Below are 72,089 nucleotides of genomic sequence, written 5' to 3'. Positions count from 1 at the left end.
CTAGTGATATATAGGATATACATTCCTATCTAGAGGGGGCAAAGTTTCCCAAACCTCAAAATGCCTATAAATACACCTCCCACCTCACTCATACCTCAGTTTAACGTATTGCCAAGAAGTGAGGTGTAAAAAAGGAGTAAAAAGCATACAAAAAAGAGGAACTGGAAAAAATAATGTGCTTTATACAAAAAAATTTATAACCACAAAAAATAGGGTGGATCTCATGGACTCTTGCCACCATGAAAGAAATGGATTTATAAGGTAAGTTCTTACATAAATTATCTTTTCTTTCATGTAAGTGGCAAGAGTCCATGAGCTAGTGACGCAGGGGATATAATACCCAAGATGTGGAAGTCCACGAGTCACTAGAGAGGGAGGGATAAAAATAAAAGCAGCTATTTCCGCTGAGAAATTAAATCCCAAACAATAATGAAGTTTTCTTAAATATTTAAAAAAAACTCAAATCAAAGGCATGAGAATCAAGCTGAGACAACTGCCTGAAAAACCTTCCTACCAAAGGCTGCTTCCGAAGAAGCAAACACATAAAAAATGGTAAAATGAAAAAGTATGCAAAATAGACCAAGTTGCTGCTTTGCAAAGTTGATCAACTGAAGCTTCATTCTTGAGAGCCCAAGAAGTGGCAACTGTTCTAGTAGAATGAGCTGTAATTCTCTAAGCTTTGTGAATCAAAAGTCTGAACCAAAAAAAAAAAAAAAATAACAGAGACTTTCTGACCTTCCCTGGAGACAGAAAATATAACAAAAAGACTAGAAGTCTTTCTGAAATTTTAAGTAGCTTCAACATAATATTTCAAAGCTCTTACACATCCAAAGAATGTAAAGACCCTACAAGAGTATTCTTAAAATTAGGACACAAAGAAGGAACAACAATTTCCTTATTGATGTTGTTAGAATTCACAACTTTAGGCAAAAATGTAAATGAAGTCCGCAGCTTTATCTTGAGGGAAAATCAGATAAAGACACTCACAAGAGAGAGCAGACAATACAGAAACTCTTCAAGCAGAAGAGATAGCCAAAATAAATAACACATTCCAAGGAAGTAATTTAATGTCCAGAGAATACTGCACTTCAAAACCAAAATTGAGACTCCAAGGAGGAGAAATAGATTTAAAAACAGGTTTAAGAAGAATCAAAACCTGAACAAAACAGTGAATATCAGGAAGTTTAGCAATCTTACTATGAAATAAGAAATAAGAGCAGAAATTTGTCCTTTCAAAGTTTTGCAGACAAAACGTTAATCCAAACCATCCTGAAGAAACTGTAAAATCCTAGGAATTCTAAAAGAATGCCAAGAATAATCATGAGTTTAACATCATGAAATATAGGTTTTCCAAACCCGAAAATAAAATCTCCTAGAAACAGACTTACGAGCCTGTATCATAGTGCTAATAACTGAGTCAGAGAAACATCTATGACTAAACACTTTAACGTTCAATTTTCAAACCTTCAAATTTAGAAATTTGATATCCTATGGAAAAAATGGCCCTGAAACAGAAGGTCTGGTCTTAAAGGAAGTGGCCAAGGCTGGCAACTGAACATCCTGACAAGGCCTGCCTACCAAAACCTGAGAGACCAAGCTGGAGCTATCAGAAACACATAAAAATTGTTCCATTATGATCTTGAAGATCACCCTTTGAAAAAGAACCAGAGGCGGAAAAAATGTAAGCAGGTTGGTAAAAACCAAAGAACTGCTAGAGCATCCACTATCTCCACCTGAGGATCATTGGACCTGGAAAGGAATCTGAAAAACGTCTTATTTATACAAGAGACCATCAGATCTATTTCTGGAATACCCCACATCTGTACAAGAAGAAACAAACACATCTGGATGGAGAGCATTCCCCCAGATATAAAGTCTGATGGCTGTGATAATTCCCTACCCAATTGTCTAAGATATGAATCACAGAAATTAGACAAGAATTGGATTCAGTCCAAGAAAGTATCTGAGATACTTCCTCCATAACTGAAGGATTGTGAGTCCCTTCTTGATGATTGACAAATGCCACTGTTGTGATATTGTCTGTTTAAAAAATAAATGTAAAAGTTGTCTCTTCAAAAGAAGCCACATCTGAAGAGCCCTGAAAATAGCATGGAGTTCTAAAATACTGTTTGGTAACCTCGCCTCCTGAGGTTTCCAAACCCCTAGTGCTGTCAGAGACTCACAGACAGCTCCCCCAACGGAAAAACTTGCATCTGTTGAGAATACAGTCCAGGTAGGACAAACAAATGAGGACCCCTGAACAATAAGGTGATAGTCCAACTACCAAATCAGAGAGAAAAAAGTGTTGGGATTTAAGTATATCAGTTGTAATAACTAAAATTATCCCTGCACCTATGGTGCAACATGCAAAGCTTTAGAGGTCCCAAACGAAAACGAGCAAAGAGGATCGCACCTGATGCTGCAGTCATAAAACCAAAAACTTCCATGCACATAACCACTGAAGGAAAAAATAGAGACTGAAGGTTTAGACAAACTAAAATTGATTTTATTCATCTCTAGTCTATTAGAGAAAAAATCATAGACACTAAATCTTATCTGGAAACCTAGAAAGGTGACCCGTGTCTAAGGAATCAAGAAACACTATTGTAAATTGATCCTCCAACCATGTCTTGAGGAAACCACACTAGTTGTTTCAAGTGAGATTCTGCTAAATGAAAAGATTAAAGCTAATACCAAATATCATCCAAATAAGGAAAATCTGCAATACCCTGCTCTTTTGAATACAGATAGAAGGGCACCAAGAATCTTTGAAAAGAATCTCTGAGCTGCCGCTAGCCTAAAAGGATGAGTGACAAATTGGTAATGCATATCTAGAAAATAGAATTTTAGAAAACAATAGTGGTCTGAATAAATTGAAAATAAGCGTCCTGTAAGTCTATTGTGGGCATGGAGTAACCTTACTAAACAGAAAGGCAGTATAGCCCCTATAGTCACAATCTTGAAAGTTGGGACTCTTAGAAAATTATATAAAAATCTTACGGCTAGATTTGGAGTTTTGTCGGTAACGACCCGAAAAACTAACGCCGGCTTTTTTCTGGCCGCACCATAAAAATAACTCTGGTATTGAGAGTCCACATAAAGGCTGCGTTAGGCTCCAAAAAAGGAGAGTAGAGCATTTTTAACGCAGCTTCAACTCTCAATACCAGAGTTGCTTACGCAAGCGGCCAGCCTAAAAAACGTGCTCGTGCACGATTCCCCCATAGGAAACAATGGGGCTGTTTGAGCTGAAAAAAAACCTAACACCTGCAAAAAAGCCGCGTTCAGCTCTTAACGCAGCCCCATTGTTTGCTATGGGGAAACACTTCCTATGTCTACACCTAACACCCTAACATGTACCCCGAGTCTAAACACCCCTAACCTTACACTTATTAACCCCTAATCTGCCGCCCCCGCTATCGCTGACACCTGCATATTATTTTTAACCCCTGATCGGAACAGCCAATAGAATGCAAGCTCAATCTGATTGGCTGATTGGATCAGCCAATCGGATTGAACTTGATTCTGATTGGCTGATTCCATCAGCCAATCAGAATATTCCTACCTTAATTCCGATTGGCTGATAGAATCCTATCAGCCAATCGGAATTCGAGGGACGCCATCTTGGATGACGTCATTTAAAGGAACCGTCATTCGTCGTTCAGTCGTCGGCCAGGATGGATGTTCCGCGGTGGAGGTCTTCAGGATGCTGCCGCTTCGCTCCGGATGGATGCCGCTTGGATGAAGACTTCAATCGGATGGAAGACCTCTTCTGCCCCGCTTGGATGAAGACTTCAGCCGGATCATGGACCTCTTCAGCCCCCCGCTTGGGCTTGGATCAGGACATCGGAGGAGCTCTTCTGGACGGATCGGTGTGATACTCGGTGAGGTGAAGACAAGGTAGGAAGATCTTCAGGGGCTTAGTGTTAGGTTTATTTAAGGGGGGTTTGGGTTAAATTAGGGGTATGTGGGTGGTGGGTTGTAATGTTGGGGGGCTTGGGTATTGTATGTTTTTTTTTACAGGCAAAAGAGCTGTATTTCTTGGGGCATGCCCCGCAAAGGGCCCTGTTCAGGGCTGGTAAGGTAAAAGAGCTTTGAACTTTGGTAATTTAGAATAGGGTAGGGCATTTTTTTATTTTGGGGAGCTTTGTTATTTTATTAGGGTGCTTAGAGTAGGTGTAATTAGTTTAAAATTGTTGTAATATTTTTCTGATGTTTGTAAATATTTTTTTATTTTTTGTAACTTAGTTCTTTATTATTTTTTGTACTTTAGCTAGTTTATTTAATTGTAGTTATTTGTAGGTATTTTATTTAATTAATTTATTGATAGTGTAGTGTTAGGTTAATTGTAGGTAATTGTAGGTAGTTTATTTAATTAATTTATTGATAGTATAGTGTTAGGTTTAATTGTAACTTAGGTTAGGATTTCTTTTACAGGTAAATTTGTAATTATTTTAACTATTTTAGCTATTAAATAGTTCTTAACTATTTAATAGCTATTGTACCTGGTTAAAATAAATACAAAGTTACCTGTAAAATAAATATTAATCCTAAAATAGCTATAATATAATTATAATTTATATTGTAGCTATATTAGGATTTATTTTACAGGTAAGTATTTAGCTTTAAATAGGAATAATTTATTTAATAAGAGTTAATTAATTTCGTTAGATTAAAATTATATTTAACTTAGGGGGGTGTTAGTGTTAGGGTTAGACTTAGCTTTAGGGGTTAATACATTTATTAGAATAGCGGTGAGCTCCGGTCGTCAGATTAGGGGTTAATAATTGAAGTTAGGTGTCGGCGATGTTAGGGAGGGCAGATTAGGGGTTAATACTATTTATTATAGGGTTAGTGAGGCGGATTAGGGGTTAATAACTTTATTATAGTAGCGCTCAGGTCCGCTCGGCAGATTAGGGGTTAATAAGTGTAGGCAGGTGGAGGCGACGTTGAGGGGGGCAGATTAGGGGTTAATAAATATAATATAGGGGTCGGCGGTGTTAGGGGCAGCAGATTAGGGGTACATAAGGATAACGTAGGTGGCGGCGCTTTGCGGTCGGCAGATTAGGGGTTAATAAGTGTAGGTAGGTGGAGGTGACGTTGTGGGGGGCAGGTTAGGGGTTAATAAATATAATACAGGGGTCGGCGGTGTTAGGGGCAGCAGATTAGGGGTACATAAGGATAACGTAGGTGGCTGTCGGCAGATTAGGGGTTAAAAAATGTATTCGAGTGTCGGCGATGTGGGGGGACCTCGGTTTAGGGGTACATAGGTAGTTTATGGGTGTTAGTGTACTTTAGAGTACAGTAGTTAAGAGCTTTATGAACCGGCGTTAGCCCAGAAAGCTCTTAACTACTGACTTTTTTCCTGCGGCTGGAGTTTTGTCGTTAGATGTCTAACGCTCACTTCAGAAACGACTCTAAATACCGGAGTTAGAAAGATCCCATTGAAAAGATAGGATACGCAATTTACGTAAGGGGATCTGTGGTATGGAAAAGTCGCGGCTGAAAAGTGAGCGTTAGACCCTATTTTGAGTGACTCCAAATACCGGCGGTAGCCTAAAACTAGCGTTAGGAGCCTCTAACGCTGGTTTTCACAGCTAACGCCAAACTCCAAATCTAGGTGTTAGATTGAGAATTGGTCTGAACAAATTTTTTCTTTAGGACAATGAATAGATCTGAATAGAAACCCAAACACTGTTCCTGCAGAGGAACTAGAACCATCACCCCTGAAAACTCTAAATCTGAAACATAATTCAGAAAAACCTGAGCTTTCACAGGGTTTTTTTATAACATGGAAAATAATCTTCCCATGATAGGTTTTTATTCTGAAACCTATTCGATACCCCCGAGAAAACAATATTCTGAATCCACTGATTTGAACAGAAACTATCCAAATGTGTTGAAATAAATTCAATCTCCCCCCACCAGTAGAACTGGTTAAAAGCCTGCACCTTCATGCAGTCTTAGGGACTGAAATTAGTTTATTTAAAAGACTTGGAATTATTCAAATCTCAGAAAAAAAATCTAAAAACAGATTCAGAGGCCTTCAGGGAATGAAAAAACAATTGGGGGCTTAAAAAATAACCTTAGATTTCTTAACTTGGGGCAGAAAAGACTCCCTTTCCCCCAGTAATACAGGAGATAATAAAATCCAATAGAAAATATTTAAAACACTTACAGCTAGATTACAAGTTTTGTCAGTAAAAACTTGCGTTGCTAACAAGCCTTTTTTTCCAGCGCTCACTTTAAACAACGCTGGTATTACAAGTTTTCTGAATGGCTGCGTTAGCCTCAGAAAAGTGAGCGTTGAGCAAATTTAGCGCCACTTCTCACTGTAATACCAGCGTTGCTTACAGTAGCGGTAAGATGGCAAAACGTGCTCGTGCACGATTTCCCCATAGGAAACAATGGGGCTGTGAATGCTGAAAAAAACCTAACACCTGCAAAAAAGCAACGTTCAGCTCCTAACGAAGCCCCATTGTTTCCTTTGGGAAAATACTTTCTAAGTCTACACCTAACACCCTAACATGAACCGTGAGTCTAAATACCCCTAACCTTATACTTATTAACCCCTAATCTGCCGCCCAAGACATCCTCGACACCTGCATTATATTATTAACCCCTAATCTGCCGCTCAGGACACCACCACCACCTTCATTATACCTATGAACCCCTAATCTGCTGCCCCTAACATCGCCGACACCTACATTATATTTATTAACCCCTAATCTGCCGCCCCCAACGTCACCTAACTACAATTATTAACCCCTAATCTGCCGCCCCCAACATCGCTGCTACTATATTAAATGTATTAACCCCTAAACCTAAGTCTAACCCTAACACCCCCCAACTTAAATCGATTTTTAATAAATCTAAATAAAATTACTATAATTAAATAAATTATTCTTATTTAAAACTAAATACTTACCTATAAAATAAACTCTAATATAGCTACAATATAACTAATAGTTACATTGTAGCTATTTTAGGATTTATTTTTATTTTACAGGCAACTTTGTATTTATTTTAACTAGGCACATTAGTTATTAAATAGCTATTAACTATTTAATAACTACCTAGCTAAAATAAATACAAAAGTACCTGTAAAATAAACCTTAACCTAAGTTACAATTACACCTAACACTACTCTATAATTAAATGAATTACCTAAACTATCTACAATTAAATACAATTAAATTAAATAAACTAAATTACGAGAAAAAAAACCCACTAAATTACAGAAAATAAAAAAGAAATTACAATATTTTAAACTAATTACACCTATTCTACTCCCCCTAATAAAATAAAAAAGCCCCCCAAAATAATAAAATTCACTAAACCTACACTAAATTACAAATGGCCCTTAAAAGGGCCTTTTGCGGGGCATTGCCCCAAAGTAATTAGCTCTTTTATTTTTGCAGGGCATTGCCCCAAAGTAATCAGCTCTTTTACCTGTAAAAAAAAGAAATACAATACCCCCCCCCAGCATTACAACCCACCACCCACACACCCCTACTCTAAAACCCACCTGATCCCCCCTTAAAAAAACCTAACACTACCCCATTGAAGATCACCCTACCTTGAGCCGTTTTCACCGAGCCGGGCACCAGTGGTCATCCGATAGGACAGAGGAGGATATCTGGACCGGCAGAAGTCTTCATCCTATCCGGGCAGAAGAGGACATCCGGACCGGCAGACATCTTCATCCAAGCGGCATCTTCTATCTTCATCCATCCAACGAGGAACGGCTCCATCTTGAAGACCTCCGGTGCGGAACATCCTTCTAAGCCGACGACTACCTGACGAATGGCTGGTCCTTTAAATGACGTCACCCAAGATGCCGTCCCTCGAATTCCGATTGGCTGATAGGATTCTATCAGCCAATCAGAATTAAGGTAGGAAAAATCCAATTGGTTGATTTAATCAGCCAATCAAATTGAAGTTCAATCCGATTGGCTGATTGGATCAGCCAATAGAATTGACCTTGCGGCGGCAAGGTGGCGGCGATGTCCGATCGGCAGATTAAGGGTTAATTTTTTTTATAGTGTTTGCCATGTGGAGGGCCTCGGTTTAGGGGTTAATAGGTAGTTTATGGGTGTTAGTGTACTTTGTAGCACTTTAGTTAAGAGCTTTATGTTCTGGCGTTAGCCCATAAAACTCTTAACTACTGACTTTTATATGAGGTAGGAGTCTTGGAGGTAGAGGCTGTTCGGCTCACTTCTTCCAAGACTTGTAATACCAGCATTAGGAAAATCCCATTAAAAAGATAGGATACGCAATCGACGTAAGGGGATTTGCGGTATGGAAAAGTCGCGGAAGAAAAGTGAGCGGTACACCTGTACCTGCCAAACTTGTAATACCAGCGGGCGTTAAAAAGCAGCGTTAGGACCCCTTAATGCTGCTTTTTATGGCTAACCCCAAACTCGTAATCTAGCCGTTAGTATCCTAAAAAAATTGGACAGTAATCTAAATGTAAACACCATATCAGAGATTTAAGACATAAAACTTTTCTAGTAAAAATGGCAAAAATAAGATTTAATATCAGATAAAATTACATAAAATATAGCATCATAAATGAAATGATTAGCATGTTGAAGTAAAAAAACAATGCTTAGACAAATCAAGATCTGATAACTAAACTGTCCAATCAAAAAAGTTGAAACAGCAGCAACATTAGCCATAGGAATGGCAGGTAAAAATATATCCAATATGGAAATATGCTTCTCTTAAGATAGGAAACAAACTTCCTATCTAAAAGATCCTTAAAAGAAGAAATATCTTCCATAGGATAGAAGTACGTTTGGCAAGAGAAGAAATAGCCCCGCCTTTAGGGACTTTTACCTAAAAACACTAAATTAGCCATAGGTAGAGGATATAGCTTTTAAAACCTAGAAGAAAGGTAAAAAGAAGCACTAAGTTCATGTTCATGAATCCTGATGGTGCTAATAATCCACCTTTACCTACCATCATTTCCAGGATGGATGAACAGGATCACCACTTGGATCAATTTGCACAAGCCCTGCAAAACCTGCTGACACGTAGTGCACATTTGGACCAGAGTGTCCCACAAGTTATGGATGCTCCTGTTTCTGCTGCTGCACCTAGTCCTACCAGGAGTATGTTTGGTTCTGCACCTCTACCTCCGCAATATGGAGGTGATCCTATTCAGTGCAGAGGGTTTTTGAACCAGGTTGGCATTTACTTTGAGATGTTACCTAAGGCGTTTCCCTCTGACAGAGCTAGGGTGGGATTTCTCATCTCATTACTCTCTGACACAGCTCTTGCCTGGGCTAATCCCTTGTGGGAGACTAATAAACCTGTGGTTTGAAATTACCCTGAATTTGTGGCCTCCTTTCGATGGGTTTTTGATGTTCTGGCTCGCTCCTCCTCTGCTGCTAAACGACTCATGTCCATTCAGCAAGGTTCGAGATCTGTTGCTCAGTATGCCATTGAGTTCCATACGCTTGCTGCAGAGGTAGGTTGGAACAATGAAGCCCTTATTGCCGCCTTCTTTCATGGGCTCTCTGATGCGATTAAAGACGAAGTTGCTGCCAGAGATTTACCAGAGGATCTGGAGGCATTGGTGTCTTTTTTAATCCTAATTGACATCAGACTATGTGAGAGGTCCTCATTCAAGGAGCGCTTGCGGAAGCCTCCTATTACTTTGTCTCCTACATGTTCATTCCCACCCATGTCTCCCTCTCCTCACATGCCTCCTGGTCCAGAGTCACCAGGTACTGCTGAGCCGATGCAATTGGGATTCACGCATCTCTCCATGGTGGAGAGGGCCTTTAGAAGGAGTGAGGGGCTCTGCCTCTATTGTGGGTTAAAGGACCACCTTTTAAAGTCTTGTCCTACATGGCCAGGAAAAGCTCGCACCTAAGGTCCTGTAGGGGGCAGACCTTGGGTGGTTTATCCTTGTTCCCGGAACCGCTAAAGGAGAAACCTTTGATCACGGTTGTCCTTTCCTGGGTGGACTCCTCCATAGTCACCCAAGCTCTTGTTGACTCCGGTGCTGCGGGCTATTTCATTGACAGTGCTTTTGTATCAAAGCACTCCATTCCTATTGCCTCAGTCCATTCCGCTTGCTATTGAGGCCATTGATGGCAGGCCCCTTCAGCCCGCACACATTACTCACAAAACCGATCCATTATCCATGGCTGTTGGGGCTCTCCATTTTGAAGCCCTCCAGTTCCAGTTTATAAACTCTCCGCATTTTCTGGTTGTTCTGGGTTATCCATGGCTCCAAAAGCACAATCCTAGTCTCGACTGGCGCAGGGCCGAACTTTTGTCAAAGTCTTGTGCACTTCTTTGGTATCACAATTGCCAGAGGAGTACTGAGAGTTCCTAGACATTTTTGACAGGGTGCGTGCCGGTACGTTGCCTCCTCACCAGTCTTACGATTATGCCATAGACCTGCAACCCGGAGCCATTTCTCCTCTGGCCGGGTTTACCCTCTGTCTGTTGTGGAGATGTGTGCTATGGAGGAGTATGTTGCCGATGCTCTATCACGGGGGATCATTCACAAATCCTGCTCTCCTGCAGGGTCTGGCTTCTTCTTTGTGAAGAAAAAGGGTGGCGAGTTAAGACCATGCATCGATTATAGAGGTCTTAATCGTCTTACCATTAAGAATGCATACCCTATTCCACTCATTACGGAACTTGATTAGAGAGGAGCATACAATCTCGTTAGGATTAAGGAGGGCCACAAATGGAAAACATCATTTAACATCAGGAGCGGACATAATGAGTATCTTGAAATGCCCTTTGGCCTATGTAATGCTCCAGCTGTTTTACAGGAATTTATTAATGATGTCCTACGAGATATTTTGCAACAGTGTGTTGTGGTGTTATTGGATGATATCCTTATACACTCACCCACTCTTGAGGCTCATTATTCTGATGTTACATGAGTACTTCAGAGATTACGTGAGAATGGCCTGTTTTGTAAACTTGAGAAATGTGAGTTCAGACTCAAGTAACCTTCCTAGGTTATGTAATCTCCATGCAGGGTTCTCCATGGATCCTGACAAGTTGTCTGCAGTCCTGCAGTGGCCTCGTCCAGTTGGTCTTCACTCTATTCAATGTTTTTTGGGCTTTGCCAATTACTATAGGAAGTTTATTAAAAACTTTTCTTCCTTGGTCAAACCTATCACTGACATGACCCGTAAGGAGAATGATCCACTCCATTTGTCACCTACTGCCAATAAGGATTTTGAGAGTGTTAAGACTGCCTTTGCTGCTGCTCCAGTTCTGGCTCATCCTAACCCTGTCCTGCCTTTTGAGGTTGATGCGTCTGAGATGGGAGTAGGTGCCCTCTTGTCTCAACATCCTACGCCTGACGGTTCTTTGCATCCGTGCGGTTTCTTCTCTAAGAAATTGTCTCCGGCGGAGTGCAATTATGAAATTGGCCATCATTTTGGCACTCAAGGAATGGAGATACCTTCTTGAGGGTACTAGCGTACCAGTGCTCATTCTTACTGACCACAAGAATTTGACTTATCTATCTGAAGCAAAACGCTTGTCACCCCGACAGGCCAGATGGGCGCTATTTTTGTCTCGGTTTAATTATGTGGTCCCCTACCTGCCTGGTAGTAAGAATGTTAGGGCTGATGCCCTCTCTTGACAATTTTCAACTCTGTCCAAAGAGGAGTCTGTACCTATTCCAGTTATACCTCCTAACCATATTTTGGCTACCATATGTACTAATTTGACTTCTCCCTTGGGGGAGGAGATCCTGGCTTCACAACCAATGCCCCTCCTGAGAAACCTAGTGGTAAGTGCTTTTTTCCTGAGAATCTTTGAACTAAACTATTGCACACTTACCACTATCCTAAAGCCGCAGGTGAACCGGGCAAGAACCAAATGATTTGGTTTGTAACTTAACAGTTCTGGTGGCCAGGTCTTCGTTCTGATTTTGCTGCGTATGTTGCCTCCTTCTCAGTTTGTGCACAGAATAAGACTCCTCGAAGTCTTCCTGTGGGTCTTCTTCAACCTATTGCTAATGGTGAGTGTCCTTGGACACATCTTTCCATTTTTGAGCTCCCTGTTTCCAATGGCAACACTGTTATCCTAATGGTGGTTGACTGTTTTTCTTAAATGTCACATTGCATTCCCTTGAAGAAGCTCTCTATCACTCAGGAAATTGCTTCAAATTTTGCCCGTGAGGTCTTCTGTTTACATGGGTTACCCAAGGAGATAGTCTCGGACCAGCTTAGCCAGTTTTTCTCCAGATTTTGGCATTCCTTTTGTGCTCAAATGGGGATCCAGCTTTCATTCACCCTCAATCCAATAGGGCTGCGGAACGGTCTAATCAAGCTCTGGAACAGTTCCTTCGTTGCTATGTCTCAGATCACCACAATAATTAGTCTGAACTGTTACCTTGGGCAGAGTTCGCTCGTAATAGTGCTATTATTGCTTCCTTCCAGTTATCCCCATTCATGGCAAATTATGGGTTCCTGCCATCCTTGTTGCCCGATTCATTCATGTCTCAGGGTATTCCGACTTTGGAGGAGCATCTCCGGCAACTCCATTCCACGTAGGTGCAGATTAAGGATTGTCTTCATCATTCTATGCAGTGCCAAAGGTTTCAGGCTGATCATAGGCATCTGCCCATGCCTTCCTACCAGGTTGGTGAGAGGTTTTGGCTGTCCTCCCGCAACTTGAACCTTTGGGTGCCTTCCAATAAACTGGCTCCCCATTATGTTGGTCTTTTTCGAATACTCCGATGGGTCAATCCTGTGACCTACGCTCTTGACCTTCCTCCTGCAATACGCATCTCCAATATTTTTCTCCCTCTTGAAACCATTGGTTTGTAATTGGTTTACCACTGTGTTGCCTCGTCCTATCTCTGTTGACAACCATGAAGAATATGAGGTCAGCAGCATTATTGACTCTTGTATGTCCAGGGGCTGTGTACAGTATTTGGTTCACTGGAGGGGCTATGGTCCGGAGGAGCGTTCATAGGTTCCCTCCTCTGATGTTCATACTCCCGCCCTCCTCTGTGCCTTCCATGCCCGTTTCCCCAATAAGCCTTTTGTCCTCTCGCGGGGGAGGGGTGATTGAGGGGAGGGTACTGTCAGGGTTTTTTCCCTGCTTTGTTTGCCATGTGCTGCTGGCAGCCATTTTACGTACCTCTTACTGAATCTGGTGCAGAGTGTCTGATGCTGCTCATTTCCTGCAGGCCCTCTTATGGTCGGACTGGTGTACATCATCCGTGTGAGACAGGTTGCAGTCTCAGTATTGTGATGTCATCACTTATTATTTAAAGGGCCTCTGTTCAGTATGCTTTGCCCTTGCGTTGTCTCAGACCTGTTTGAGTTCCTGTGTATTACCTGGCTGTCTGACATCCTTCCTGGTTCCTGACTCGGCTTGTCTGACTACTCGCTTTGGTTCATGACTCGGCTCGTCTGACTACCAGCTCTGGCTTTGACTCCTGGCTTGTTATTTGACTTGTCGACTTTTTTTATTTCTTTGTTGTAAATAAAACTGTGATTATTTTTGAACTTCTCGTCTCAGTCTGATTCCTGCCACCCTGACAGATGGATAGCATCTGGAATAAGAAAAACTTCAAGATTTACCTCAGAAGCTTAAAAAAACAGAATTCAAACATTTGCTATTCTTGTTATCAAGACGACTAGATTCCTTAATACTCAAAGTAAACAATACTTCCTTAATAAAGAATGAATATATTGAATTGAAAGTTTGATTTATCAAAACAGTCTCTAAAATAGGATCCTCTGAGTCAGAGAAAACCACATCAGCAGAAATACTACAGTATGCTGTCGATCAGTACAAACGTCATAGGTTTATGAGAAGTTAGGAGAGATCATTTACGTTAATTTGAAGGTGAAATGGCAGTCATAGCCTTCTCTATGTCTTTTGCAATACAATCCTTATATCAACAGTAATATCATGTAAATTAGACTGTGAAGGAAAAACAGTAGGTGTATATGTACTATAGAAACATTATTAGTATGAATAATAAAACATAACAAGTGCCACATATTTGAGCTGAAGAAATAAAATCAGCTAATTAAACAATATACACACTTAGTTTTTGTTGAAATTGTGTAAAGGCTGCATAGTTTCTACAGTAACATCAGTTTGAGACATCTTGAAATATGTAACAAAAAACAAAAAATAACATTTAAACAAAATATCCAATTTTCACAAAATAGCAGTTTCAGGAATGGGAAAAAATGCTTATATGAAAAACAAAAGCAAATATCATAGCCCTCTGAAACAAATGAAAGCAGAAAGCAAAAGAGGGAGAGTTAATATAACAAAATTTTTGGCGACAAGAATGCCGAGAATTTTTTTTTGGCACCAAGGTTAACAGCAAATGACATGATACGCGTCATAACAGGCATTAATAAAGACGCAAGAAATAACGTGGCTCGCATCACAACAAATGCAACCTTCGTGCCAAAAAAATAAATGACGCAATAAATAGAAGCATTTTGCGCCATTGTGAGCCTAATTTGCCCGCGAAAATATTAAAAAACAAGACTGAAGTTACAACCAACTGGAACCTCAGGTAAGAAAACATAATTTTCCATGCTGAAATTGATAGACTCCAAAGAGAAATAAACATAGACCAGACTCAAGGCAAATATATGCAATATATATTTAAAACCTAAAAAATATAAAGTGCCAAACATAGCTGAGAGTGTCTTAAAAAAAGATATATACTTACCTGAAGACACTCATCCACATACAGCAGACAGCCAAGCCAGTACTGAAACATATCAGCAGAGGTAATGGTAGAGGAGAATAATGTTGATCTGTAAAGAGGTGGCAGATGAATCCCCAAGAGCCTTAGAATAGATTTCCCATAGGCGAAAACATGGCATCATCAGGCAATACTCCCTTCAAATCCCTCAGCCAAACACTGTACTTTGAGAGGAACTGGGCTTTAAAATGCTTAGAAGCACCTTTCACCGAAGAAATCAAGCACGACTTGCTTCACTATCCTCCAACGAAGGCAAAGTTTGTAAAACTGAGGTATGAGTGAGGTGGGAGGTGTATTTATAGGCATTTTGAGGTTTGGGAAACTTTGCACCCTCCAGGTAGGAATGTATATCCCATACATCACTAGCTCATGGACTCTTGCCACTTACATGAAAGAAACACTATTTTTTTATTTCATGACTCAGATAGAGCATACAATTTTAAGCATTTATCTAATTTACTTCTGTTATCAAATTTGCTTTATTCTCTTGGTATCCTTTGCAAAAGAAGCAGCAATGCACTACTGGGAGCTAGCTGAGAACATCAGGTGAGCCAATAACAAGATATATACAGTATATATGTGCAGAAACCAAGATAGATATATATATATGTGCAGAAACCAATCAGCAGCTAGCTCTCAGTAAAGCACTTCTCCTCCTGAATCTACTTATGTCTAATTTTTGACAAATAATAGACATAGGTTTATGAGAAGTTAGGAGAGATCATTTACGTTAATTTGAAGGTGAAATGGCAGTCATAGCCTTCTCTATGTCTTTTGCAATACAATCCTTATATCAACAGTAATATCATGTAAATTAGACTGTGAAGGAAAAACAGTAGGTGTATATGTACTATAGAAACATTATTAGTATGAATAATAAAACATAACAAGTGCCACATATTTGAGCTGAAGAAATAAAATCAGCTAATTAAACAATATACACACTTAGTTTTTGTTGAAATTGTGTAAAGGCTGCATAGTTTCTACAGTAACATCAGTTTGAGACATCTTGAAATATGTAACAAAAAACAAAAAATAACATTTAAACAAAATATCCAATTTTCACAAAATAGCAGTTTCAGGAATGGGAAAAAATGCTTATATGAAAAACAAAAGCAAATATCATAGCCCTCTGAAACAAATGAAAGCAGAAAGCAAAAGAGGGAGAGTTAATATAACAAAATTTTTGGCGACAAGAATGCCGAGAATTTTTTTTTGGCACCAAGGTTAACAGCAAATGACATGATACGCGTCATAACAGGCATTAATAAAGACGCAAGAAATAACGTGGCTCGCATCACAACAAATGCAACCTTCGTGCCAAAAAAATAAATGACGCAATAAATAGAAGCATTTTGCGCCATTGTGAGCCTAATTTGCCCGCGAAAATATTAAAAAACAAGACTGAAGTTACAACCAACTGGAACCTCAGGTAAGAAAACATAATTTTCCATGCTGAAATTGATAGACTCCAAAGAGAAATAAACATAGACCAGACTCAAGGCAAATATATGCAATATATATTTAAAACCTAAAAAATATAAAGTGCCAAACATAGCTGAGAGTGTCTTAAAAAAAGATATATACTTACCTGAAGACACTCATCCACATACAGCAGACAGCCAAGCCAGTACTGAAACATATCAGCAGAGGTAATGGTAGAGGAGAATAATGTTGATCTGTAAAGAGGTGGCAGATGAATCCCCAAGAGCCTTAGAATAGATTTCCCATAGGCGAAAACATGGCATCATCAGGCAATACTCCCTTCAAATCCCTCAGCCAAACACTGTACTTTGAGAGGAACTGGGCTTTAAAATGCTTAGAAGCACCTTTCACCGAAGAAATCAAGCACGACTTGCTTCACTATCCTCCAACGAAGGCAAAGTTTGTAAAACTGAGGTATGAGTGAGGTGGGAGGTGTATTTATAGGCATTTTGAGGTTTGGGAAACTTTGCACCCTCCAGGTAGGAATGTATATCCCATACATCACTAGCTCATGGACTCTTGCCACTTACATGAAAGAAACACTATTTTTTTATTTCATGACTCAGATAGAGCATACAATTTTAAGCATTTATCTAATTTACTTCTGTTATCAAATTTGCTTTATTCTCTTGGTATCCTTTGCAAAAGAAGCAGCAATGCACTACTGGGAGCTAGCTGAGAACATCAGGTGAGCCAATAACAAGATATATACAGTATATATGTGCAGAAACCAAGATAGATATATATATATGTGCAGAAACCAATCAGCAGCTAGCTCTCAGTAAAGCACTTCTCCTCCTGAATCTACTTATGTCTAATTTTTGACAAATAATAGAAATAATAGAAAAAAATGTAAAGTTGTTTAAAATTGCATGCTGTATCTGAATTATGTAAGACATTGGGGGGTAGTTATCAAGCCGTCTACTTTTCTGGCTTCGCCGGCCCAATACGCCCGCCTAAGCTCGCCTACCTTCGCCGCCGCGGACCTGAAAAAATACGCCTAAGTTATCAAATAAAGCTGTCAAAAAGCCGCGGGGCGATGAGCAGCGGACTGTGACAGTTATCACTCATCCGATCTCGCTGCTCTTCGGCTTTTTCTCAGCTTTATTGCTAGCCTGTCACTAAGCACTGACACTAAACTGCACTGTTCTACCCCCTATACCGGCGCCCCCGGAGCCTCCCGCAACTCAATAAAGTTACTAACCCCTAAACCGCCGCTACTAGACCCTGCCGCAACTCTGATAAATGTATTAACCCCTAAACCGCCGCTCCTAGACCCTGCCGCAACTCTTATAAATGTATTAACCCCTAAACCGCCGCTCCCGGAGCCCACCGCCACCTACATTATACCTAGTAACCCCTATCCTGCCCCCCCTATACCGTCGCCGTCTATAATAAAATTATTAACCCCTTTCCTGCTGATCCCGCACCTCGCCGCAACTAAATAAATAGTTTAACCCCTAAACCGCCGCTCCCTGAACCCGCCGCAACCTATAATAAATTTATTAACCCCTATCCTGCCCCCCCTACACCGTCGCCACCTATAATAAATTTATTAACCCCTATCCTGCCCCCCCTACACTGTCGCCACCTATAATAAATTTATTAACCCCTATCCTGCCCCCCACTACGACGCCGCCACTGTAATAAATTTATTAACCCCTAAACCTAAGTCTAACACTAACCCTAACGCCCCCCTAACTTAAATATTAATTAAATAAATCTAAATAATATTTATATTATGAACTAAATTAATCCTATTTAAAACTAAATACTTACCTTTAAAATAAACCCTAATATAGCTACAATATAAATAATAATTATATTGTAGCTATCTTAGGATTTATTTTTATTTTACAGGCATCTTTCAATATATTTTAACTAGGTACAATAGCTATTAAATAGTTATTAACTATTTAATAGCTTACCTAGCTAAAATAAAGAGAAATTTACCTGTAAAATAAATCCCAACCTAAGTTACAATTACACCTAACACTACACTATACTTTAATAAATTAATCCTATTTAAAACTAAATACTTACCTGTAAAATAAACCCTAAGATAGCTACAATATATCTAATAGTTACATTGTAGCTTAGGATTTATATTTATTTTACAGTTAACTTTGTATTTATTTTAGCTAGTTAGAATAGTTATTAAATAGTTATTAACTATTTAATAACTACCTAGCTAAAAGAAATACAAAATTACCTGTAAAATAAATGCTAGCCTAAGTTACAATTAAACCTAATACTACACTATCATTAAATTAATTAAATAAACTACCTACAAATAACTACAATTAAATACAATTACATAAACTAATTAAAGAACAAAAAATAAAAAAAGCTAAGTTACAGAAAATAAAAAAATAAGTTACAAACATTTTACAAATATTACAACAATTTTAAGCTACTTACACCTAATCTAAGCCCCCTAATAAAATAACAAACCCCCCCAAAATAAAAAAATGCCCTACCCTATTCTAAATTAAATAAAGTTCAACGCTCTTTTACCTTACCAGCCCTTAAAAGGGCCATTTGTGGGGGCATGCCCCCAAAAGTTCAGCTCTTTTGCCTGTAAATGAAAAATACAAACCCCCCCCAACATTAAAACCCACCACCCACATACCCCTAATCTAACCCAAACCCCCCTTACAAAAACCTAACACTAATCCCCTGAAGATCATCCTACCTTGAGTCGTCTTCACTCAGCCGAGCAGCGATGGAACCCAAGTGGACATCCGGACCGGCAGAAGTGATCATCCAAGGGGCGCTGAAGAAATCTTCCATCCGATGAAGTCATCATCCAGGCGGCGCTGAAGAAGTCTTGGATCCGGGCGATGTCATCTTCCAAGCCGGGTCTTGAATCTTCCTTCCGCCGCCGCGGAACCTCCTTCTTCACCGACGGACTACGACGAATGAAGGCTCCGTTAAGGGACGTCATCCAAGATGGCGTCCCCTCAATTCCCATTGGCTGATAGGATTCTATCAGCCAATCGGAATTAAGGTAGGAAAAATCTGATTGGCTGATGGAATCAGCCAATCAGATTCAAGTTCAATCCGATTGGCTGATCCAATCAGCCAATCAGATTGAGCTCGCATTCTATTGGCTGATCGGAACAGCCAATAGAATGCGAGCTCAATCTGATTGGCTGATTGGATCAGCCAATCGGATTGAACTTGAATCTGATTGGCTGATTCCATCAGCCAATCAGATTTTTCCTACCTTAATTCCGATTGGCTGATAGAATCTTATCAGCCAATCGGAATTGAGGGGACGCCATCTTGGATGACGTCCCTTAAAGGAGCCTTCATTCGTCGTAGTCCGTCGGTGAAGAAGGAGGTTCCGCGGCGGCGGAAGGAAGATTCAAGACCCGGCTTGGAAGATGACATCGCCCGGATCCAAGACTTCTTCAGCGCCGCCTGGATGATGACTTCATCGGATGGAAGATTTCTTCAGCGCCCCTTGGATGATCACTTCTGCCGGTCCGGATGTCCACTTGGGTTCCATCGCTGCTCGGCTGAGTGAAGACGACTCAAGGTAGGATGATCTTCAGGGGATTAGTGTTAGGTTTTTGTAAGGGGGGTTTGGGTTAGATTAGGGGTATGTGGGTGGTGGGTTTTAATGTTGGGGGGGTTTGTATTTTTCATTTACAGGCAAAAGAGCTGAACTTTTGGGGGCATGCCCCCACAAATGGCCCTTTTAAGGGCTGGTAAGGTAAAAGAGCGTTGAACTTTATTTAATTTAGAATAGGGTAGGGCATTTTTTTATTTTGGGGGGGTTTGTTATTTTATTAGGGGGCTTAGATTAGGTGTAAGTAGCTTAAAATTGTTGTAATATTTGTAAAATGTTTGTAACTTATTTTTTTATTTTCTGTAACTTAGCTTTTTTTATTTTTTGTACTTTAGTTAGTTTATGTAATTGTATTTAATTGTAGTTATTTGTAGGTAGTTTATTTAATTAATTTAATGATAGTGTAGTATTAGGTTTAATTGTAACTTAGGTTAGCATTTATTTTACAGGTAATTTTGTATTTCTTTTAGCTAGGTAGTTATTTAATAGTTAATAACTATTTAATAACTATTCTAACTAGCTAAAATAAATACAAAGTTACCTGTAAAATAAATATAAATCCTAAGATAGCTACAATATAATTATTATTTATATTGTAGCTATCTTAGGGTTTATTTTACAGGTAAGTATTTAGTTTTAAATAGAAATAATTTATTAAAGTATAGTGTAGTGTTAGGTGTAATTGTAACTTAGGTTAGGATTTATTTTACAGGTAAATTTCTCTTTATTTTAGCTAGGTAAGCTATTAAATAGTTAATAACTATTTAATAGCTATTGTACCTAGTTAAAATAAATTGAAAGTTGCCTGTAAAATAAAAATAAATCCTAAGATAGCTACAATATAATTATTATTTATATTGTAGCTATATTAGGGTTTATTTTACAGTTAAGCATTTAGTTTTAAATAGGATTAATTTAGTTCATAATATAAATATTATTTAGATTTATTTCATTAATATTTAAGTTAGGGGGGCGTTAGGGTTAGTGTTAGACTTAGGTTTAGGGGTTAATAACGTTATTATAGAGGGCGGCGGTATAGGGGGGCAGGATAGGGGTTAATAGGTATAATGTAGGTGGCGGTGGGCTCCGGGAGCGGCGGTTTAGGGGTTAATACATTTATTATAGTTGCGGTGGGCTCCGGGAGGCGGCGGTTTAGGGGTAAACTATTTATTTAGTTGTGGCGAGGTGTGGGATCTGCAGGATAGGGGTTAATACATTTATTATAGAGGGCGGCGGTATAGGGGGGGCAGGATAGGGGTTAATAGGTATAATGTAGTTGGCGGTGGGCTCCGGGAGCGGCGGTTTAGGGGTTAATATGTATAGAGTAGCTTGCGGTGGGCTCCGGGAGCGGCCGTTTAGGGGGTAATAACTTTATTTAGTTGCGGCGGTGTAGGGGGGACAGATTAGTGGTGTTTAGACTCGGGGTACATGTTAGGGTGTTAGGTGCAGACAGATCCCATAGGAATCAATGGGATGTCTGGCAGCAGCGAACTTGTACTTTCGCTATGGTCAGACTCCCATTGATTCCTATGGGATCCGCCGCCTCCAGGCTGGCGCTTTGAAAGCCAGGTACGCTGGGCCGTAAAAGTGCCGAGCGTACCTGCTAGTTTTTTGATAACTAGCAAAAGTAGTGAGATTGTGCCGCACTTGTGTGCGGAACATCTGGAGTGACGTAAGAATCGATCTGTGTCGGACTGAGTCCGGCGGATCGAAGTTTACGTCACAAAATTCTACTTTTGCCGGTCTCGAGCCTTTGATAACTAAGGCGAATCAGCCTCGCCACAAATACGCTGCGGAATTCCAGCGTATTTGAGATTGACGGCTTGATAACTAGGCCCCATTGGGTTTCATGTCCCTTTAAAGAAAAAAACAATTTTTCAGAATGTTCAAGGCTATAGAATCTAGGGAATCTAGGGTTGTTATTGTGTCTTGAATCCATTTGACAAGTGTGTTGTCACTTGATATTTGAATACTTTGGAATGGCTTTAATTTTAATAACCCTGCGAAAACCAATGTGGGCCATATTGGAAAGGGGCCTCTGTGAATGAAATCTCATATAAAATCCCATTTGTTTGCAAATTCATTAGAAAAGTCATACTAAATTACATGAACATACAATACAAGAATGCAGATTAAAGTTTAAAGGAACATAATCAGTGTGACATAATGGTAACTATATAATGAGATAAATAAGTAACTAGAGTTACAGACAAAACACATAAAACAAACATTACAGCAGACAGTTATAATGGTTTGGGTACAATAAAGGTGCTGATAAATTAGCCTGATACAATAGCTAGCAACAGTCAGTTTACTGCATTTTCCACAAGATGAAAGAAGAATAGTTCATTTGTGTGCACAGGTGAACATCGCACATTGCCAAGTCTGAAATACAAGGAAGAATAAGTTCAAAGAACCAGCATATTGTAATTGAGAGAGAAATAAGACTGCACTTCTGATCAGGATGGCAAGAACGTAAGGTGGAAAGCCAGCTGGCAACTTTTTATTGTAGAGAAAAGAAACCTAAGCCATACTCTGACCACCTTGCTCTAAGACCACTTTGAAATATAAATCTAAGTAGTCAACTTTTCTTTTTGGAAATTAGATTTTGATATCTTTTTAATGAGAGTATTGCACACTAAAACATTGTTCACAGAACTCCAGACCTCCCTAGTCTCTTCTTCGTGTGTACTGTTATATCAGGCAAAGAGTATCACCCTGCATGAGCACTTGTAGAAATGGCTACCTGGGAATTCAGTGAGAAACAAAATATTATTTGCTTTCATGATTATATGCAGTTGGCTTCTAGTTGATATATCTGTAAGCCTAGGTGTAAATTACTAGAGATTAAAAAAACATAATATGCTTCACAGTTAACTCTTAATTTTACGAGTAGCCAAGGAATTAAAAAAATGAAAGATACATTAAACAGGGGTACATTTCAAGTGGAGCGCAAATTTATTGTGTGGCCATGACCGTGCAAATTTGCCTATTTATGGACACACAATTAATAGCCAGCCATTTCAAGTGGCTACTGCAATTAACGCTAAAAAAAATTAACCAATGTCCCCCAATTGTCCCCAAAATAACATGTGAGGTCCCTTTTTTTAAAAAACAACAACATTTTTTAGGGGTTAAATAGAGCAGGTGTGGGTTGTTAGAAAGAAAAGGCACCGAAAGTGCATTTATATAGCTGTCTATGGGGTACTGTGTGTTCTCTATAAATATATTTGTATAATCTTATATATATATATATATATATATATATATATATATATATATATGTGTGTGTGTGTATGTGTTGATATGTGTATATACACATTATCAACACATACATATTTATGTATATATTCATATATTTAATTCTGCTGTCCATCGCTGCACGACTTACCCCTTTCGCTGCTCTTAGGTTCTCAGCCGTGTCTCAGGGCATGAGAACGAGGGTCCAATTGGAGCCTATAGAATCGCGCTTTTGTGTGCACAATGTTTCCATGCAATGTGAACACAAGGTTGCGTTCGCATTGCACCTTACTTGTAATACCAGTGCACAACGCAAAAGCAATATTTTACACTCTACTTGTAATCGAGCCCTAAATAAATGCTAGATAGAATGATGCATTACAAGAAAAGATTAGTCTGAAAATAACATGTAGATGTATTTTTTAAAGTTTCATTAGTTGTTTAGTGACAAAATAAGTGTAAAATCTATAAAACAATGGGAGCTGCCATGTTTTAACTTAGGTTACATTCTCTGCTGTGGCCAATTAGGGACAGTTATATATAGGGCACTAGAGTGAGCAGTCAATGGCTGTATGGAAAATAATAATGCTCTGCACTTCCATTTATATAAAAAACTGAAAGCCTCACAATTTTAGAATGGAATTACAGGAAAACGGGACAAAATAAATAGCGAAAAGTATATTGCTGAGGGTTTTTTTTATATGCAATTTATCATCTTTTATTACCTTCTTGAACTTTTAAATGTCCTTTAAACTCAAAATGCAACCCCTAATATTTTTTTCATTGAGCAAAATTAAACAACATTGCATTATACATTGTTCACTTTGCATGTTTTTGCTGTAAAAATAACTATGAAAAGTGTGCATGTTCCACTGAATTAGAGAGGATAGTGTCTCCATCATTAAAGGGATAGAAAGGTCAAAACTGAAATTTGCATGGGTGCATTTCAATGTGAAATAGAAGCATTTTTGCATTATGCTTCCATTGGCTAAAATGCTTGTAGAAAAAAACGTTATTACTGTTTTTCTGCGGCATACACACATATGCTGTGAGGGTCCTTGCACCAGTATTCAAACACCGCTCCTTCAGAGAGTCAGTGGTGGCTTTGTATGACACAAATTATGTTTTTACAGAAGCGATACAGGCCATCTTCAGCTCTGAGTTTGAATACTGGTGCACAGGACCTTAAAGGATATGTGAGTATGCTGCAGGAAAAACAGTAATAACTTTTATTAGAAGTATTTTTTGCTATTGGAAGTATATTGCAAAAATACTTCTATTTCAAATTGAAATACATTTATGCACATTTCAATTTTGGCCTTTCTATCCTTTTAAAGCAATGTAAACCTCTAAAACTGTTATACATATACAAGAGCTCTATTTAAAAATCATTTTGCATTTAAAAAATATCTTAAACGCTTTAGTTGCATTTAATACTGTGGATTTTTTGGGACTTATTAGGACAATCTACATAGGCAAACATCTTTTCAGATTAGCTGTCCTCTCCCCCCCCCACCACTAGGACCTTGATTTCTGCTGCTCTCTATTGTTTACATAGCATTTCTAGAGGCAATACTGCAGTGTTTAAATTTTCAGTAGAGTTGGCTTTTCAAAATGGAAAATATGGACATATGCTGAGGGCCGGCACCCCAGTATTCAAGCTCAGAGATCTGACAGGTGGTGTGTATTGTGTGTATTCCTTAAAGACTCTACTGTTCAGGGATGTATATAATATACACTAACATTTTCCAATCTTAGTTCCTCTCCTCCTTTAGCTATCAACTTGAACCCCCTTACCATGTAAGCCTACGAGCCTAGCTGCTTTGTAGACCACCTTCATGAGAGAGTCTTTACAACTGTTAAAACTCTTGGCAGGGCATTCTCTCCCTTTGTCTCCCATAACTGTCACCTTGCCTATTTGACCCATGTCTCTAGTGCTGCGGAATCAGTTCTACAAATCCACTCTACAAATAACAGATAATAATAAATTGTGTCTGAGAATACTTCATTTGAGTCATACAAGCCACTGTTGACTTTCTGTGGTGTTCAAATATTGGTCCAGGTGCACTGGCCTCACAGCATATGTGTGTATGCCGTAAACAACAGTATCAACTTTTAGTAGAATAATTTTTGCTAATTGAAGTGTGTTGCAAAAATGTTTCTATTTAAAACTGAAATGCACCCACGCACATTTCAATTTTGACCTTTCTATCCCTTTAAAGTCTGCCATTTAAACGTGTTCTGTCCTTTAAAAAAGACTTATTTTAGTGCTCAAGAAGTGATTACCTTATCAACACAGAGGAAACAACTATGCACTGTGGATGAGACCTCTGGCTTGCAGGCTAAAGTCATTGCTTCCAACATATAAATCGCTTTCTTGTTTCAATCCATCTAGGAAGTGCAGATGTTCTCACAAGGGAAACTCAGTTTATAAGACAGCAGTGGTGCTTTTTTACTCATTGAATCAGATTTACAGTGAATACAACTAAGGTGTGCTGACAAAGGATACAATCTTAAAATCTTTAAATGTCAGTTCTCAGTGCCTTTTAAACATGTGATAAGATATGATGTAATAGTGTGATATAACATTTCAGTAACTTTATATGTATGATACATTAAACCTCCTAAGGTTTCAATAAGCTATATTGTATAAAATCTCTCAGGGGTATATTGTCTAGTGTGACCTGTGTCTCTCCAGTGATATTTATTTAGTCTAGAATGTAAGATATTGCCAATGTAAAAATAATTCACAGAAAATCAAAGGGGAATGTTTTTTCCTTAGTGAATAAAAGTGTAAAAACTTATTTAAAAATTCTGCCTTTGGTTATTCTTTTTTTTTTGTATTATTATTATTATTATTATTTTTAGTGTTGATCTTGGGACATATAGGATACATTTTGTAAATATGAAAAGTTTAAATTCTTTAAAGGGGCATTAAAAACTTTGGGATCATAATATAAAATATGTAATTATATATTTTAATAAAATGTTGCTGAATACTTTCATTGTTTATTTTATCCCCTTTGCCTGTAAATTGATTCTGCAAGTTGTAAGCTTTTTTTATTTCTGTTAAACGTGGAAGTGCAAACCTCAGATTTTACACTGCTACATACCACACAGTCATTGGCTGTGTACTCTAGTGACTAATTTATAGCAAACTCTCATTGGCCTAAACAGAGAAGCAAACTCAGGTTACAGCAGGGTGGAACCCATTGCTTTATAACACTTAAACTTTACACTTATTTTTTCTATATTTAGACAACTGATATAAATTTAAAAAAATGCTTCTTAATTTCAGGAAATTCTTTGCTTTAACCCTTTAATGACCATGGCACTTTTCCATTTTCTGTCCGTTTGGGACCAAGGCTATTTTTAAATTTTTGCAGTGTTTGTGTTTAGCTGTAATTTTCCTCTTACTCATTTACTGTACCCACACATATTATATACCGTTTTTCTCGCCATTAAATTAACTTTCTAAAAATACCATTATTTTCATCATATCTTATAATTTACTATAAAAAAAATTATAAAATATGAGGAAAAAATGGAAAAAAACACACTTTTTTTAACTTTGACCCCCAAAATCTGTTACACATCTACAACCACCAAAAAACACCCATGCTAAATAGTTTCTAAATTTTGTCCTGAGTTTAGAAATACCCAATGTTTACATGTTCTTTGCTTTTTTTGTAAGTTATAGGGCCATAAATACAAGTAGCATTTTGCTATTTCCAAACTACTTTTTTTCAAAATTAGCGCTAGTTACATTAGAACACTGATATCTTTCAGGAATCTCTGAATATCCATTGACATGTATATATTTTTTTTTAGAAGACATCCCAAAGTATTGATCTAGGCCAATTTTGGTATATTTCATGCCACCATTTCACCGCCAAATGCGATCAAATACAAAAAATCATTCACTTTTTCACAATTTTTTTTACAAACTTTCGGTTTCTCACTGAAATTATTTACAAACAGCTTGTGCAATTATGGCACAAATGGTTGTAAATGCTTCTCTGGGATCCCCTTTGTTCATAAAAAGCAGACATATATGGCTTTTGCATTGCTTTTTGGTAATTAGAAGGCCGCTAAATGCCGCTGCGCACCACACGTGTATTATGCCCAGCAGTGCAGGGGTTAATTAGGGAGCTTGTAGGGAGCTTGTATGGTTAATTTTAGCTTTAGTGTAGTGTAGTAGACAACCCAAAGTATTGATCTAGGCCCATTTTGGTATATTTCATGCCACCATTTCACCGCCAAATGCGATCAAATAAAAAAAAAACATTAAATTTTTCACAATTTTAGGTTTCTCACTGAAATTATTTACAAGCAGCTTGTGCAATTATAGCACAAATGGTTGTAAATGCTTCTCTGGGATCCCCTTTGTTCAGAAATAGCAGATATATATGACTTTGGCGTTGCTTTCTGGTAATTAGAAGGCCGTAAAATGCTGCTGCGCATCACACGTGTATTATGGCTAGCAGTGAAGGGGTTAATTAGGAAGTTTGTAGGGAGCTTGCAGGGTTAATTTTAGCTTTAGTGTAGAGATCAGCCTCCCACCTGACACATCAGACCCCCTGATCCCTCCCAAACAGCTCCCTTCCCTCCCCCACCCCACAATTGTCCCCGCCATCTTAAGTACTGGCAGAAAGTCTGCCAGTACTAAAATAAAAGCTTTTTGGGGGTTTAGGTTTTTAAAAATAAAATAAAAAAAATTCTTCTGCTGTGTAGGACCCCCCTTAGCCTCCAACCTCCCTGATCCCCCCCCAAAACAGCTCTGTAACCTTCCCCATCTGCCTTATTGGGGGCCATCTTGGGTACTGGCAGCTGTCTGCCAGTACCCAGCTTGCACAAAAAAGGGCTTTTTTTTCTTAGGTTTTTTTTTTTCTGTAGTGTAGCTTCCCCAAACCCCCCCCCACCACCACCACAAACCCCCACCACCTCATTGATCGTTTATCGTTTTTGTTTTTTTACTTTTTTAACCGATTTATTTTAAACCTTTTTCTGTAGTGTAGCGGTTCCCACCCGCTCCCTCCCCGTGCACGCGCCCGCCCCCGCCCTCCCGTGCACGCGCGCACGTCTGTGCGCGCCCCCGGGCATCCCCGCCCACGATCCCGCCCCCCTCCACATCTCCAGGGCCATCGATGGCCGCCACCCGCCTCCCGGTACTGCTCCCACCCACCAACGAAGGAAGCCACCGATCTCCGGTGCAGAGAGGGCCACAGAGTGGCTCTCTCTGCATCGGATCGCTTCAAAAGGTTATTGCAGGATGCCTCCATATCGAGGCATCACTGCAATAACCGGAAAGCAGCTGGAAGCGAGCAGGATCGCTTCCAGCTGCTTTCCACACCGAGGACGTGCAGGGTACGTTCTCAGGCGTTAACTGCCTTTTTTTTGAGGACGTACCCTGCACGTCCTCGGTTGTTAAGGGGTTAAATACACAATTCTATCTAACATTTATTTAGTATTTTATGTCTCTTTAAGACCAAATATATTTACTGTAGAGAAGCTCTGTCTACTTTTAAAATTACATGAAAGTTACATAATAATGGCCAGATTACAAGTGGAGCACAAAATACGGCTTTTATTAATACCAGTGCACACTAATGTACGCTGATATTACAAGTTGTTAGCAATGCAAACACTTATGTGTGCTGGTATTACAAGTTGTCAGCAATGCAAACTGCTCTTAGCCAAAATATTCCAGAAAATCTGGTCTGTTAGGGATATGGCCCTAGGACAGGTTTTAAACTGCTCTGTATGAAACATGAAAGTTAACATTTTAACTTTAGTGTCCCAATAATGAAAGGGCTTCACATTGTTGTTTTACTATGCTTAATTCAATGTTTCATAGTGAATTAAAGTTTCATTTTAATATCCCTTTAATAAAAACAAAAAATAGGTTAGTTAATGTCAAATAGACCCATCAGCCTCAGTCCTACTACATAAAATATTTTACCAGTCAAGTGATTAATTATTTATTACAATAGTTAGTTTAATGCCACTCCAGGATCATTCTTTTGTCCTGTCACTCATTGACATTTTATTTTCATCCCTTCATTCTTCTCCGCTTCTCTCAGACTGATTCCTGGCTCTTTACATATTTACAGTTGGAGGTTGGTAAGAAATTCCCAGGCATCTGCAGTAGGGATATTTGTATGCTTATCTATTAGTTACTTTTTTATGTTGCTGCCCCTTAAAAGATGTTACCCTTAGGGGCCGATTTAACAAATGGCAGGTGGGCGGACATGATTCGCTATAGCGATTAATGTCCGCCCCACATCTCTAAATGCTGACATCATACACTGTCGACATTTAACATTGCACAAGTATTTCGGGCCCTCTGCACATTTGCGGCCAATCTAGCGGCACATTGGCCGCTAGGAAGAGGGGGTGTCAATCATCCCGATCGTATTTGATCAGGATGATTGCAGTCCGCCACCTAAGAGTTGGCGGAGAAGTTAAGGAGCAGCGGTCTTATGACTGCTGCTTCCTAACTTCTGTTTCCGGCAAGCTGGAAACTACGGGGGTAGATTGCAGCATCCACTGCTTAATAAATCTATCCCTTAGTCCAGATCTGTATAGCCTTTGAATTACACTGGAGGCTTTTTAATTTGAGAAAGTACAAGAAAATGAAGTATTTGTTTTGAGTATGCTTAACATTACCCTTTAACTGTGATTCATTTAGTTGGCATAATCAATATACAGATAAAGGGGATTTTATCTTCATGTACTTTAGTAAGTGGATTATTACCAAGATACAAATTTAGTTTAATAGTACAGGTGGCCCTCGGTTTACGCTGGTTCAATTTGCGCCATTTCAGAATAACAACCTTTTTTTCCAGTCATGTGACTGCTATTGAAAAGCATTGGAAAGCAGCGCACTAATTAAAATAGCCAGAAGGTGGAGCTGTCCGCTTGTGTTGCAGCAAAGTAATGCACGCTTAGCAGACTGAAATTGATCTGTGTACACAGAGCAGACCAGACCTATCGAGCAACAAGATCTAGCTGCCACTTCCCTTTTATCTTCCTTTCCAGCTGCTTGAGGTGAGAGTGCTTAACTGCCTATTAATCACTGCAGATTGAAATGCATAGAATAGGTGCAGACCCAATATTATCTAACATGCTAACAATGAAGAGAACTGTTTGCTGAAAAATGCAAGTAAAAAAAATGTTTTTGTTCATTAAACTTAGTTTGATGATGACACAATCTGTTGTGTAATTATTTTATTAGGTTATGTTTAGCAAATGTTTTTGTTCATTAAACTTAGTTTGATGATGATACAATCTATATTATTAGGTTTATAATGCTGTTTAGCATTTAAAGTCTTCATTTCAAAGCTTTAAAAATAATGTATTAGATGTTACTTATGACAATTTTGAGAGGGGCCTGGAACCGAAATGATACCCCTGTAGCCTTTCCACATTTATGTACTTATCTTCAAAAAATAAATAATTTTGAATTATAAGAAGTATCATCATATTCTGTATAGGTTTCAGGCATAAATCTAGCATTTAGTCATTTCACAAGGGGAATACTAGAATACAATTAGGATACATCAATAGTCCCTAACACAGTTATTAGTAATTTCAATATTTTCAGATTACCCTATTAGATGTTGAGTGTCACAAATGTACCCTGGGGTCAGTTTGATCTCATGTTTGAGATAAGCAAATAACCAGGCTTAGGGGCTGCAGGCAATTTGCTTTTTTACTCTGACCCTTAGATGGCATAACACAGCTCCGAATTCTGAAACATTTCTAAGCAAGATCTACAGCCAATAAATCTATAGTTTATTTCTCTAAATTGATATCAGAGATGATGTGAAGCTCTGTGTTGGAAATTTGAGCCCTTAAAGGGATATTAAACCCAAGCATTTTCTTTCATCATTCAGATAGAGAATATAATTTTAAACATCATTCCAATTTACTTATATTATCTAATTTGGTTCATTCTTTAGATATCCTTTGTTGAAGAAATAGTAATGCACATGGGTGAGCCAATCATATGAGGCATCAATGTGTAGCCACCAATCAGAAGCTACTGAGCCTATCTAGATATGATTCAGCAAAGAATATCAAGAGAATTAAGCAAATTAGATAATAGAAATAAATTAGAAAGTTGTTGAAATTGCATGCTATTTCTAAATCATGAAAGAAAAATGTGGGTTTCATGTCCCTTTAACATAGTATCTTGGGTTAATACTCTCTGACATATTTTAACAACAAATAAATAATAATTGCCTGTAAAATAAGAATCATGCTTTATTTAATTTTCATGCAGAAAGAGCAAACATTGTTTAACAAGTATATTTGATCTTCAGAATTTTTTTTTGCAGGAAGTCTATCCCGTACTATCAAGTGTTTTTTTTAATTTTTTTTATTTTATGTATTTACCGAATAAAGTTTGAGAATGATGAGAAAGAACAGGAAGTGATGGAAACAGTAACATTTTAGGTTGTATTTGTTAAATTATTATTATCTCACAGCATATATCACCAATTAAGCACACAAGGGATGTTTTAAAAATCTATTAATTTTGTTAATCCAGTTTATAAGGTTTTGCAAATCAAGAAAAGTTCAGGTACATTCATGAAGTTCAAAACAGCACAAGATGGGTTTTCAAAAACTCAATGCTTTAAAATTAGAAAAGTCCCAAATTATTAAACAATGGTCCAATTCTATTCATGCAGAGTTCTTGGGGAATTTAACCCATTTGAAATCCTCACAATATTTGCAGCAGAAATAGTAAGGTTCTTATGCCACTTCAGTTAGTCCTCAACTTGAGTATTATGTGCAGTTCTGGAGGCCATATTTTCAAAAGGATATAAACAAACTTGAATCTTTTGCAAAGGAGGGCTACCAAAATGGTACATGGTCTAAAAAATAAAATGAACTAGGAGAGGCTCAATGACCTAATATATATAGCTTAGATTAGAGAAGGGAACAAGGTGATATGAGAGCAACTTTCAAGTATATTAAAGGGCTTAGTAAAACTGAGGCTGTGGGTATTTTACATAAAAAGGAGAATTCAAGAACAAGAGGTCATGATCTGAAGCTGAAGGGTAGTATATTCAGGAGTAATTTGAGGAAGCACTTTTTTACAGAAAGAGTGATTGATTTATGGAATAAACTTCCTCAAGAGGTAGAAATGACAAACACTGTGGGGGACTTTAAGAATGCCTTGGACAAGCATAAGGCTATCCTACAAACTAGATACGTTTATACTTTTATCTGCCATCGATATCTATGTTTCTATATCCAAGTTTTCTCCTGGATTTCTAATGTATTGGAATGGTTTCAACTGTGACAAACACATGAAAAGGTGTTTGCATGGACATTGCGCAGCACATTTGAGGTTCGATCACAATCTATTGTTGACTTACTCCCAAAAAGTTTTTTTCTTTCCAGCCAAATTAGTCAGCATGTTTTTTGAATGATCACAAAAACAAGACTACGGGTTTCTATTCAAAGAACTTATGTTAACTTCTTATACTGGGTTTTAACAATGCAGTGTCACGCCATACCGCTCTAGCTGTTGTTAGGAGTGCGGCGCCTCCTTTCCTGCACGTTGACATGGGCTGTGTCGAGTCCAGATGTGTGGGGCGCTGATGTCATCACCGCACGTTCCTCTCTCTGATGCCGGTTTGGATTCCTGTGGTGCGAATCCTGCGTCTATCTAAGTTGCTCAGAACTATCTATCACTGCCCAAGTATAGGTTACTTTCTGTGCTGCTGAGTGTGATAGATCGTTATTCTATGGATTGCCTTATTGTTGTTGAACCCTGCCTGTCTGACTACTCTGCCTGTTAACCCCTAAATTGCTGGATTGATATACTGCTGCTGAACTCTGCTTGTCTGACCACTCTGCCTGTTAACCTAAAAAAATACTGGATTGATATTCTGCTGCTGACCTCTGCTTGTCTGACCACTCTGCTTGATTAACCCCTATTGTTCTGGATTGACTCTCTTTTGCCAAACCCTGCCTGCCTGACCATTCTAGTTGTTTACCCTTGGACTGCTTTACCGTTGCAAAACCCTGCTTGCCTGACCATTCTAGTGGTTTACCTTTGGACTACTTTACCGTTGCCAAACCCTGCCTACCTTACCATTCTAGTGGTTTACCTTTGGACTACTTTGCTGTTGCTAAGTCCTGTCTGCCTGACCCTTCTTGTGGTTTGCCCCTGAACTGCCTTTCTCTGATTCCCTGCCTGTTGCCACTGAAGACTATCCTGCCTGTGGTGAGTGCCGCTTACCTCATCTTGCAAACTTTCTCTGCTCTGGGATATTCCCTATCATTTCGGTTTGACGCCGGGATAAGAAGACTAGTGGCCGAGTTCGGTCTGATAATGGAATATCCCACAAGCATTACATGCAGAAGCTGTAAAGTGTAAACACGTTGCACTGTGACATTGCATCTGCATTGGAGATGTTTAAACAAGATGAGCCTTCGTGGGTTTTTATAGGGAATACACCTTCGTCCAAACCCAGTCACAACAGTGCGTTTTACAGTTTTTGCTCCAATATTATTGAACTTCTAAACAGGATTGCACCTTTTGAGTTTCACTGTCATTTGAACATCTTCTATGCAGATACAATGTTGCAATAAAGTGGGATCATGCTTTCCAGCTTCAGTACTGTTTAAATCCAGTGTGAGAAGATATGATAAGGCCTTCTAATAGAAACCTGTAGTCTTGTTCTTGTTTTCAGATTACCACAAACCAAAAATGTAAATATTGTTTAAAAAAACTTTAAAATATTCAAAGTGGTAATATAGAGATTGAGCAATCATGCCTAGTATGCCCATTTTCGCCAGTATGTCCATTATGCTGACACACAATTGACATTCAGATGCAGATGGTTTAGCAGCAGTGAGGATGGAAACGGATTGCAAAAGGTTAATTTTGGACTCACATTTGCACATTTCTGTTGGCCAGTAACTAAAACACAGTTACTAATAGTGACAATCACAACATTTTGAGTGTGACTTTGATTTTTTTTTATTAGAAACAGATTGTTCTACTCCATTTGTAGATGTTGGGGTCCCAATCTCACTTTTCCTGCGGAACCCCTTAGCTGTACAGGATATCACGCACTCAATACATATACATATGTTTTCAGCCTCATGTTAAAAATAATTAATTACATAGATCCCAGTGAGATGTATTGAACACTTTCTATCCTGGTAATTTTCTGTCCAATACGTGAACAGGTGCCTTAACACTGTTTTCATACAGTAAAAATAAAAAATGATAACAAGTATTCCTAGCATCAGGAGCAGTGCCGGGTTCAGTGCAAATATGATCTGCTGGAGTCCTGTCATGTACTATGTATACAGGACTGGTATGTGTACTTAGATAGTGATCAATCACCTGAGGAGGAATTGCTTACCTTTGGCGCTGAGCTTCACCACAAATATTTCTTTCCTCGTGTATCACAGGTAATTTAAGGACTTCATTATAAGCAAAACCTCATAACTTTGTTGTTAACTCTTTATGTAACCCTGCAGTTTATTTATAGCATTTTAACAAAGTGAGATAGAAATAAAGAATTAACATTTAAACATTCAGTAAACATGATAAATATTTACATGATTTAGAGATAATACTATTGCAATTAAAAATGAAGGGAAAAACATAGCAGCTATAAAGGAATTTACTGTAAGACATTATACTCTTCCTAAGTTAACCTTTGGAACTCAAAAGAAACCTTTTTTATACTAACATTGGCAGACTTCTGGCAAACATAAAGGTTTCTTCATTCAAAAATAAAAAAATAATTTGAATAATTTAAGAATTTATTTTAATTTACATTTATTTAGTGACAGGATAAAACTAAACACTAGGAGGCCCATTTATCAAGCTCCGAATGGAGCTTGAGGGCCCGTGTTTCTGGCGAGTCTAAAGACCGCTGCTCCATCCTGTCCACCTGCTCTGATGAGGCGGACAGAGATCTCCGCAATTCAACTTGATCGAGTACGATCGGGTTGATTGACACCCCCTGCTGGTGGCCGATTGGCCGAGAGTCTACAGGGGGCGGTGTTGCACAAGCAACTCACAAGGACTGCTGGGGCAATGCTGAATATGGAGAGCGTATTGCTCTCCGCATTCAGCGATGTCTGTCGGACCTGATCTGCACTGTCGGATCAGGTCCGACAGACCTTTGATAAATCGGTCTCTAGGGGCTATCACATTCCAGTTGAACATTGGAATAGCACAAATTTCTGTTAGAGTGTATGAAGAGTTATATTGTTGCAACAAAGTATTAGGTTTATGCAAGAATGTTGTCTATATATATGTTTTTTTCTTATATACCAGTTTATACCAGTTATAAATTTAATAAAATTGTATGTTCTACAGTAGTAAACTTGTAAGATAAATGCGTTTAAAGCACAACCCAAAGTGATAGTATTACATCACAACCAAATGAATTTGCTATTTTCAATTTAAAGGAGCAGCCTAGACCCACTTTCTAATTTGATTACTTATTGTTACATACCAGAGAATCATCCTGCAACTGGTCCCACATCTATAAGCTTGTATGAAGTACATGAAACATTTAAATACTCATTGTTTGTTAGGAGCTTAAAATGGCCACCCACCGTATTGAGTGTATATTTTGGTATGCTAAGTTTCTCCAATTACGATCGACTCATGAATATGTTTTCCTACTTACACATGCTGATTTGTGCATGTGAAACTTGATTTCATTATTTGAAAAATATTAAACCAGCACTGCTAAACTGTCAACTAACTGGACAATAAAAAGCTGTGGGAGAAGATGTGTGGCTTTTTTGGCTGCTAACAAATGATGATTATTTAAAAAGTTTCATGTACTTCTTAAAAGCTTAAAGATGTGGAACCTGTTGCAAGATGCTTGTCTTGTATGTAACAGTAAGTAATAAAGAATTGGGTATTGGGTCTAGACTGTCCTTTTAATCCATCTTACAGTGTTCACATTGGACATTATCAGTCCCCTATTAAAGAATTGTAGATTTACTTATCTCACATCTCCCCATTATGGCCTAGATTACAAGTGAAACGCTATTAATAGTGCAGGGTGCGCTATCAATATCATAGGACCGTGCTAAGATTAGAGAGCAATCTGGTATTACAAGTCCTTGGTAAAAGAGAAATACCAGGAAATATTTAGTGCAGCCAACATCCATTTAGCATGATCTATGCTCTATAATATCAATGAAGATTGTCTACACACAAAACATCACTCACATTACAAGTTGAAAATTATGTGTTGCACTCGAGTAAAACATATAATAGTGTAAAGTTTAGTGCTACTTGAGACCTGAAGTAAAGTGGTTGGGGGTGCAATAAACACTTGTAAAACATATTAAAATAAAGTATTACACTTACAGGTATATCTACACACATATATATATATATATATATATATATATATATATATATATATATATATATATATATATATATATACAGGGAGTGCAGAATTATTAGGCAAGTTGTATTTTTGAGGATTCATTTTATTATTGAACAACAACCATGTTCTCAATGAACCCAAAAAACTCATTAATATCAAAGCTGAATAGTTTTGGAAGAAGTTTTTAGTTTGTTTTAGTTATAGCTATTTTAGGGGGATATCTGTGTGTGCAGGTGACTATTACTATGCATAATTATTAGGCAACTTAACAAAAAACAAATATATACCCATTTCAATTATTTATTTTTACCAGTGAAACCAATATAACATCTCAACACTCACAAATATACATTTCTGACATTCAAAAACAAAACAAAAACAAATCAGTGACCAATATAGCCACCTTTCTTTGCAAGGACATTCAAAAGCCTGCCATCCATGGATTCTGTCAGTGTTTTGATCTGTTCACCATCAACATTGCGTGCAGCAGCAACCACAGCCTCCCAGACACTGTTCAGAGAGGTGTACTGTTTTCCCTCCTTGTAAATCTCACATTTGATGATGGACCACAGGTTCTCAATGGGGTTCAGATCAGGTGAACAAGGAGGCCATGTCATTAGATTTTCTTCTTTTATACCCTTTCTTGCCAGCCACGCTGTGGAGTACTTGGACGCGTGTGATGGAGCATTGTCCTGCATGAAAATCATGTTTTTCTTGAAGGATGCAGACTTCTTCCTGTACCACTGCTTGAAGAAGATGTCTTCCAGAAACTGGCAGTAGGACTGGAAGTTGAGCTTGACTCCATCCTCAACCCGAAAAGGCCCCACAAGCTCATCTTTGATGATACCAGCCCAAACCAGTACTCCACCTCCACCTTGCTGGCATCTGAGTCGGACTGGAGCTCTCTGCCCTTTACCAATCCAGCCACGGGCCCATCCATCTGGCCCATCAAGACTCACTCTCATTTCATCAGTCCATACAACCTTAGAAAAATCAGTCTTGAGATATTTCTTGGCCCAGTCTTGACGTTTCAGCTTGTGTGTCTTGTTCAGTGGTGGTCGTCTTTCAGACTTTCTTACCTTGGCCATGTCTCTGAGTATTGCACACCTTGTGCTTTTGGGCACTCCAGTGATGTTGCAGCTCTGAAATATGGCCAAACTGGTGGCAAGTGGCATCTTGGCAGCTGCACGCTTGACTTTTCTCAGTTCATGGGCAGTTATTTTGCGCCTTGGTTTTTCCACAAGCTTCTTGCGACCCTGTTGACTATTTTGAATGAAACGCTTGATTGTTCGATGATCACGCTTCAGAAGCTTTGCAATTTTAAGAGTGCTGCATCCCTCTGCAAGATATCTCACTATTTTTGACTTTTCTGAGCCTGTCAAGTCCTTCTTTTGACCCATTTTGCCAAAGGAAAGGAAGTTGCCTAATAATTATGCACACCTGATATAGGGTGTTGATGTCATTAGACCACACCCCTTCTCATTACAGAGATGCACATCACCTAATATGCTTAATTGGTAGTAGGCTTTAAAGCCTATACAGCTTGGAGTAAGACAACATGCATAGAGAGGATGATGTGGTCAAAATACTCATTTGCCTAATAATTCTGCACTCCCTGTATGTATGTATGTATGTATATATATATATATATATATATATATATATATATACTTATATATACTATATCCAATTAGTAGATTAGCCCACCAAATTACAGCAAAAACAATCTCACACACAGCACATCACGCAATATCTTCATGATTTGAAAGCAAAGATGATAAAGCAAATCATGAAGATATTGTGTGATGTGCTGCAGATAACAAATATATGTGAGATCTCTAATCTGCAGATACATTGCTATATAAAATGAATACATTAAGGGCTCCATGTACGAAGCAGTGAAAGCTGCTCCGGAGCCTTTGCGGGGCAGGTTTGCATATGCGAGCCTGTTTCCCGCAATGTAAGAAGCAGCGCTTCCTACACCCTACGCCACCTCTTAGCTGGCAAGGCAAAATCACTGAGAGCACGCTCGCTCTCGGTGATTGACAGTCCCTTCAGTCGCATGATTGGTCGCACGATTGAAGGGGCGGGCATTACACACTCCGATCAGTGTGTAATGATACATACGGGCAAGCGGATCAACAGATCCGCTACCCGTGTGTAGCAAAGGCGGGCGGACAGCTTCGCGAGTTAAGAAGCTGTCTGCTTAGTACATGGCGCCCTATGTTGCAAATTGTCAACAGGGCATATAGCAAATACTGTTGATCATATAGTACACGAAAGCCTTTATTCATTTTGTGTAATTCACTTATTGAGATGAGATAGTCTCATATGATGTTTTGTTTATTCGCTGATATGATATTGACAGGTTGTGGTTGCAACGGTAATATCACACGAACAGTTGTTGATTAGGTGTGTGACACAATAGTACGCAACAGATTAGTGTGTTCATTGTTTTTTTTTTTCTTTCTATTTTTCTTTTCCATTGACTTCTATGAGGGAATATGTGAACACGCACATGATATGTTTTTTTGGGGCTACACGGGTTAATGTGCGCGCAAAATAAGTTATTTTGCAACTTGTAATACCTGTGCAACCAAAAATGCACAAAAAACTTTACGAGCGTTGTTTTTGAAATTGCGAAAAACAGATTTTCCACGCGACTTGTAATCTCGCCCTGTGTAAGCTAGAAACAAAGGAATACAGACGTGTACAACATTCTAAAACACGCTTCTTGTGCAAAAAAAGGAATTTGTGGGATTGATACTTTACCAGCTCATCTATAACTCTCTTTTAGCAGAGGAGTTAAAACAGGGAGATTACCAAGGACAGCTTAAAGGGACATAAAACCCCAAATTCAAATAGAGCATACATTTCTTTTAGGGTTGCACCGATACCAATACTAGTATCGGTATCGGTACCGATACCAAGTATTTGCATGAGTACTTGTACTCGTGCAAATGCACAGATACTTAAACCGATACCTCCACTTCCTACCCATATGCTATCTTGTGGCGTTTTTTCAAACTGCATGTTCCCATTTCATTTTAAGCTGAAGTGGAGACTAAACTAAAAATTGTTTACTACTGTTCTGCCAATACAAATTGCTGTTATTTGTATTATTGTAGGAGAGATCACTGTACCCCGTTCAGACAAACCCCTGAAGTTCTGTTCAGTTAATAAACTGAGATTTCCAGCTCTGGCTAAATGGTCTAAAAATATCTTTCTGCCCCATGCAGTAGTGTGGAAAGTGAAAGACTGTTCAACTTAGAGTCAAACCTCCTTACTGATAGCAAAAACAGACTTATAGCTGAACATGCAGAGAGGCTTCTGTTCTGTTCCTTAAAAAGAACTTGCCACTAACTTTTGAAAACATATTCTAATTGCTAAATTGCCTTTTTACTGCTAGTTCTCATCTTGCACAATGATGTTCAAAACATACTGTACTCTGAGGAACATCCATAGGTTAGCTTATATAATTGCAGGAAGAGTACTCATGGCAAAAATTAAGTTAATTCCAATGAAAACTCATCCTGCAATTATAGGGCTAGATTTAGATTACATTTGATTGGTAAGCTTTATCAATGCTTTGTTCACATTTCCAACTCCATAGACTTTAATGGAGTAGGACATGTAATGAGAGCATTGGTAAAGCTTACCAGTCAAATGTAATTTAGCCCATAGTATTGTTCCCCATGATTAAACAGTGCACTGTTCTATTTTTTACTGTATTGCACTTTTGGTTGGTTGTGATTTTATATTTGTTATTTGTTGTTATTATTAATATATTTTATTGTAATATTTTTATTTATAAACATGTTCTGTGAACTTTATGACAAATAAAACTGTTTTATTATTTCATAATGTCTTTTAAGTTATAGTCCTTCATAATTATAAAGAAGGAATCTTAAATAATTAGTCTGTATTGTGCTTGGTTAACTGTCACATGACATTAAAAGAAAAAAGTATCGGTAATTGGTATCGGCGAGTATTTGAAAACAAGTATCGGTACTTGTACTCGGTCTTAAAAAAATGGTATCGGTGCAACCCTAATTTCTTTCCAATTTATTTCTATCCTTAAATGTTCTTTGTTTTCCTTTGTTAAAAAGCAGGAAGGTAGGTTCAGGAGAGTGCACGTGTCTGCAGCACTATATGACAGCAGTTTTGCAACGTTATATGGTAGTAAGAACACTAGATAGCAGCACTGTATCCTGTCATGTAGTGTTCTAGACATGTGCACACTACCTATCTACATATTACTTTAACAAAGAATAACCAGAAAAAAAAGCAAATTTGCATATACTGTCGTCATTTAACATTGCACAAGCAGTTCAGGTGAACTGCTTGTGCAATGCCGTCCCCTGCAGATTCACGGCCAATTGGCTGCTAGCAGGGGTTGTCAATCAACCCTATCGTATGTGATCAGGCGGATTGATGTTGGCAGCCTCAGAGGCGACGGACAAGTTAAGGAGCAGCGGTCTTAAGACTGCTGCTTCTTAACTTCTGTTTCCGGTGAGTCTGAAGGCTCATGAAAACAGGGGTATTCAGGGCCATTCGGCCCTTGATAATTCAGCCCCTAAAACTTTGAACGTATTTCTTCAATATTTAAACAATTAATTTAAAAAAAGAAGATATTTTTGTTTTTTGTTTTTTTGTTAAATACATCATTATATCTTACCTTATTTAACCCCTTAATGACCAAGGATGTACAGGGTACGTCCTACAAAAACTGAAACTTAATGACCAAAGATGTACCTTGTACATCCTTAGGGTTTTCAAGTGCTGGAAGCGATCACAATCTCTTCCAGGCACTTTCAGGTTATTGTAGTGATGCCTCGATATTGAGGCATCCTGCAATAGCCTTTTTTAAGCATCTGATGCAGGGAGGATCACTCTGTTACCCTCTCTGCATCGGCTAGCGATGGTGCCAATCGGTGGGTGGGAGCCATAGCCGGAAGGCGGGTGAGCGAGCCATCGCTGGTGCGAATTTCGGATCCTGTTCCTGAGTGTCCAGGAGCATGCAAGGGACGGGAGGGAGAGGGAGAGGGAGGGGGGAAATGTTTGGAAAGGGATTGGGGATGGAGTAGGGTATTGAGGGGGGCATCTACACTACAGAAAATGAGGTGTTTATTTTTTTTTTTAGAAAAAAAAGGACACATTTTTTAGTAAACTGGGTAGACAGCTGCCAGTACCTAAGATGGTGGTCAATAGGTTGAAGGGGGAGGCTGAAAGAGCTGTGGGGGGGATCAGGTAGGTTGGGGGGTAATGGGGGATCCTACACTTATAATATATATATATATATATATATATATATATATAAAAAAAACAAATCTTTAAAAAAAAGCGCCTTTATTTTTATACTGACAGACTTTCTGCCAGTACTTAAGATGGCGGTGACAATTGTGAGGTGGGGGAGGGAAGAGAGCTGTTTGAGGGGGTAAGGGAGGAATCAGAGGGTGGGATGTGTCAGGTGGGAGGCTGATCTCTACACTAAAGCTAAAATTAACCCAGCAAGCTACCTAATTAACCCCTTAACTGCTGGGCATAATACAAGTGTGGTGCCCAGCGGCATTTAGCGGCCTTCTAATTACCAAAAAGCAATGCCAAAGCCATATATGTCTGCTATTTCTGAACAGAGGGGATCCCAGAGAAGCATTTACAACCATTTGTGCCATAATCGCACAAGCAGTTTGTAAATAATTTCAGTGAGAAACCTAAAATTAGTGAAAAAGTTAACAATTTGTTTTATTTGATCTCATTTGGCGGTGAAATGGTGTCATGAAATATACCAAAATGGGCCTAGATCAATACTTTGGGTTGTCTACGCCACTACACTAAAGCTAAAATTAACCCTACATGCTCCCTAATTAACCCCTTCACTGCTGGGCATAATGCAAGTGTAGTGTGCAGCAACATTTTGGGATCCCAGAGAAGCATTTACAACTATTTGTGCCGTAATTGCACAAGCTGTTTGTAAATAATTTCCGTTAGAAACCAAAAGTTGGTGAAAAAATTAACAATTATTTATTTGATCGCATTTGGCGGTGAAATTGTGGCATGAAATATATGGTTCTAGATCAATACTTTGGGTTGTCTATAAACAAAATATATACATGTGAAGGGTTGTTCAGGGGAAAAACATATTTGGAAATAGCAAAGTGCTACTTGTACTTATTGCCATGTAACGTGCAATAAAAGCAAAGAACATTTAAACAATGGGTATTTCTAAACTCAGGACAAAATTTAGAAACTATTTAGCATGGGTGTTTTTTGGTGGTTGTAGATGTGTAACAGATTTTGGGGGTCAAAGTTAGAAAAAGTGTGTTTTTTTCAATTATTTCCATCATGTTTTATCATTTTGTATAGTAAATTATAAGATATGATGAAAATAATGGTATCTTTAGAAAGTCCATTTAATGTATATAATATGTGTGGGTACAGTAAATGTGTAAGAGGAAAATTACGGCTAAATACAAACACCACAGAAATTTAAAAATAGCCATTGTGTAGAAAATTCAAAAATGGTCTGGTCACTAAGGGGTTAAAAAAATTACTATAATTCATTATTTAGTCATATGGCATTGCAGCAAATAATGACCTTGGTTATTTGAGCTATAACTTTTAATTGGAAAAAAAAGTTTTTTTTTTAAGTGTGGGAGTTTTTTAAGTGTGGGAGTTTCAGACGTGAAACCAAATAATTATGCATTAAATAATAAATATATTTGTATTTGTAATTTAAGCTTGCTCCAGGAAGTTACAAGATTTAGTACATTCTCACAACCCAGCAATTTATTGTAGTGAAATTAACATGTATAAGCAGAATTCTATAAAAGGATTATTAGACATGTGCATAATCTCAGCTTTTCTTATTAGTTTTTGTAACAAATGGCTACAGTTGGTCATTTGAGTAAAAGTGCTCAACACAAATACCTATATTTGCACAGATATTTATGCGTTCACTTTTTCTCTAATAAATCTGATGCAAAAATAAGCAGAATGCAGAAAAACATGGCAATTTTCATCATTCGTTTCACTAATGAATAATGAAAAGCAGAATTATGCACATGATTATAAATACATTGTGCACTGAGATAAATATTATGTTCAGTAAGATACCTAAAACTTCCATCAGGCAGGTTTGTGCAGGACCAGACAGCTCTGGCAGCTACAGGCATTCATGCATTGCTTGTCTTTTTTTGTGGAGTGACAGTACATCTAATGCTATTTGCTTTTTCTTTATTATCTAGGTGACTTGTATGTGTTAAGTGATGTTTGCACTCAAAACTGAGGGGAGCATTTACAGCATGGTAGGCAATTCTTTCTCCCCCCTCCCACAATGTGTTAAAAGTTACAGAAAAATAAGTGATGTTTTCCAAAGCTATAAAGCAAATACTTTTTTTAAGATACCGTATAAGTTCAAAATGGCCCGATTTTTGGTTTTGGGTTTTTTTTGTTAAAGAAAAGCATTTGCCATTTTAGTCTATGGTTTATTGATGCTTTGTTAAATAGAGTTTGAAATCTTATTCTATCCTTTAATAATTAAATTTTCTACTCTGAACCTTAATTGAAAGGGGTTTGTTCTTGTGTATTTGTTTCCTGCCCTTTCCCCCCTTTCCTGCCTACAGTAGAAAGTGTTTTTTTTTAATTATACAAAGGTCAAGATTTGTCAATCTGTTCTTCTGCATATTATAATACAAATATATATATATACAATACAGTGATTTATTAATACCAGAAGCAATTTTTCTTCAATTTATATTTACCCTTTATATGACCTGATGTCTATTTTCTTTATCTCCCATGATTTGCTGTCATATTTCTTACATTCTGTTTTAAGCAATTATTTTTATGCTTCATTCTTTTTAAATATGTACATTTAGTGCTCTGAATCCAAATATACTACCCTATTACCCTCTTGCACTAATTGTACTCTTCTTTTTTCAGATAAATCCCCTCCAAAAAAATCTAATTATTTCCAACCTGTCTTTCATCTCTTACTCACCACTTAACCACTCTCTCTTGCCTCTTTATGTCTTTGTCGGTCTGTGCCTCTCCCCTCCTTTACTAACATGGTAATGAATTTTAGTTCCATAAACAATCCTATTGGTTTCAGAGAAGTCTAATCCAGCCCTGGACTTTCAATAGTGAATATAGCTAGGTAATCCCTATGCTGAAAGATGCTGTTCTAAGTGGTGATAAGAGTGTGTTCTAGGACAAAGGTATGAATTAGTTTTAATAGAAGGGATTCAGCTACAATATCTTACACCTGAAAAGCATGAGCCACAGTTAGCTGCACATGAATTTACCTGCATTAATCCAAAGTGAAGGTTGATGAAACAAAGCTGGAGACAGCTATAAATAGTAACAATCCTTCATCAGCTGTAAATCTTCTCAGGCCCCTTGCCGCAAGTAACTTCACACTCCTGATACAGTGTATGAAAGTCAAAAAGACATCATTTAAGTGAAAGAAATGCACATATTAGTGCCAAAAGAAACAGTATGTCACCTCAAAAAATGATTGGGGGTCTAATCCAGTCCATTAGAAAAGCATTTTGCAAGGTGTTTTCACAGGGTTTTAAAATTTGAGACCCTTACAAAGCATAGAAAGAGATCTTTTTTTAATTTTTATTTTATTTTTTACTATCCATATTTCAGTTGGCACTGTTAGCAGTTCCAGTTCAAGTTAGGATTTCTGGATGATCTGTGGGTGGAGCTGCATGTATGGATTCAGTCATGTGTAATATATTGGCAAGACTAGACAGTATGGGGGTGTCTAGGCACTTTAGGGTGTGGCGAGGTAAGAAGGGTCAGTGGCACATGTGTAGGTGGATGGATGTTTGGCTAGGTGGTCCTGGAGTTTGGCTAGAGTGAAGAGGTCAGTGATAGTAAGAAAAAATATTTCTCCCTTTAGCCAAAAACAATGGGCAGCCAACTGACCAAAAGGGCTAAAAAACATTACATTGATGCACACATTCGAACTAATACCTTTCCCTGCAAGTTGGAAGCTTGAAATAAGTTTAGGAATAAAACAGTGATTAAAAGTTTAGGAATTAAACAATGATTTATTTATATATATATATATATATATATATATATATATATATATATATATATAAAACACAGAAATGGACTGCACTCTCAGACTGGACACATCATAAGACACTGTAAAACTCACAGGCCTGAATACTTACCGACATCTGTACAGTTTCCAGCAACTCAAGCAGTTAAAGGGACAGTCAACCATAGAATTGTTATTGTTTTAAAAGATAGATAATCCCTTTATTACTCATTCCCCAGTTTTGCATAACCAACACAGTTATATTAATGTACTTTTTACCTCTGTGATTACCTTGTATCTAGAAACCTTCTTCCAGCCCCCTGATCACATGACTGTGACTGTTTATTATCTATTGTCTTAAATTTAGCATTGTATTGTGCTAGATCTTAAATAACTTTCTGTGCCTGAACACAGTGCTATCTATATGGCCCACGTGTACTTTCTGTCTCTTTGTGTTGAAAAGAGATTTAAAAAGAATGTGATAAGAGGCAGCCCTCACAGGCTTAGAAATTAGCATATGAGCCTACCTATGTTTAGTTTAAACTAAGAATAGCAAGAGAAAAAAGCAAATTTGATGATAAAAGTAAATTGGAAAGTCAATTAAAATTAAAAGTCCTATCTGAATAATGAAAGTTTAATTTATACTTGACTGTCCCTTTAACTCCTGTCCAATCTGGGTGCAAAGCCCATAGATAATCTTACAAAAGAAATTAATTAACAAAACACACAGAAAGTCTGGCACTTTCTTGCAAGCACAGAGCAAGATTTAAAAGCAATTTGGCGCCAAAAGGTTTAAGCCCAGGACCACATCAAGGTCTCTTCCCACCTGGGTCCCTAACCTGCAGCCACGCAACGCATGCTTTCAAAAAAACAAACTGAGAACCAACAGGGGTGACACAGGCCTTTGTAAATTCCATAGACATATACAAAACAGAAATGGACTGCACTCTCATACTGGACTGGGTATACATCATTATTCACTGTAAAATGCACAGCCCTGATTGCTTACAGACAGCTGTACAGTTCCCAGAAGTTAACCCTAACATGGGTGCAAAGCCCATAGGAAAAATTAAAAAAGAAGATTATAAACACAACACACAGAAAGTCTGGCACTCTCCTGAAAGCAAACAGCGATATTTAAAAGCAAAAAAGGACAAGTTAGTTGCATTTGGCACCAAACGGTTTAAGCCAAAGACCACGGCGAGGTCTTTTCCCACCTGGGTTCCTTAACCAGCAGCCACACATTAATTTTTGGCGAGCTAATTGCTATTGTGAGCTTGCAATAATTTAGCAATACACTTGTAATCTAGTCCTTAATGTTTAGTTTTGATAAACGTTTTTTTGGATACTTTGTGTCTGAGCTGGTTGTAAGGGAAGTCTAATAGCAGGTACAGAAGTATGATTGCATATTAAAAAAAGTTGAGATAAATACAAACTTGAAACCTTTAGTGAAAATAATGGAATCTAAGGGAATAAGAAAGTAGCACAAGGTTGAGTTGGGTCAATCACAAGGTACTGCTACAAAGATAAAATGTTATCTTTTCATTCTTTCAGATTTGGTATAAACCCTAATATTAGTAAGAATGAGAAGAACAGGCATAATGGAATACCTGGTGGTCTTCTAGACTGCTTTTAGAATAAAACCAGAAGGCAGAGCATAGCACAGACTGGAAAATAGGGAGTAGATGGGAAAATCAAGACAAGTCTTAGAACGAAGCTAAAGTGTAGCATGTATGTATAAATAGCAACTATTCCCAAGATAATTGGCTGAACTAATCCCCAGGCCAGACTGGTAACTGATATCACATGGCAGATTGATATTTCAGATGATAGCAAGCTGGGAGGCTGAAATACTTTTGAAACACAGCCAAAGTAGTAGTGTACTAAAAATTATGTAAAAATAAACTGATTCTTGCCAGAAACAACAGTCACTAGTAATAGTCAAAGCTTCAAGCTGATGCAAGAGATCCCAAGGCTTTAGACAAAAGGATCAAATGCATAAATACAATGATTCATAAGCAGAGGTATGAGCAGGTTGCAAGCTAGGAATGTTCAGTAAGGCAGAACTAGGTGAACAAAATATGAAGATCACTGAACTTTCCTTTTTAAAGTCCCTGTACAAGCATTTCAATTAACATTGGGCTTTTGTTTGATTTGCATTCCTTATGGTTTGTATCTTTAAACTCAAACTCAAATATGGAATCATTATAGTTCAATCAGAAAAATGTGATGCTTGCTCAAATTTTTTACCTGTTTCTTCACCAATATGTTTCTCTCACACTTTAGTAGGCTATGTTTTCTGACTTCACATTGAGAAAAAAAGACAAAAACAGTATTAAAATACATTACCCTAGAGATGTTGTTAATATGCACAACTCACTATGTTTGCATTTTTATCTGTTTGACATATCTAATGGGGAAGGCAAACTGCAACAGGTAGGAATAAGTAGCAATTAGGCCCTAGATAAATGTCTGAATACAGACTGGTAACTGATAACACAGGACAGACTAATGTTTGAAATGATAGCAAACTGGGAAGTTAGGAGACTTGTGGTAAACTAGAACCAGGACGTCAACAGAGAAAGTCAAAGAAAATACTACTGATATTTCTTACCATATTCCCTGAGTTCTTAAGCATTACTGTGTTTCTGAATGATGTTTTTCCTGGCATGAACATCCCCTATAAATACTCAGACAACCCTTCCAACCTTTATTGGATATTGTGACTGTTTTGTGACATGGTTCAAGATAGAACTTTCTGTACTCTGTTACCCTCTTCCCAATGCTCTTGCTATTTGGTTCCTTTGGTAAACCACTGGTCTGTTTATTCAACTCCACTTCTCTGGATTGGATGTGAAGATTGACCTGACAAACTACCTGATATTGACCCTGACCTGTGTCTCTAAATATGCTTCTATGTCTTACCCTTTGTATGTGAAGATTGATCTGGCTTATTACCTGATTCTAGCCCTGGTTAGCCTCTTGCCATTGACTGTGATGACCTTGTCCATAGTTAGGGGGATTTGTTGTGAGTTGGAGTTGTGTCAGTTTTATACAGTTATTAGCAAATAGGGGGGTTTACCCATAGAGTGGTTTGCAACTGGGGGTTGTGGAAGCTTAGGAGTTAATAGCAGTTATTGAGATTTAGCCAAGGCGGTTTACAATGAGGCTTGTGGAGATTTAGTGGCTAGCATGTTTATTAGCTATTCCCATTATATGTATGGGATGTGTTAATAAGCAATAATAGAGAATGAATTACGTTAACAAATAAATAATAATAAAAATCAGCTGAGCCAAATGAGCCGATAGAAATGTTTTGGATGAAATTTTTTTTTAAACAAACAATTTGTCTAAAATAAATGTATTTGCTATGCACATGTCTATACTAACAAACATCCACACTTCATTTAAAATATCAATTGATTGCAAATAAATACATATGATACTCTGATTACATGTTATATTCACAATTTTTCCTGCTCAGAATAATAATACATTTACAATATATACATATAGTGGTATAAATAAACAGAGAGATATGACAGACAACATTGTTTAGAACAAAAAAGGAACATAGGGACATGTAAATATGTTTGCAAAAGATTTCTGACATAACAAACACACACACACACATATACAGTATATATATATATAAAAAAAAGTATGTGCAAGGATATATGTACACATTCTAGCATTAATAATTATTTAAAGAATAAATAAAAAATATGACTCCTAGAAATACAAATACACATTAATTTCTGTGAAAGTATCATATAACAAATCAATATAAAAATAACTATGAGATATTTTTTGTTGAGGTATAAATCAATCTATTTCTTGCAAATTAACAGTTGAAATATAAAAGATTAGCTTTAGAGAAATTTGCTTGTTCATGGACAGTAATGAAATGGTATAAATAAAGTTAGGAAAAACCCAAATAACCGCGACATCGATGACTGTTAGTTAACACCAGTCCGATGTTCTTCGCACTGTACTTGATGTGCATGTTTTTGACAGCTTTTTTGATTAATAAGGAGAATCTATTCAGGTTTGCCGCAGCGATGTCTGGCGATGCCTGGCGAGTATATTGACGCTGGCGAATACAACATAGTTGACACTTTGATAAATAGGCCCCTATGTGTCATATTTCCAGGCCCAAAAGTGGCCTCAGCTATAACTAGTTACTATTACCATATAGTTGTACAAGAATTATTTAGTAATGTTTGGGTGCTAGAGAGACTACATGATCATGGGAGGTTAGTATAATTCTTAAAATAAGGCTTTATTTATAACTAAGTGCATTTTTATTTTAAACATATGTATTTTTAGTCCTAGAGCTAGTACTCTGAGAGTTTTCTTTTCTCATACTGTTATACATATATTTCTTATACTAAATTGGTTTTCTTTATCAGATGCTATTTACTTATAAATAGTACTAAGCTCCATGAGTGGCCGGCCATAACAATTACTAACTTTCCTACTCTTTGTGGCCTAAATTTTTCCAGGTCCAAGAGTGACCCCTTGTGTAATGAGGAATCCTTTGTGAAAAAGAGGTTTCAGTTATATATATTTCTAATTTTTACCACTAACAAAATTGCCTGTTTTTTTGTTGCTAATACTAGTGCTTAATTTTATATATATATTTTAAGTGGGTTGATAACCATATATTGTTATACTCTAATTTTGCAATTACAGGTGGCCCGCTGGTTCAATTTGCACCTTTTCAGAATAACAACCTTTTTTTCCAGTCATGTGCAGTAATTAAAATAGCCAGTAGGTGGAGTTATGCAACTTAACAGGTCTGAAATTGATCTGTGTACACAGAACAGACATTAACTATCGAGCAACCACTTCCCTATTATCTTCCTGTCCAGCTGCTTGAGGTGAGGGTGCCTAACTGCCTATTAATCACTGCAGATTGAAATGCATAGAATAGGTGCAGACCCAATATTATCTAACATGCTAACAATGCAGAGAACTGATTGCAGAAAAATGCAAGTAAAAAAACATTTTTGTTCATTAAACTTAGTTTGATGATGATGCAGTCTGTTGTGTGATTATTTTATTAGGTGCTGTTAGCAAATGTTTTTGTTCATTAAACTTAGTTTGATGATGATGCAGTCTGTTGCGTGATTATTTTATTAGGTGCTGTTAGTAAATGTTTTTGTTCATTAAACTTAGTTTTATGATGATACCATCTATATTATTAGGTTTATAATGCTGTTTAGCATTTAAAGTCTTTATTTCAAAGCTTTAAAAATAATGTATTAGGTGTTACTTATTTCAGTTTTGAGAGGGGCCTGGAACCTAACTCCCTCACTTCCCATTGACTTACATTATAAACTGGGTTTCAATTTACAACGGTTTCAATTTACAACCATTCCTCCGGTGTAAACTGATGGCTACCTGTACTTATTTATATATGAAGAGTTTCAGTGTCAACAAGTTATATATATGCAATTTAATAGCAGTTTTATGATTGGTAACTCGTGTTATCCGACCTGGTATCTGGTCAACTAGTATACAATTATGCAATCAACACAAGCTTAACTTTGTATATTATTGTGAAATGTCAGTATCTTACATATCTCCCATTGTCAAGATTGAACATGTATTCTGTTGCTGTCATATATAAAAAAATCAATAAAAGATTAAAAATTAAAAAACAAATATCCCAATATGATAAACAAATAAAGACACAGATGTATTATCATTCCGAAAATGTATTTAATATTTGTAGAACTGGCATATTTTAATTAATATACAAAAAAATAAGTTTACACAACAGGGTTCACTTAGGAGTCCAAAGGGAGTGTACTGAGTTCCACCACCACCAAAACCAAGGCAAATATGCTGTGTCCATTTAGTTCTGCAATATGTCATACTTCCTTCCTTACGCCTTACAGTTTACACTAACTAGGCCTCTGCTAAAATCATTGGATATAAGGATATCACAAGACAGTTCCAATAATGCTAGTGATCATGATTTCTTTAAGCATATTTTTCCCCTGATTTTTGATGTGCTTAGTAATCGTCTGTTGTTCTTTTTTGTGGTTTTATAATCCATAAGCGACATTTGAGTCTTTTGTTGTCTTCAATTATAAAGTATATGGGCAGTCTATAGGTATCTGACATATGCATATTGTAATAATATTCATTTGCAATTCTAACTGTGCCACACTTTTTAACTAATCTGAGCCATCATTAGCACCTGACTGAGACAATTTGCAATGGCTTAGAGCCGTTGTTAGCACTCAAGGGGATAAATACCATTATGTTGCACAATTATCCATCTAATCCACCAGGATCACATTCAATAAATCCACTTTGGATATACTCTGGATAATACCCTCTGCGTTGTGTAATACATGTAAAAACCCCTAGCGTCACCTCACCACACACTATTTACTTTTTACCACCAGTCCAAGGCAAACATTGTATGTGTAGTTCTACAGAAGTATAGCCACTATACTAATAGTAATTCCAGGCTAAATGATTAACCATACACTCAGTTCTTTACCAGAGAGAGAGCTTTAATTAGAATCTGCTTAAATTACAAAGAGGTTACAGAGATAATTATATAAAAGGGTTTATACTCATACTCCCAAACACACAATGTGTTCTATCTATATGTTCTTACAAGGTATGTGTATGCACTTACCAAACCCTTTTTCCTTTCTAGAATGACTGTGTGTGTGGTTGCATGTGTGTGTGTATGTGAGTGCATGTGTGATGTAGGGTGTCAGTGTGTGCTTGTATACCTACCAACCATCCATCCCAATTGTCCTTCTATCCCTCTCAGCTTTCCTGCTTATATCCTGAGATTTTTCTTTACTTGGGACAAGCTGACATTATTGGGAAGATTGAAGTACTTTGCAGTTCTGGTGAACTGCTTGCGCAATGTCGCTCCCTGTAGATTTGTGGCCAATTGGCCGCTAGCAGGTGGTGTCAAACAGCCTGATCGTATAGGATCAGTGAATTGCAGACTGCAGCCTCAGAGCAAGCGGAAAAGTTATGGAGCAGCGGTCTTTATACTGCTGCTTTATAACTGCTGTTTCTGGCGGAGCTTGATAATTCGGCCCCCTTGTCTCTTTGTTAGTTTATAACTTCCCATTTGTCCTACCACATGTGTAAAAAATCACATCCTTCTTTTAAATGTAGACCTTTGTTACACATATACACAGAAACACATATTTGATATAAAAAAATAGGTCTACATTCTATATGAGTTATATGCATATAAATATGTATATACCAACACTTAGTCGTGACAAATATTGCGATGGTGGCATCATAATTTACCCTGGAAGAAAATGAAGTGCTTGTGGCCACCTTAAAGCCAAAATATATCTACCTAAAAGGATCACGGAGGAGGGAGAAGAACCCACATGAAAGGGATGTCATGTGGAGAAAATCGTAGTTATTGTCAAATTGACTATGAAGATTGAAAAAAATCTGTTTTGTTGGAAAAGAGTTTCCGACATCGAAAAGAAGGTTTTAAGGAAGAAAAAACAATTAGGCAAATTTAAAATACTAAAAGCTAAGAACAAATTTGGGAAAAATTGGCAACCAAAATTTAGTATGAAAAAGATTTCCTGAACCTTTTGAGGTTGGAAAATCCAGTTCGCAACAGATTAATATTTTTTCTGAGGACCCATCACATCCCTTTCTTGTGGGTTCTGTGTCCCCCTACCATCCTGGAAATATTTAAAAAAAAAATGTACACAGCGAAGATGAGCGTTCAACAGGTAAGAACCTTTATTTAAAATGTCCATTTTCAAATTATTTACAAATCATTTGGCTACAAAACATGTCTAAATAGTATTTCAGACACTCTGGATTATGGCGATATTTTTAAGGACCTTTTTGTGCCAGAAATGCCAGATTTCACTATACTGATATCTGATTCCTTAGGTAACTTTCGGCTAGATTACGAGTCTTGCGTTAGCCTTAAAAAGCAGCGTTAAGGGGTCCTAATGCTGCTTTTTAACGCCAGCTGGTATTATGAGTCAGGCAGGTACAGGTGTACCGCTCACTTTTTTCCCGCAATTTTAGTTTATGGCAAATCCCCTTACGTCAATTGCGTATCCTATCTTTTTAATGGGATTTGCCTAACACCGGTATTACGATCGCCTGAAAAAGTGAACGGTAGACCCTCTCCTGTCCAGACTCCTACCGCATATAAAAGTCAGTAGTTAAGAGTTTATGGGCTAACGCCGGAACATAAAGCTCTTAACTAAAGTGCTACAAAGTACACTAACACCCATAAACTACCTATTAACCCCTAAACTGAGCCCCCCCCCCCCACATCGCAAACACTATAATAAAATTATTTAACCCCTAATCTGCCGACCGGACATCGCCACCACTTTAATAAATGTATTAAAGGCTAAACCGCTGCACTCCCGCATCACAAACACTAGTTACATTTTATTAACCCCTAATCTGTTGTCCCTAACATCGCTGACACCTACCTACATGTATTAACCCCTAATCTGCCGCTACCAACGTCACCACTACTATATTAAATTTATTAACCCCTAAATCTAAATCTAACCCTATCCCTAACCCCCCCTAGATTTAATATAATTTAAATACAACTAAATTAAATTACTACAATTAAATAAATTAATCCTATTTAAAACTAAATACTTACCTATAAAATAATCCCTAAATTAGCTACAATATAAATAATAATTACATTGTAGCTATCTTAGGGTTTATTTTTATTCTACAGGCAACTTTGTATTTATTTTAACTAGGTACAATAGTTATTAAATAGTTATTAACTATTTAATAACTTCCTAGTTAAAATAAATACAAATTTACCTGTAAAATAAACAATAACCTAAGTTACAATTACACCTAAAACTACACTATAATTAAACTAATTACCTAAACTACCTACAATTAATTAAAATTAAATTAAATAAACTAAATTACAAAAAAAACACTAAATTACAGAAAATAAAAAAGAATTACACGAATGTTAAACTAATTACACCTAATCTAATCCCCCTAATAAAATAAAAAAGCACCCCAAAATAATAAAAATCCCTACCCTATACTAAATTACAAATAGCCCTTAAAAGGGCCTTTTGCAGGGTATTGCCCCAAAGTAATCAGCTCTTTTACCTGTAAAAAAAATACAATACCCCCCCAACATTAAAACCCACCACCCACACACCCAGCCCTACTCTAAAACCCACCCAATCCCCCCTTAAAAAACCTAACACTACCCCCTTGAAGATCCCCCTACCTTGAGCCGTCTTCACCTAGCCGGGCACAATTGGTCCTCCAGAGGGTCCAAAGTCTTCATCCTATCCGGCCAGAAGAGGACATACAGACCGGCAGAAGGCTTCATCCAGGTGCCAACTTATATCTTCATCCTTCCGGAGCAGAGCGGGTCCATCTTCAAGACATCCGACGCGGAGCATCCTCTTCATCCGACGGCCGACGACTGAATGACTGGTCCTTTATAGGGACAGTCTACACCAGAATTTTTATTGTTTTAAAAGATAGATAATCCCTTTATTACCCATTCCCCAGTTTTGCATAACCAACACAGTTATAATAATATACTTTTAACCTCTGTGATTATCTTGTATGTAAGCCTCTGCAAACTGCCCCTTTATTTCAGTTCTTTTGACAGACTTGCAGTTTAGCCAATCACTGCCTGTTCCCAGATAACTTCACGTGCACGAGCACAGTGTTATCTATATGAAATATGTGAACTAACACCCTCTAGTGGTGAAAAACTGTTTAAATGCATTCTGAAAAGAGGTGGCCTTCAAGATCTAAGAAATTAGTATATGAACCTCCTATATTAAGCTTTCAACTAAGAATACCAAGGGAACAAAGCAAAATTGGTGATAAAAGTAAATTGGAAAATTGTTTAAAATTACATGCTCTATCTGAATCATGAAAGTTTATTTTGGCCTCCCTTGAATTCCGATTGGCTGATAGAATCCTATCAGCCAATTGGAATTAAGGTAGGAAAAATCCTATTGGCTGATGCAATCAGCCAATAGGATTGAAGTTCAATCCGATTGGCTGATCCAATCAGCCAATAGGCTTGAGCTCGCATTCTATTGGCTGTTCCAATCAGCCAATAGAATGCGAGGTCAATCCTATTGGCTGATTGCATCATCCAATAGGATTTTTCCTACCTTAATTCCGATTGGCTGATTCTATAAGCCAATGGGAATCCAATGGACGCCATCTTGGATGACGTCACTTAAAGGACCAGTCATTCAGTCGTCGTCCGTCGGATGAAGAGGATGCTCCGTGTTTTGTATGTCTTGAAGATGGACCCGCTCCGCTCCGGAAGGATGAAGATAGAAGATGCCGCCTGGATGAAGCCTTCTGCTGGTCTGGATGTCCTCTTCTAGCCGGATAGGATGAAGACTTCAGACCCTCTAGAGGACCACTTGTGCCCGGCTGGGTGAAGACGGCTAAGGTAGGGTGATATTCAAAGTGGTAGTGTTAGGTTTAATTATAGTGTAGTGTTAGGTGTAATTGTAACTTAGGTTAAGGTTTATTTTACAGGTAAATTTGTATTTATTTTATCTAGGAAGTTATTAAATAGTTAATAACTATTTAATAACTATTGTACCTAGTTAAAATAAATACAAAGTTGCCTGTAAAATAAATATAAATCCTAAGCTAGCTACAATGTAACTATTAGTTATATTGTAGCTAGATTAGGGTTTATTTTATAGGTAAGTATTTAGCTTTATATAGGAATAATTTATTTAATTTTAGTACATTTATTTAGATGTATTTAAATTATATTTAAGTTAGAGGGGTGTTAGGGTCAAACTTAGGTTTAGGGGTTAATACATTTATTATAGTGGCGGCGACGTTGGCGGCGGCAGATTAGGGGTTAATAAATTTAATGTAGGTGGCGGCAGTGTCCGGAGCGGCATATTAGGGGTGAATAATATAATGTAGGTGTCAGCGATAACGGGGGCGGCAGATTAGGGGTTAATAAGTGTAAGATTAGGGGTGTTTAGACTCGGGGTTCATGTTAGGGTGTTAGGCGCAGGCATAAAATTCCTTTCCCCATAGGAAACAATGGGGCTGCGTTAGGAGCTGAACGCTGCTTTTTTGCAGGTGTAAGTTTTTTTTTCAGCCAGCTAAGCCCCATTATTTCCTATGGGGAAATCATGCACGAGCACGTTTTGCCAGCTTACCGCTACCGTAAGCAACGCTGGTATTGAGGTGAGATGTGGAGCTAAATTTTGCTCGACGCTCACTTTTCTTAGGCTAACGCCGGCTTGCAGAAAGCCTGTAATACCAGCGTTGTCTTAAGATAGTGGTAAGAAAAAAAGGAGCGTTAGCAACGCACACCATTACCGACAAAAACTCGTAATCTCGCCGTTTATATTTAATTAACTGTTTGCAATTTTAAAATGTCAAACACTTTGTTTAAAAAAATCTATTTACACAGATTAAAAAAAATCTGTGCAGAAAGAAATAACAAAGGATAGAGTTTGAACTATTAACTAGTGATGTCGCGAATAGTTCGCCGGCGAATAGTTCGCCGGCGAATAGTTCCCGGCGAACATAGCATGCGGGTGAACATATGCAATGTTTGATCTGCCCCCTATTCGTCATCATTGAGTAAACCATTACCCTGTATCTCACAGTCTGCAGACACATTCCAGCCAATCAGCAGCAGACCCTCCCTCCCAGACCCTCCCAGCTCCTGAACAGCAGCCATTTTAGATTCATTCGGAAGCTGCATTGTTAGTGAGAGGAGGGACAGTGTAGCTGCTGGTGATTTTATAGGGAAATTGATAGTTAGGCTAGTGTATTCAGTGTCCACTACAGTCCTGAAGGACTCATCTGATCTCTGCTGTAAGGACAGCACCTCAAAAAGCCCTTTTTAGGGCTAGAACATCATTTTTTATTTTTTATTTTTTTTCCTGTGTAATCTAATTGCAGTTGCCTGCCTGCCAAGCCAATTTCCCAGTGCCACCACTCATATCTGGTGTAACAGTAGTGTAAATTAAAAAAAAAAAACTTTTTTGACTGTGAAACATCAGTCTGCTAGTGTAATCTAATTGCAGTTGCCTCCCTGCCAGCGTGTGTGCCAGGCCCACTTGCCCAGTGCCACCACTTATATCTGGTGTAACCGTAGTGTAAATCTAAAAAAAAAAAACTTTTTTGACTGTGAAACATCAGTCTGCTAGTGTAATCTAATTGCAGTTGCCTGTCTGCCAAGTGTGTGCCAGGCCCACTTGCCCAGTGCCACCACTCATATCTGGTGTAACAGTAGTGTAAATATAAAAAAATAACTTTTTTGACTGTTAAACATCAGTCTGCTTGTGTAATTTAATTGCAGTTGCCTTCCTGCCAGCGTGTGTGCCAGGCCCACTTGCCCAGTGCACCCACTCATATCTGGTGTAACAGTAGTGTAAATTTAAAAAAAAAAAAACTTTTTTGACTGTGAAACATCAGTCTGCTTGTGTAATCTAATTGCCGTTGCCTGCCTGCCAGCGTGTGTGCCAGGCCCACTTGCCCAGTGCCGCCACTCATATCTCCGGCATGCCCCAGTCCAGGTGTTAGTACCCTTGAAACAACTTTTCCATCACTATTGTGGCCAGAAAGAGTCCCTGTGGGTTTTTAAGTTCATCTGCCTATTGAAGTCAATGGTGGTTCGCCCGGTTCGCCCGTTCGCGAATATTTGCGACCGTTCGCGTTTGCCATTCGCGAACGGAACATTTTAAGTTTGCAACATCACTACTATTAACAACTATATTCTACTTTCTATGAACTTCTTACTATTAACTATTTGGAAATATTACCTAATAACTATTAACTATTTCTTATTAACTATGAACTACTTACTTTTAACTCTTAACTTTGTACTAATATCTATGAACTACTACATAATCTACACTACCTATATCCTTTTAGTAACAAATAATTTAGGGTACTTTTCCACTACCGGACTGTCACTGCAAGCAAATCATAGATTTTATGTCCGTTATTTCCAAAGTACAGTAGAAGCTGAAATTCCCCCATCTCTTCTCTCTGGGGGAATTACGGAGGAGTGACGCGTCATTGATGCCAGATGATTGGTGCAGAGCACCACCGATCCTCCGGAATTCACCCAAAGTTAAACTCATGGATTGATGCTTCACACCCCTTGAACCCCCAAGGCAGAGGCAACAATGAGAGTGAAGATGGGAAACTTTAATCTTCTACTGTACTTTGGAAATAAAGGAACAAAACTCTATTGCGCTAGAGTGGTGCTCCATTAATGGAAAAGTAGCCTAACTGATTTCTAACTGCATGTCATTCATTTCCAAAACACATATGCATGAGGTTATTAATAACCCTTTTAAAGAAAGGCAGAACTGCAATGTATAATAGGGAGAAATATTATTTGCGAACATCATAAATTTATCATTTCAGATAATATTTCAGAATTAATTTTTTTGATAAATTGTACAAATAAATAGATAAAAAAATATCTTTGATAAGGCACAAAAGTCTGCTATGAAAGGTAATTTTAAAGAATATTAAAAGTCTTTACCATTAATACATATATGACATTAACTCATTGTTTAACCTTTGTAGATGTTTTGAAAAAGAATGAGATCTTGGAAGTTCAAGCTGAGCCTACAAAATCTGATGCATGTATAGAAACTGATTCAAGTTTTACGTACATGCAAGAAACAAATGAGTGCATAATAATTTCAGAAGATTACTGAAAAATCAAAGTAGACAAATTTAGGCCTAGATTTAGAGTTGGGCGGTAGCCGTCAAAACCAGCGTTAGAGGCTCCTAACGCTGGTTTTTACCGCCCTCTGGTATTTGGAGTCAGTTATTATTTCAGCCGCGACTTTTCCATACCGCAGATCCTCTTACGTCAATTGCGTATCCTATCTTTTCAATGGGATCTTTCTAACGCCGGTATTTAGAGTCTTGGCTGAAGTGAGCGTTAGAAATCTAACGACAAAACTCCAGCCGCAGAAAAAAGTCAGTAGTTAAGAGCTTTCTGGGCTAACGCCGGTTTATAAAGCTCTTAACTACTGTGCTCTAAAGTACACTAACACCCATAAACTACCTATGTACCCCTAAACCGAGGTCCCCCCACATCGCCGCCACTCTATTAATTTTTTTTAACCCCAGATCTGCCGACAGCCAATCAGATTGAGCTCGCATTCTATTGGCTGATCGGAACAGCCAATAGAATGCGAGCTCAATCTGATTGGCTGATCGGATCAGCCAATCGGATTGAACTTGATTCTGATTGGCTGATTCCATCAGCCAATCAGAATTTTCCTACCTTAATTCCGATTGGCTGATAGAATCCTATCAGCCAATCGGAATTCGAGGGACGCCATCTTGGATGACGTCCCTTAAAGGAACCGTCATTCTTCAGTTGGACGTCGTCGGAAGAAGATTGATCCGCGCCGGAGGTCTTCACGATGGAGCCGTTCCTCATCGGATGAAGATAGAAGATGCCGCTTGGATCAAGATGGTTGCCGGTCTGGATCGCCTCTTCTTCCCGGATAGGATGAAGACTTTGGAGCCTCTTCTGGACCTCTTCAGCCGCCGGATTATGGATCGCCAGCCCCCGCTTGGGTTGGATGAAGATTTTGGAGCCAGGACCGATCAGTGATACCCGGTGAGGTGAAGATAAGGTAGGAAGATCTTCAGGGGCTTAGTGTTAGGTTTATTTAAGGGGGGTTTGGGTTAGATTAGGGGTATGTGGGTGGTGGGTTGTAATGTTGGGGGGGGTATTGCATGTGTTTTTTTACAGGCAAAAGAGCTGAATTTCTTGGGGCATGCCCCGCAAAGGGCTTTGTTCAGGGCTGGTAAGGTAAAAGAGCTTTGAACTTTTTTAATTTAGAATAGGGTAGGGCATTTTTTTATTTTGGGGGGCTTTGTAATTTCATTAGGGGGCTTAGAGTAGGTGTAATTAGTTTAAAATTGTTGTAATATTTTTCTAATGTTTGTAAATATTTTTTTATTTTTTGTAACTTAGTTCTTTTTTATTTTTTGTACTTTAGTTAGTTTATTTAATTGTAGTTATTTGTTGGTATTGTATTTAATTAATGTATTGATAGTGTAGTGTTAGGTTTAATTGTAGGTAATTGTAGGTATTTTATTTAATTTATTTATTGATAGTGTAGTGTTAGGTTTAATTGTAACTTAGGTTAGGATTTATTTTACAGGTAATTTTGTAATTATTTTAACTATTTTAGCTATTAAATAGTTAATAGTTAACTATTTAATAGCTATTGTACCTGGTTAAAATAAATACAAAGTTACCTGTAAAATAAATATAAATCCTAAAATAGCTATAATATAATTATACTTTATATTGTAGCTATATTAGGGTTTATTTTACAGGTAAGTATTTAGCTTTAAATAGGAATAATTTATTTAATAAGAGTTAATTTATTTTGTTAGATAAAAATTATATTTAATTTAGGGGGGTGTTAGGGTTAAAGTTAGACTTAGCTTTAGGGGTTAATAAATTTATTAGAGTAGCGGTGAGCTCCTGTCAGCAGATTACGGGTTAATACTTGAAGTTAGGTGTCGGCAATGTTAGGGAGGGCAGATTAGGGGTTAATACTATTTATTATAGGGTTATTGAGGCGGGAGTGAGGCGGATTAGGGGTTAATACATTTATTATAGTAGCGCTCAGGTCCGGTCGGCAGATTAGGGGTTAATAAGTGTAGTTAGGTGGAGGTGACGTTGGGGGCGGCAGATTAGGGGTTAATAAATATAATATAGGGGTTGGCGATGTTAGGGCAGCAGATTAGGGGTACATAGGGATAATGTAGGTGGCGGGGGTGTACGGAGCGGCAGATTAGGGGTTAAAAATAATATGCAGGGGTCAGCGATAGCGGGGGCGGCAGATTAGGGGTTAATAAGTGTAAGGTTAGGGGTGTTTAGACTCGGGGTACATGTTAGAGTGTTAGGTGCAGACGTAGGAAGTGTTTCCACATAGAAAACAATGGGGCTGCATTAGGAGCTGAACGCAGCTTTTTTGCAGGTGTTAGGTGTTTTTGAAGCTGGCCACGTCCGTAAGCACCGCTGGTATCGAGAGTTGAAGTTGCGGTAAATATGCTATACGCTCCTTTTTTGGAGCCTAACGCAGCCATTCTGTGAACTCTAAATACCAGCGGTATTTAAAAGGTGCGGCCAGAAAAAAGCCAGCGTAGCTAACGCACCCCTTTGGCCGCAGAACTCTAAATCTAGGCGTAAGTTAATTCAACATGTGTTGGATACTGTGTAATCCTCCAGGGCACTGATTAAAAAAAGGACATTTTTAATTGACTTGCAGTAGATTTCTTCCTTTTAGAAAACGTAAATCATTACATGTGCTTATGCAGAATTGTTTTTTTATTATAATTTTTTTTATATATATATATTGAGTCATCTTTTTTGACATGGTTTAAACTAATAACTAATAACTGATAGGCCGATTTGGTCATCTGGGACATATTGGCTGTGATGCTTGTTTAATTTCTATTAAACTATGTGACCTAAGACCTATGTGAGCTCATAAGTAATAATTCTTGATCATATGCAGATGAAACAGATTGAAACATAGAAGCCCAATTATTTAACAAGAGGTGGGAGGTGTAGTTATTATATAAATTTATATTTGTAATATAAGTGTAATATAAGTGCAGAATAATGTTTTTCATAGCCCTTTGAAAAGATAGGACACTTAATTTTTATAAAGCTTGCAATCTTTGTTTGAGATAATCTAACCACTGCTGAACTCGTAATACAGGTGGGTGCTAAAACCACGACCACAAGCCTGCAAACAAATGCGCAACCCTTGCACCACTTGTAATCTAGCCCTAACTAAGGGTTTGGTCACAAACCTTAAGAAAAACAAATCTAATATTTTGTAACAGAAAACCACCTAAAGGATTGTGATTGACTAAGCGTTCTATTATTCACTTCAATAATTTCAGGATGCTCTCTTCATCTTTTGTCTCATTATGACAGAAGATCACGTGTTATGTGACAGCAATTGCTTTTGACAGCAACATCCATTGCCATTATTTGGGAGCTGCTTTACCATTGGTGCACCAGGTGCAGTGGCACCAGGGGACCTCTGTCAGCCAGTCTACACATTGGTGTGTGCCTTGTATTAGTGCTCATCTATCTATCCTTAAATCTTTATCCAGAACACCATGTTTGTTATTAATATTGGTTACTACTGAGCTAGCTTTGGGGGGCACATACATTTTTGCACCAGGTCCCTCTGTTGAGTAGGTCCACAACTGCTTGACCCACTCAACATTTGCGAAGTTCATGTATGATGGCTGTAAAATATTGGAGTGCCATCTTGTTTTATGCTTTTTGGCGATATTTGAAATATCTTTATAGAAGAAGAGCTGATCAGTGGCAGTGTGGACCGGATGGACCATTCCTGATAGGGCCATTGTTTAGCGACTCTGATTTATTTGGTTTGGACACATATAATGGCTCACTACTTGCTATTGGATGAGATAGCTCTGTTGTACAACTGCTGCTATCAGTATTGGGTTTCATATGATCTTGGCCATAATTGTACACTTAAGTATTAACATCTGCTATCACTTTTGTTTTGTTTTTTAAGTTAATAAAACTAATATATTGACTTAAGTTTTTTATATTTAGATTTGTTATGTTTATTTAGCTGAAACAAACTGTTTCTCACAAATTGTTCCAAGCTTATTTTATTTCTGATTGATTGAGTGTTAATGTAAATTTAGAAGCTTGTTTGCTGACAAAAATTGTAATGCAATGACCTTTAAGGTCTAAATATTTATTACGCCAAACTGTTTTCTGCTTAATTTCGTAGACACTAAGGGATCACTGTTCTATAGATGTATTGTAAGTCATCCATTTAAATTCACAGCTCAGTTAATGAGACAAATACAGATCATTCATAGGAAACAAATACATTTTGAATCTTGCTGATTCACAACAAATGAAATGTTTATTTTGAGTTTTTGTCAAAAAGCAAAGTACAAACTAAGTACAGCTTGTTTCAACTGACTGACCCACCCTAAACTGATATGTAATAATTTGCCAATTGGCAAATCAAAGTTTAACGAATAAACAAGATTTGCATACATTATGAATTTTTAATGTATATTGTTTAACTTGGTAGTTAAAACAATGTTTCCCATTTAACTTGTTTAAAACACCAACATACTTAGTAATTTTCCTACAAAAGACATGAATCTAAGATTTGTATATTTTTCTTGTCTTTTTATTAATCTGGTGCATTAGATATCTGACAGTCAGTCACAGTGAATCCAATATCCCTTTAGAAATTTGAATTTGATATGGATGATACAAGTAAGGAACTTCTCCCTTGAGCAGGATAGCCATGGCTAAGAGTTGATGAACAGAACAGGAACACGTTGTTCAGTACTTTTCTTGCCACACCAGCAACTTCAAGGCAAATCTTGAACTATTTCTGTTCTATTTGCAGAAGAGTGTTAAACCGCTTTGCATGTTAAGATGCAATGCAATCTGTTTGTAAATATTATAAATATAGGAATGGGCAAGCTGGGGAAAACACTGGACCTTAATACTTTTTAAAGAATTTTTTATTGTTTTTTTGTTATGTTTTGTTTTTTCACAAAAAGAATGAATAGCCATAAATATAGTACAAAATCAATAACATCTCACAATATGTCAAGAAATAAACTGAGACAGGGCACAACTAGATATCACATATTGACCAAGTACTAGATATCAATTCCTAGAAAGCCATATAATATGCAAGTGACTAATCAATTGCCTTGAGTAAACCTGAATATTGATGGCTATGCAACAATTTTTTTTTAAAAGTAGCAGCTCTGATAACCCATTTCTAGTTCTCTAGGAAGTTGCCAAAATGGTGATGATTTGAGTATTTTTAACGACCCATACATCCTTTTCATTTATCTGTATTTAGTCATTTACATGTAAAAAAACAATATATTTCCTCTTGTGTGTGTATATTTTATAGGATGTAACACAAAAGGAGGTGGATTGCAAAATTTCCTCACATTTATCCCTGTGAGTAAACCACCACAAAATGTTATTTAAATATATTATTATGTTCCATTGTAATAGAGTCTACACAATTCTTTATATAGATATTATAACATTGTTGGTGCCATACTTGTATAGCATACCATTTGACCAAATAAGTCAGAAATTATATTAATCAAAAGTTTTGGGATGTCCCTATTTTTAGTTTTTTGTTTTATTAATGCAGAATCTTGAGAAAGGCTCAAATGTGTTGATTGCTGCAGAACTGTGTGAAGCCAAGATGGAAGGGAGCCCATATGTGAGTAACTGTTAATGAGTCTAGCTTATACGGCTATTGTGGTTGTATGCTTGATTCTGACAGTGCAAAGTAACATACCCATATCTGCTGTGGAGTGCGTATGTCAGCAGAACCTTGCAAGACTGCAGGGAGACGGGACACCTGATACCAATGGGGTAAAGGACCTACAGGTGCATCTGCTAAGGCATCGTATTAATTTGAGGTGTAAAGTTGAGGTGTTGTGGAGTCTCTATATACCTGTTGTGTGATACAGTAACTTGCATTTTTAAAGTTCAGAATATCTATTCTCTGATTGGTCTTTTTTGTGACATGTTCTTCAAAAAAATTTTTTTTTTGTCATGTCATTTTAAGTGTACACACATTTTGTTGTTTTATTGATTGATTATTCTGTTTTATATAATTATTAATATATAAATAGTTGTGTGTGCCTTAAACTTTTGTTTTTCCCCTTAATTTGGTTAAAGGGACACTGTAACCAAAATTTTTCTGAAATTTTAAGCAACTTTCTAATTTACTCCTATTTTCAATTTTTCTTTGTTCTCTTGCTATCATTATTTGAAAAAGAAGGCATCTAAGCTTTTTTTTGGTTTCAGTACTCTGGACAGCACTTTTTAATTGGTGGATGAATTTATCCACCAATCAGAAAGGACAACCCAGGTTGTTCATCAAAAATGGGCCGGCATTTAAACTTACATTCTTGCATTTCAAATAAAGATAACAAGAGAATGAAGAAAATTTGATAATAGGAGTAAATTAGAAAGTTGCTTAAAATTTCATGCTCAATCTGAATCACGAAAGAAACATTTTGGTTACAGTGTCCCTTTAAAGGAGCTTTAAAAATAAAATGTTTACTATATATAGAATTGTTGCAGTGTTTATCATTTAAGTTTGATATTTTTAAAATTTAAGAAACTCAGACAAAAAGTATGGGCCCCAAGTTTTTATTTTTCTTATGCTAGCATACATTTGCTTTGAGGAAAAAAAAGTTATTTCGTATATGACACTAAACAATGTCCTTAATTCATAAATTATTGTAAGATTGCACAGTGCAAACAAACAAGTGGTACTTTACAGTCTTTCAGTTTACTTCCAGACACGTTTACAGGACTACAAACCCCAAAGTGCTTTGGAGATGCAAGCGCAGTGGTGAGTTAAACCCACCAATACAATTTAGGAAAGGCTTCACTCAAACCAAGGCAAAATTAAAAATAGTACTCTTTATTGAAACATTGTAAAAATTGGTACATGTTGACATTGCCAAAGGTAATTTCATGCTAAACAAGCAGTTACTCATATATTGTACCAAGAGATAATCCATGATTAAAGGGATAGTAAACCTAAAAAAAAAAACTTTCCATTTTTAAAACCTCACCTCCAGTTGTTCATATAATCAAATAACATGTATTAGTCATGTTTTATCCTTTGCATGAAAATTGCAATAGAAAACATAAATTCTGCCAATGCCTTCTTATAGTTAATTATGCAGTCAAATCTGCAAGTTCTACCTAGGTAGAGCTACGATGGCTTCTCGCATGCACATTTACACTCACTTGTGGCAACGCATGCGCATATCAGTCTTCTCACTTCCAGTGTCAGCTGTCGCATCATCATCACCACGCCGGATGCCGACGAAGAGGGGAGTGATATGGGAGTGGCACTGAAGACGGGGAATGACTAATGAGTGAGTAATGTGTATTGTAACTGCTGAAGCCTTTAACAAGAGGTGCACACACAAACACGCCGAGAATTGTAAGCAATAGCAGGGATGTTAATTATTAATGATAGTAATTCCCCCTGAGCTATTGCTTACATTCTGGCCATGTTTATATGGCTTTTTAACACCATAAAATAAGTTAAAGAATGACAGCCGGTATAAAACAAAGACTGTTAGAAACGGCAGCTATCTCATTACGTCAGTTACTAGATGCACTCTTAATTATGCATGCGATTGCCCTACGTTTATACTGTGCATGCGAATTTAGAAGAGACATTTAATGAATACTCAAATAACTGCCTTAGTGCTGCAGTACGATTGACGTAAATAATTGAATGTGTTATCAGTGAATCCTCTCTTCTGTTCTGGGTAATGGATACTTATCCACTGCTAACTGTTCATTCAACACCATCCTAAAGTCTCCACATATTCGGATCTGTCCATCTTTCTTTCTTACCGGTACAATAGGAGAAGCCCACTCACTACGATGCACTGGGGTTATAATCTTTAACTCTTCTAACCTCCTCAGTTCAGCATCAACTCCTGCCCTTAAAGTGAATGGCACAGTTCGTGCTTTGAAAAACTTTGGCCTTGCTCCAGGTTTTAACTGTAACCGTACCCTTTTGTTCTTAACTTTTCCCAGAACACTTTCAAACACCGGGGCATATTTGGTCTTAATGTTCTGAATCCACTGGGCACGATCAACTCCAACATGATGAACTTCACTGTTTTTGAGGCTCTCAGGCATGCCAAGGGCCGGTATCCAGTCCCTTCCATAAAGAGGTGGGCCACCTGATTTTAGTATATATAGTGTAAGATAGGCAGTTTTACTGTTTGTACACACAGATACAGATGCACACCCCAGTGGCGTCAAGACTTCTCTGGAGTATGTTTGTAGCTTCAAGGTAGTGGGCTGCAGCAATACTGGAATTTTCAGCTGTTTCCAATCTTTAATTGTCATAACTGAAACTGCAGCCCCAGTATCTAAGTCCATGGTCAAATCTTTTCCTTCAATATTAACATGAACGGTCAAAGGCTCAGACCCTGCTGTCATGGTGTATACAGTCAAACTCTGAACAGTCATTTCCTCTTCTGAATCTGATGTGGCTCCCTTATAAGCCATGTGGTAATTTCCCTTCTTATGAGTTTTGCTTGAGACACTCTGCTGAGATCCTCTGCAAGCCTTCTTTAAGTGTCCTATTTTACCACAGCCATGACAACGAGCATTTTTAAATCTGCATTCAGAAGCTACATGATTCTGTGCTCCACATCTGTAACAGTTAATAGGCGATGCTGCTTTTGCTGAATATTTACTGGCTGGTTTAGTCTGTTGCTTCACATTAGAGAACAATACCTGTTCTTCCTTAGTGTGAGAATGTGTCTGCAGTAAACTAGTGTCTCGTGTGGCCTGTTCCAAAACAGAAGCAATCTCTAGTGCTTTATGGAAGGTCAGGCTCTCCTCTGTCAAAAGTCGCCTTTGAATAGATTCTGTACTGATACCCATAACAAACTGATCTCTAAGGGCAATATTCAGATACTCCCCAAAAGCACAGGTGCTAGCCAATTTCTTTAAACTGATTGTAAATGTAGATACAGTCTCTTGTACTCCTTGGCGCCTGTTATAAAACTTGAACCGCTCAGCATTCTCTAATGGCCGTGGTTGGAAATGTTGTGTTAAGATCTGTATTATTTCAGACAAAGACTTGGTAGCTGGCTTTTCTGGGTGTAGCAGATCTTTTAGAATCTCATATGTTTTAGCACCAATAGTTGTCAGACAGACAGCAACAGACTTAGTATCTCCAATGTCATTGGCAAGTAAATACTGCTGTAGCCTTTCAGTCCAGGAAACCCAGTTATCTGTGTCAGGGTCAAATTCTTTCAATGCTCCAAATACAGCCATTATAGTGTGAGTTTGTGGTAGTATACTCGTCGCCAGATGTAATGTCCTTACATAGCAAACATTAACTCTTTATATGAATGATGCACTTGCAACTTCTAAATGTAAACTGGCACTTTATTTACTGCATGACATAGCAAGGTGCTCCTGTAGATTTGCACACAGTAATATGGATAGATACACATATATAGTCCTTTATAATGAATGGCTGCTGCACTCCTTATATTAGCAGTCCTGTACACTGTGTATGCAGCACTATAGTAATCCAGGGTAACTGATAACTGTATAACTGTTAACTGTATAACTGCAATATAATTTATAATGTGTAACTGACAGTTCTTACTCTTCCTGACTGGCTGATGCTGTATCCTCTGCAGTGATCTGTAGCTGACATTACATTTATTAGTATCAGCAATTTGTCAGAGCTCAGGTTCAATCCTAGTACTTTATAACTGCATCACAAATAGTCACAAGATGGCTTCTCTGCACTGTACTGATTCTAAGCACAGCCCACTTGATGACATCATCTTTGTATGGAAGCCTCAATGTGCCCTTTGACCAAACCAGGAAGTAAGCACAACACTACAAATCCTGCCTTGAAATAGGGGCTGTCAATGATGCTGAGACATTGTTTATTGCTGAAATGAAAACATTTTTTTATTTAAATTCAAGCTTCGTTTTGAGGAAACAATAAGTGCATTTTAATGGGAATTACTTAAACTTTCTAACAGTGTAATTTTTATTTGTGCAAAATACAAAAGATTTCTAACCCTTTAAGTGCCTTTGCAGCACAAAATGCATAATATTAAATTTGATAATGTCTCCATGTAACATTTTTTTTTTTTTTTTTTAAATAGCTTTATTGATTTAGAAAAACATATAAAACAATAACAGAATCAACAGTGCCTCATCATGCATTACAGACTTTATACATGAGTAAGATCTTTCACTCATGGTACTAAGTGTCCATAACATGATTATAGAGTCCTTGCTCTTCATTCTTGATATCTTGACAGATTTCTCGTTCAGGTTTTTAAGATTTTTTTTTTTATAAAGTCTATAATATTAAACTATAAACATTATAACAATACTTGTATACAAGATATTAGAAATTCATATCTGTAATAGGTTTTGCATAGATTAAGCAGATAACAAGGGTCAATCTAGAAAACAGCACAATAATTCTGCACTTGTCAGTTACCCTCATTTCCGGGGGTTAGAGGATGAGGTGGAGGGGGATTAGGGGGGGTGGAGGGGTGTCTTCAATGTATTGGAGTTGTGTGATTAAGCCTCAGTTGATCTAAGGGTTATGGTCAAGCTCATCATATTAAAATGGGTGTCAAGTTTGCCTGTTTTAAGGTAGTTACATTTTTCTAGGTTTAGTAATTCCGTTACTTGTGAGTGCCATTCTTGTGTATTTGGGATGATGGGGGATTTCAACTTTTTGGGAATTAGCTTCTTTGCGCTATTAAGCATTATGATCAGCAATGATCATTTAGTTTTGTCTTTGATGGTTGGGACCAGGTGAGTTTGGTATCAGTATGCCAATTGTCTCTGAGATTACCCTAAAAATGTCAGTCCATATGTGTATGAGTGTCCCTTCTTCATCACATCCTCTCCAACTGCGATCGCTGATGGAGGGGAGGATTCTGTTGAGCCTTTGGTGGGTAAGGTACCAGCGACATTGGAGTTTCAGGAGCATCTCTTGTGTTGTCGCTGAGGAGGAAGCACTTTTGGCAGTAGTGAAGGCTTAAAGCAAAGCCTTTGATTCTCTTTCTGTACCTAATTCAGTGTTTCAAGGGATCGTGCATGACGGTAACGTGTCATTTCATACTAGTATGATTTTATATATTAATGAAATTATATGTTTAAGTATTACTGTCTGTAGTACATAGTGGTTCAAAAGTTGTTTGATTTTGGGATATCATTTTTGTTTTCTTTCGTGTGTTTATAAAATTATATAGTTGTTGGTATTTAAACCAAGTCAGGTCAAGATCAGGGTGTAATTCAATCATTCTTCTAGTGGTAACAGTTTGTTTCTTTCTTTCACATAGTCTTCTGCAGGGGGTAAAAGGTTCATGGTTGGGAATTTGAGTAGTGTAAAGGGAGTTGAGGGTGTTCCTTTATCGGGAGCAGTGGGAAAGGTTTGGAGGAGACATGTGTACTGGTGTTCATGGTTTTGTCCCATTCCTGCAATGTCACCTCTGTCAGAGGATATTGGGTGATGATCTTGGGGCATTGGTGTGGTGGAATCCAAGCCAGGGTTCCCATGTTTTTCAGTCGGAATATATGAGTGTCTACAGTTATGGCACCATACTATCAATCTTTGGAGTAAGATTGCTTGTCTATAGTTAATTAAGTCTGGTACCCACAGTCCTCCTCTCTCCATAGGTAGAAACATACATACTGTGTCGATTAAACCGTGGTCTAAAGCCTGCCTATATGTAATTTTCTAAAAAAATTTGCAATGAGGGTACAAAATCTGCGGATATAGGGATTGCAATTGTTTGTAGGAGGTATAGTACGTGTGGGATGGCATGTGGGTGGTCTGTAATATTTAGTATTTCCAATTTTGTAAGATTTAAGTGAAAATTGGAAATATTGCTGTAGTGCTCCATTTCCAGCAGAAGTTTTGGCATCTGCATTTATAAGGGTATATAAGCCTGTTTATATTCTGCTTCATGTACTCTAATCCCATTGATGGCTGTGTTGGCTCTTACTTTAGGCGCTAAGACTTCACTCGAAATGGCGAAAAGTAGTGGGGACAAGGGGCATCCCTGCCTTGTACCGTTGTGTATAAAGAAGGGGTCTGAGAGGGTACCGTTTGTTCAGACTCTAGCATTAAGGTGCAAATATATAAAGATAAGACCATGTTCATAAACCTTTGTCCGAAGCCCATATTCTCCAATGTCTGGTGCAAGAATGACCAGTCAAATCTGTTGAAGGTCTTCTCTGCGTCAGTAGAGAAGAGAACTACTGGTATGTTTTTCTGTTTGGCATATGTTATCATCTGTAATACTTTTGTGGTGTTATCCCTAGCTTGTCTACCGGGATGAAGCCCACTTGGTCTGTGGAGACCAATTGGGGGACTAGTCAATTCAAACGATTGGCTAATACTTTCTTGAGTATTTTGATATCTGTATTTAAAAGGGATATGGGTCTGTAGTTTTCTGTTTTGTTCGTTGTTTTACCTGGCTTGGGTATTAAAACTATGTGTGCTTCTAGGAGGTTACTTGACAGGTTAGGTGAATTGCGGAGGTCATTAAATAGTTGAAGTAGATGGGGAATCAGTGTGGTTTGAAAGAGCTTGTAATATTTTGAGGTGAATTAATCTGGGCCTGGAGATTTATCTGATGGTATTGCTTTTATGGCCGATTTTAGGTCTTCGTCTGAGATGGGAGAGTCGAGTACATCTGCCTCATATTTCGTGATGGATAGTAGATCAAGGTTATGAAAGTATGTTTGTAAAGGGGAGTTATTTGGTACTGTTGTCTAAGGTAGACTCTGACCATCAGGGTTGTTGTTTTTAAAATTATATGTTATAATAGTCACGGAATTCAGCAGCTATTTTTTTACTGTCCTTTAGGGTTTTGTTATTTTTGGTCAGTATAGAGTGAAAGTGGGTTCTTAGTTGTTTTTGTTTTTTCGAATTGCCTAGCCAGTAATTTGCTTGA

The sequence above is a fragment of the Bombina bombina genome, chromosome 1, assembly GCF_027579735.1.
Source record: "Bombina bombina isolate aBomBom1 chromosome 1, aBomBom1.pri, whole genome shotgun sequence".
NCBI lineage: Eukaryota > Metazoa > Chordata > Amphibia > Anura > Bombinatoridae > Bombina > Bombina bombina.
The sequence above is the reverse complement of the archived record's forward strand: the minus strand, read 5'-3'. Positions refer to the sequence as shown.